The sequence below is a fragment of the Cajanus cajan genome, chromosome 4 (genome assembly GCF_000230855.2).
Source record: "Cajanus cajan strain Asha chromosome 4, NIPB_CcT2T_4, whole genome shotgun sequence".
Classification (NCBI taxonomy): domain Eukaryota; kingdom Viridiplantae; phylum Streptophyta; class Magnoliopsida; order Fabales; family Fabaceae; genus Cajanus; species Cajanus cajan.
In genome coordinates, this window is record NC_138520.1 from 58,906,983 (window position 1) to 58,979,071 (window position 72,089).

Consider the following 72,089-nt stretch of genomic DNA (forward strand, 5'->3'; position numbering starts at 1 on the left):
CCGAAACGGACCTTGGCATTCGCGACGATGGTTGGACTCTTTTTTAGTTTTGAAAGATGATGGATTGTTAGGACGACTTATTCTCAAACTGAGACCTCATCGAACTAACAATTTTGTTAAATGATTCTCACCAATCCATGTTAATCCCAAGCGGGACCCTCCATGGATTAGTGGTTTTCGCAAAAAGGGGTTCTTGGAGTCGCCACCAATGTTTTACTCAAAACATTGGAAAAAGATATAAGGCAATTGATTTTCACAAATCAACTTGGCCATCACAACCAGAGTTGGGTAAGGGAGTCGATTACGTGCGGGGAAGGTGTTAGCACCCCACAACGCCCCTTTCGGGTTCCCTATGACGGATTATTTCATAAATAATAGTGTAAAGTTACTAAATTACCCCCATTTATTAGAAACGATTATGAGTAAAATATTTACATGATGAAAACTCTAAACATGCAATGCAACAATCAAAAAGCAATAAATAAAAGCGGTAAAAGAAGGGATTTGGAAAGAAACCTTCGAAGCGGGCTTTTATATATTCAAAACGAAGTTTAGGAGGCTTTTTGGCGCTCCTTCCCACTACACGTCCGCTCGCTCCTTTCCCTAAAGATAATTTTTACTATGGAAATCAAAGAGATTTCCCTTCGACTTGTTCGAGTCTCAAGCTAATGGCTCATGACTCAAGAACTTCGTCGGATTGGCTCTCGGAGAGACTTCTAGGGCAGAGAATAGCTCAAAAACCCAAGAATACTCAGCACGAGGGTCCAGAAGTGTGGAAAAAGTGTGGAATGACGTGCAAATGACGTCCTATTTATAGGATTGAGGCGCAATACGGCCTGGGAGGTCAATACGGCCCGTACTGAGTTTTTGAATTACAGTACGGCCGTATTGAATTTGGTACGGCCGTACTGAAGTTCAAAAACTTCAGTACGGCCGTATTGATTTCACTACGGCCCGTACTGAGTTTTTGAACTACAGTACGGCCGTATTGAATTTGGTACGGCCTTACTGAAGCTCAAAAACTTCAGTACGGCCGTATTGATTTCACTACGGCCGTATTGTAGTTCAAATGGCTCAGTACGGCCGTACTGAACCTCTAGGAGGGTGTATTGAGCTTCAATCCTCGCACACCCTTATTCTAAGCTACTCTAAGAGTTCTAGACCTACAAAGAATCATCCTAGGGTCTTCCAGGAGTCCTTCCGGCTGACTTTCCTTCGGTCTTCGAGAGTCTTCGAGTCTTATTTCCGACCCGGACAATTTTAGGGGTCTACAGCCCGGAACGGGCCATTCCGGAATTGGAACAGGCCGTTCCAAACTATTAAATTTGTCTATGATTCTTAGTTGGGAACGGGCCGTTCCGGATTTTAGAAATGGCGTTTAAACCTTATTGAGAACGAGCCGTTCCAAATTATGACCGTTGAGAGTTTTTAATGCAAACCAAGAAGGGGCAGTTCTGGTTTGAGAACGGGTCTTTCTGGATGTGAATTTTGCTCATGATTTAAGGGTCCAGAACGGGCCGTTTCGGATTTGGAATGGGTCGTTCCGGAGACACCTAATGCCTATATATAGAGCACTCTGACACTCCCAAAAGGCACACTTTTCACTTTTCTCTTCTTTTCTTCTTTGCTCTCTTCTTCTCTTTGTACACTCTCTGAAGACCGAGGGACACTCAAAGGAGGAGACCAAGGAGATCTCTATTTGAGTTTCAACTACTGTTTATCCAGGTACGGGAGAAAGGAGATTATTTATATGTAGATTTTCATGAGGGAATTGGGTAGAGGAAGAGTCCTTTAGGATTAGGAGTAATTTTATAATTATTTCTGTTTGGAGAATTATTGGTCTTATGTGATTCTGTATATATTTACGACTACGAATATATGATTTATTTGTAAAAATGATGCTTTGGGGAGAGAACGAAATTATAGAAAAGTGCCTGTAAGTTAGGTTTTGGAAAAATTAGATTATTTCTGTTTGAGGAATTAATGATACCATTAGATTCTGTATGTGTTTAGGATTAGAAATATATATTTAATTTGTAAGAATGACGATTTGGGAGAGAGAACGAAATTGTAGAAAAGTTCCTGTGAGCTGGGTTTTAGAATAATTGGGGGTTTTACCGTTTATGTTAAAATTATATTAAATTGATAATTTTATTGATTATTTTATTAATTTATGAATGTTATTGTTATGTTAATTGATAAGAATTGGTGATCTAGATGTGAATTGCTTGAGGGGTGTGTAAATCCTTATTTTTGTTGGACTTGTCTGTTGTGTATGTGATATGGAATTGTGTATGTAATATGGAATTGAGATATGAAATGAGATGTTGTGTGGATATGATTATGATTGTGATTATGGTACCTCATACTAATGACCAGGGATGAGACAAACCTTGAGTAGTGATGCTTCAAGGACAAGCGTACCCCTGACATAGTGTGGGATGAGTGAGACAATTAACACGCATCACTTATGTCAAATATGGCAGCCCTGACATAGGGTAAATTGAAAGACTTTTGTGGATTGTAATGTGACAGTGGTTCCTCACACTAATGACCGGTGATGAGACGAACCTTGGGTAAGTGATGCAACGAGGACGAGCGTTCCCCTGGCATGGTGTGGGATGAGTGAGGAAATTAACCCGTATCACTTGTGTCAGATGTGGCGTGGCCTTGGCATAATGTTAATCGTAAGATTTGTGTGGATTGTGATGGATGGTGTAATTGTGAATTGAGATGTGAAGATGAATGATTGATAGAATGATGATATATTTATAGAAATGCTTGTAAATAATATTCCATGTTATGATGAGATGATGTTGTGGATTTCCTTGTGTGCTTTATATATAAATATTTTATTTTCTCACCGTACAACTTGTGGATGTTTAAGGTGAGGAAGATCTAGCTTTGAGTGTCATCTAGAATGTTAACCGTTGAGTTGTGGGTGTGCTTTGATATTGTGACATCGGGGCAAAAAATTCTAGGATAAAGTTTTATATGTATTTAGAGTTATAACTTCTCTTTTGAAAGCAATTTTTAAACTCTCAAGTTTTACTTTCTAAATTTCATTTTTAATTATTTTGGTTATTTTTGAGGTTTTATGTGAACCCTTTTATCAACGTTGAATATTTTATTCTTTAGTTTATTTTCAAGATTTATTTATATATCTGTTGGGGGTAGTAAGGGTGTCACATTTAGTGGTATCAGAGCAGGTCGATCCAATCGGCTGTGAGTTGTGAGTCTACTATGCTTGTTTGGTAGATGAATGATAAAATGAATTGATTGTGGAATTTATTGATATGCTAGTATGATGATTGATTATGTTTGTTGTTATTTAATTGTGTGTACTCTAACAATGTTTTTCCTTATGATGAGGATAATGATGATGATGTAGATGTGTCCCTGGTGTTGTTAGTGTTGTGCTTACACTTTTATTGTTTTCTCAGAATTTGGCCGAAAGACATGATATAGATTAGTTGATTCTATTCATGATTGTTTATTTGTTTTGATACTTCTTACGTATGTAAGAAGTAGTGGTTGAGTGGTATCACTCGTGTTGCAAGCATATGTACCAGTAGTAGTGGACAAAGCCTTGCTAACCAACTAGAAACTATTAGAATCTTGGATGTGGGTGAGACATTGATTTGTTGAGTGTATTGAGAGTTTATGGTTGATGGAGTTTCTGGAATTTATAGTTTTAGCGATTGAATCCGAGAGGTTATGTGTTGAGCATTAGAGCTTTGAGCATTCTTGATGAAAGGTCAAAGTGTTGGTGATTTCCTTAAGTTTTGATACTTGCTGTCGCCACCGGCCCAAACGGGCCTCGGCGGTCGCGAAGACGGTCGAGCTCGCTTTTATTTTAGTTTTGAAAATGTATTGGATTATTAGAACGACTTGTTCTCAAACTGAGACCTTGTCGATCTTATCCAATTTATTTATTAAATGTCTCACCAATCCATGTTAATCCCAAGCGGGACCCTCCATGGATTAGTGGTTTTCGTAGTAAAAGGGTTCATGGAGTCGCCACCAATGTTTTACTCAAAACATTGGAAAAAGGGATAAGGCAATCGATTCAAAAATCGACTTCGGCCATTACAACCAGAGTCGGGTAAGGGAGTCGGTTACGCGTGGGGAAGGTGTTAGCACCCCACAGCGCCCCTTTCGGGTTCCCTATGACAGATTATTTCTAAAATAACAGTGTAGAATTACTAAATTACCCCTATTTATTCTAAGCAATTATAAATTAACTATCTACATGATGACAGTTAAATATGCACACAGAAAGCAGTAAAAAGAAGGATTTTGAAGAAGAAACCTTTGAAGCGTGCTTTCTATATATTTCGTAAAACTGGGAAGCTTTTTGGCGTTCCCTCGCTCTACAAGCCCGCTCGCTCCCTTCCTATAAAATTTTAACTATGGAAATCCGGAGGATTTCCCTTCGACTAGGTTCGATCCTCAAGCAAAATGGCTCGGGGCTCAAGAACTTCGTCGGATCAACTCTCCGAGTGATTTCTAGGGCAGAACACTGCTCAAAAACCCCAGAATACTCAAGGAGAGGGTTGAAACTATGTTCAAAAGTGTGGAATGACGTCCAATTGACGTCATATTTATAGGGAACAGGCCCAATACGGGCTACAGAATCAATACGGCCGTATTGAAATTTTTGAACTTCAATACGGCCGTATTGAGTTCAATACGGCTGTATTGAAGCTCAGAAATTTCAATACGGCCGTATTGAGTTCACTGCGGCTGTATTGAAGCTTCAATACGGCCGTATTGATTTCAGTACGGCCGTATTGAAGTTCAGAAACTTCAATACGGCGTATTGAGTTCACTGCGGCCATATTGAAGCTTCAATACGGCCGTATTAAGTTTAGTACGGCCGTATTGGGCTTCATTCCCTCCACTTCCTTATTTTAAGCTACTCTAAGACCTCTAAATCTACAGATAGCCATCCTATGGTCTTCTAGGAGTCCTTCTGGCTGACTTTCCTTCGATCTTTGAGGGTCTTCGAGTTTTATTTCCGACCCGGACAATTTTAGGGGTCTACAGCTGCCCCCCCTTTACTTAGTCAAACGGCCTTTTGGTGTACCGGCTGACAAGTAAAGGAGTTGACCCAATTGTCCGGGTGATGTGCCAACCTTCTGACTTGTAGCGTCTTCCGGTGGAAAATTGTTGAGTAGCCTCTCCAGGTTGTTGCATACCTCGGCGCTTCTGACAACCTCGGTAGCTAAGTTTAACACCAACGTGCCTCTGACGACGCTGATGGCTGAGTATTGTCTCTCCAGAGCTTGAGTATTGTCTCTCCAGACCTTGAGTACTGTCTCTCCAGACCTTGAGTACTGTCTCTCCAGACCTTGAGTACCGTCTCTCCAGACTTTGTTTGAGTGCTGTCTCTCCAGACTTTGAGTACCGTCTCTCCAGACTTTGTTTGAGTGCTGTCTCTCCAGACTTTGTTTGAGTACCGTCTCTCCAGACCTTGTTTGAGTACCGTCTCTCCAGACTTTGTTTGAGTATCGTCTCTCCAGACTTTCTTTGAGTACCGTCTCTCCAGACTTTCTTTGAGTACCGTCTCTCCAGACCTTGTTTGAGTACCGTCTCTCCAGACTTTGTTTGAGTACCGTCTCTCCAGACTTTGTTTGAGTACCGTCTCTCCAGACTTCGTTTGAGTACTGTCTCTCCAGACTTCGTCTGAGTACTGTCTCTCCAGACTTCGTTTGAGTACTGTCTCTCCAGACTTCGTTTGAGTACTGTCTCTCCAGACCTTGTTTGAGTACCGTCTCTCCAGACTTTGTTTGAGTACCGTCTCTCCAGACTTCGTTTGAGTACCGTCTCTCCAGACTTCGTTTGAGTACCGTCTCTCCAGACTTTGCCTCTCAAAATGAGGTAGTTGAGTATAGTTTGTCTCCACAGTCCACAATGCTGCTTCGACGGTTTGTTTTTCTGATTTTGTGCCGCTGAGGGCTGGATAACGCAGGGATCCGTCTAAGGGATGTGCAGTCATTCATAGGTTCTTGTGTCCCAACTTGCATTGCTTAGTTGGTACCCATGGGAATTTTTGACTCCTTGGGGTGTAGACACAGATGCTCTCTCTCTGAGTTGAGCGATGCCTTATGTTTGGCTGACGTCCTTTTGACGTGAGTGGAGTATCCCGGTTGTCCTTATTCGGGTGTCTCTCTTTGATTTTCTGATTGTGTTGCCTCTGTGTAGGCTGTTATCCGCTGGGGGATTTTGTCGTTGATTTTGATTAGCCTCTTCTGTTAGGCGTATCGGCTTGACGTTCGATGTTTGGCTAAGAGCCGGATTCCACTTGGGGAATACTTATTGATATTTTTGATTTTCTTCTCCTTTTTGCAGGGATGCCTCTTGAGTAGGCGATTGGGGATTTGGGGATCTTATTGTATCCCAGAGTATTATTTAGGAAGCCTCTACAGGCTTAGCCTCGCTCAGCGCTTTGAGTCGGAGAGCTATCTTCCACTGAGGAAGTGTTAAGTCCTTTGACTTGTATATACTGTTTGGATGATCGCACTTCCATTGGGGATTGCGTCGATTTTGCTTTGATAGCTCTCGCTGGGGATTTTTCCGTGAGCTTGAGCTGAGGTTCCCTCTGGGGAGTATTATTTCTGCGAGCCTCTCCAGGCTCAGTTATTCTGCATACTGTGGAGGATGTGGAGTATTATTTTGGTAAGCCTCTCCAGGCTTAGTTATTCTGTACAAACTGTTTGTTGGATTTTCTATATCCTTGCCTTTTTTCATTTTCGGCTTTTTCTGTATTTTGCCTTTTCTTCTGATTTGGCTTTTTCTGTATTTTGCCTTTTTATGTTTTTGGCTTTTGCTGTACAGAAATTAAAAGTGCTAAAGAAATTAAATTCAGTTATTATGAGAGAGTATTATTTCGGCAAGCCTCTCCAGGCTCAGTTATTTTGTAGGAGTATTATTTCGGCAAGCCTCTCCAGGCTCAATTATTCTGAAGGAGTATTATTTCGACAAGCCTCTCCAGGCTCAATTATTCTGTGGGAGTATTGTTTCGGCAAGCCTCTCCAGGCTCAATTATTCTGAGAGAGTATTATTTCGGCGAGCCTCTCCAGGCTCAGTTATTTTGAGAGAGTATTGTTTCGGCAAGCCTCTCCAGGCTCAGTTATTCTGAGAGTATTTTTTCGGCAAGCCTCTCCAGGCTCAGTTATTCTGAGAGTATTCTTTCGGCAAGCCTCTCCAGGCTCAGTTATTCTGAGAGTATTCTTTCGGCAAGCCTCTCCAGGCTCAGTTATTCTGTATGATGCTGTTGATTTTCTGAATCTTTGCATTTTGCTTGCTGCTGTCATACACAAGCAATTTTCTATTTTTCTATTTTATGCGGTTGCCTCATGATAAGGTCTTTGAATGTGCAACTAATGTGTGTGTGATGCACAAATGCAATACAATTTTTTTTATTTTTGTTCATTTATTTAGAAAAGTGAGTGGCTCTCCCTATCCTCTTCTTCTTGGAGGACTTTCTGTCATTGACGCGAGGGAGTATTTTTGTGAGCCTTTATGCAGGAGATTATGGATTTTACAGGAACCCCTCCAATTTTCTTTTATTGACCGATTATTAATGGAATTTCGTACAATTTTTATGAAAAACCAATTCAGAGGCATAATCACATGGTCAAGAAAGAAAAGAAACAAATGGATATTTTTATTGATATTCACAAGTGTTTTTACAGAAAGATATACAGAAGGAAATTTCTGAAGAATGGCTGGCCAAGGTAGGCTATACATTTTTGGCTTAAACAATTATATCTGTAATTGTCGTTCTTCCCGTTCCCCTAATCGTTTCGGGTGAGATGCCTGAGCCAGGAGTGTAGATACTGCAAGACGCTTGCTTCTAGAAGATTATCACTTGAACCGCCTTTCGGTTTTCGGTTCAAGTGATCGTTGCTTGCTTTGTTTTTATATCTTATTCTTTTGCCCCTAACTTTTGCTTAGGACGTATCCTAACGGGGTAAATTTGCCTTTGTTTTGCCTAGTACCCTTGTACTGGCAGGCTTTTTATTTTGCCCTAACTTTTGCCTAGGACGCCCTTTTTGGGTTTTCATCCTAGCGGGCCTATGCAAGCAACGTCTTCAAGCGTAGTACTTCTTTACCACGTCAGCGTTGACTGGGTATAGAAGTTCTTCTCCATCCATGTCTGTGAGGATCAATGCTCCTCCTGAGAAGGCTCGTTTTACCACGTATGGTCCTCCGTGATTTGGGGCACACTTTACGATTTTGTCCTTTTGAGTTGGTAACAATTTCTTAATTACCAACTTTCCCTCATGGTAGACTCGAGGGTGGACTTTCTTGTCAAAAGCCTTTTTGATCTTCCTCTGATAGGCTTGACCATGGCATATGGCGTTCAGCCATTTTTCTTCAATGAGGTTCAACTTGGTCATACCGGCTTTGAACCCATTCTTCTTCGGAAAGTTTTGCTTCCATGATTACCCTTAGAGAAGGTATCTTGACTTCGACGGGTAGAACTGCCTCCATCCCATAGACGAGGGAGAATGGAGTAGCTCCTGTAGATGTGTGTACTGAAGTCCTATAACCATGAAGAGCGAAGGGTAACATCTCGTGCCAGTCTTTAAATGAGGCAACCATCATTTGCCCTATTTTCTTAATGTTCTTATTGGTTGCCTCGACTGCCCCATTCATCTTTGGCCGATATGGGGAAGAGTTGTGGTGTTGGATCTTGAATTCTTGGCACAGTTCTTCCACCATTTTGTTGTTCAGATTAGATCCATTATCAGTGATGATTTATTTCTCCATGCTTCCACTAGATTATTCTAAAATCTTTTGGGACAAGAGAGAAGAGAAAGGAAAGATATTTTTGTTCTGAAGTTTGTGTTTTAGAGAGGATTTATTTTTCAAAAATGGTTTTTGTAAGAATGGATGGCCAAGGTAGGCTTATGTGTTTAGGCTTGTTTGATTAAACACTTATGAAGTTAAAAAGTCGTGTTGTGATTTGACAACTTGGATAGCTTCCCTTGAACCTTTCTTTTTGAATTCGGTTCATGGTACCATCATGGATTTATTTTGTTTTTTGATTGTCCTTATTTTTGCCTAAAACACCCTTTTGTGGCGTTTTAGCGGACCTTTGTTTTTGTTTATTTTTGTAACCCTAACTTTTGCCTAGGTCACCCTTTCGTGGGATTCCTAGCGGGTCTTTTGCTCTTATTTTTGCGCAGTCCCCTTTTTGGGTTTCCTGCCGAGCTTCTTTTATTTTGAAAGATTTCTTTTTACCCATGATGGCACTTGTCGAGGCCAAGGGAAGGTGCTCCAAGTTGTCACACACACTTCCACATAAAAATGATGTGGGTTTATTATTATTAAGATGATTTTAACCTCATTCATGTTTATTCAAACAGGGTTAAAAAATGTGGTTTAGAATTTTATTATAAGCAAGAAAAGAAGCAATGAGAAAGAATGATTTTATTATAATCATAGTGGAAACATGTGTCCTTATTTCATCACTGATATGGGTACCAATATTGACCTCTTTTATCTTTCGGCCCTGCCCCCAAATTCACAGTCTCCAATTTCTCTTAACATGATTGGAGTAGACGAGCTTCTTAATCTAGCAGTCTTTTCAGATCCGTAAAGATGGCCTCGTCATCACTGTCCAGCTCAACCCATTCATCCTCAAATTTTGGATCCCGGTCCGAGCGAACAATTACAGACATAATTATTTTATTGGTTCTGTTTAGGTTTAGAATTTATTAATGTTAATGAGGAAAGAGAGAAAAGAACAAAAAAGAGAATAATGTGAAAAATGCCTCTTTATTGATATGTATTAAAACTGTACAAAAACCCTTATTTACATGAAAAGGTTCTCATGATCTCGGGTACTGATCATGAGTCCCTAAAAGAGAAATATGAAGGGGCCCTATCGTGGCTTGTTCTTCTCTCTACTCCTGCTTTGGCAGAGGATTCTTGCTCACGTCGGGCGCTGTCGAATCGAAGGTGACCCACCCGGCATCAATAAGGTCTTGGACCTTGTATTTGAGAGCTAGGCATTTCTCTGTTGAATGCCCTGGTGCCCCCGAATGGTATAAACATTTGTCTTGTGGCTTGTACCAATCGGGGTAAGGTGGGTCGATCTTCCTTGGTGGAACATGAGCTAGAAGTTTGGCTTCTACTAGCTTCGGCAGGAGATCGCTATAAGTGGTCGGAAGTTTATCAAACTTCTTCACAGGGGTGAATTGCGATCTTCCCGACTTCGAAGTGGAAGTAGCCGAGGGTATGGTTATAGCATTGACTTCTCCCTCTTTCTTCTTCCCGAAGACCTTCTTAGCTTCATATGATTGGGAAGGCTTAGCCAGCTTCCCACTTTTAAGTCCTTGTTCCACTCTCTCCCCAATGGTGATGATGTCCGAGAAGAGTGTCGTTGTGTTCCCTATCATTTTATCGTAATAGGGACCAGTCAACGAGTTGATGAATAAGGACACCGTCTCCTTATCCGACAGCGGGGGCTCTATCTGTGCCGCCAACTCCCTCCATCGTTGGGCGTACGCCTTGAAAGATTCATCATTTTTCTTACTCAAGGCTTGAAGATCTGACCTATCGGGTGTTAGGTCGATGTTGTATTTGTAGCGCTTGAGAAAGGCGTCGGCCAACTGCCTCCATGTACATACTTGATTTCCATCTAGCTGCATATACCAGTTGAGCGCGGTATCAGCCAAGCTCTCTTGGAAGCAGTGGATCAAGAGCTTTTCGTTTGTGGCATATGCAGCCATCTTTCGGCAGTACATGGTGAGATGACTCTTGGGGCAAGTCGATCCCACGTATCTCGGGAAATCTGGCACTTTAAATTTGGGAGGGAATTGAATATCCCTCACTAAGCACATGTCGGCGGCATCTTTGATGTCAAAATCATGCCCCTCCATAGCCCTTAGCCGATCCTCTAGGGCGTGGAATTGTTCTTTTGAAACTTCGGGCTCTTTAATCATGATTCCAGCCCCAATAGGTATGGCATGTGGAGGATCTTCTTCATGCTCTTCCTCCTCTCCCTCATGATGGGACCCATGGTCACTGTGATGAGATCCATGAATGTTATGGTGACGCATGAGTTCCAACATTTGCGCCATCTGCTCTTTGAGCTGTGAAAGCTCGGTCGTGAGCTTCTTGTTTTGTTCCTCTAGCGCTTCCATTTTCTTGATTTTCTTTGCGCGTGTGAGGACAGAGAGATGACCAGCCACTTTCTAAAATGAATGTTTATTCTAATTAGCTTATTTATGATATGAATACACTCTTGGAGAACGGAGAATCTAATTAGTCACGGGTCTCTTTCACTCACATCGAGAGGGTATCATCCTCCCTAGGCTATTATCTCTCCACAACGGAGAATCTCAATAGTCACGGGTCTCTTTCACTCACATCGAGAGGGTATTAGTAAACCTATAAATGATGATGAGGATGCATGAGGTATTATTGATAATGATGCCTATGCTCCTTACTTTTATTATATTTTCACACATTGGTTTTTCCTCTCATGTCATGACATTTTCATGCATGGGGATTATTCTTTAGACCTTATCACGAGGTTATTTATTAATCCACAAACAATTGCACATAAGCATTTACACAAACAATTCACTCATCCACGAACAGTCACGAGCGAATCACGAGGTAGGGGTATCCTGCAGAAAAGTGCATATTCAAGGTGGATCTAACTGTTCTCACCGGTCTGAGGCCCCCAAGGTGCCCCCATTATAGGGACCCAATTCCTCTCATCGTAGGTCGATGGAAAGCTCCAACGCACCGTCGGACTCAAGTTCATGGTTATCACCTTGAGTGATGTTTTCCGACAACGGTCTACGGGCACCTATAGACCCATTCGACAACCGGCCGTACTAACATCCACTCCCTATGGTTAATCACTCATGCCCCCGGGTATAGAGGGAACTGTTGTGTGCAAAGGTTTGTGTGCAGTTTTTATTTCAAACAATTGCGTAAATTTAAAAATACAACAGTTATTAAAGCCAAATAGATAAACATGTTATCATACAAACAAAGGGGTAATGAAGTAATTTTAACTATTATTTGTTAAAATAATCTGTCACTAAATGGGACTGACTCTCGAGGCTTCCCCAGTGGAGTCGCCATCTGTCGCCACCGGCCCAAACGGGCCTCGGCGGTCGCGAAGACGGTCGAGCTCGCTTTTATTTTAGTTTTGAAAATGTATTGGATTATTAGAACGACTTGTTCTCAAACTGAGACCTTGTCGATCTTATCCAATTTATTTATTAAATGTCTCACCAATCCATGTTAATCCCAAGCGGGACCCTCCATGGATTAGTAGTTTTCGTAGTAAAAGGGTTCATGGAGTCGCCACCAATGTTTTACTCAAAACATTGGAAAAAGGGATAAGGCAATCGATTCAAAAATCGACTTCGGCCATTACAACCAGAGTCGGGTAAGGGAGTCGGTTACGCGTGGGGAAGGTGTTAGCACCCCACAGCGCCCCTTTCGGGTTCCCTATGACAGATTATTTCTAAAATAACAGTGTAGAATTACTAAATTACCCCTATTTATTCTAAGCAATTATAAATTAACTATCTACATGATGACAGTTAAATATGCACACAGAAAGCAGTAAAAAGAAGGATTTTGAAGAAGAAACCTTTGAAGCGTGCTTTCTATATATTTCGTAAAACTGGGAAGCTTTTTGGCGTTCCCTCGCTCTACAAGCCCGCTCGCTCCCTTCCTATAAAATTTTAACTATGGAAATCCGGAGGATTTCCCTTCGACTAGGTTTGATCCTCAAGCAAAATGGCTCGGGGCTCAAGAACTTCGTCGGATCAACTCTTCGAGTGATTTCTAGGGCAGAACACTGCTCAAAAACCCCAGAATACTCAAGGAGAGGGTTGAAACTATGTTCAAAAGTGTGGAATGACGTCCAATTGACGTCATATTTATAGGGAACAGGCCCAATACGGGCTACAGAATCAATACGGCCGTATTGAAATTTTGGAACTTCAATACGGCCGTATTGAGTTCAATACGGCTGTATTGAAGCTCAGAAATTTCAATACGGCCGTATTGAGTTCACTGCGGCTGTATTGAAGCTTCAATACGGCCGTATTGATTTCAGTACGGCCGTATTGAAGTTCAGAAACTTCAATACGGCGTATTGAGTTCACTGCGGCCATATTGAAGCTTCAATACGGCCGTATTAAGTTTAGTACGGCCGTATTGGGCTTCATTCCCTCCACTTCCTTATTTTAAGCTACTCTAAGACCTCTAAATCTACAGATAGCCATCCTATGGTCTTCTAGGAGTCCTTCTGGCTGACTTTCCTTCGATCTTTGAGGGTCTTCGAGTTTTATTTCCGACCCGGACAATTTTAGGGGTCTACACTTGCATATTAACCTAGTTAGGGGTTAGGTTGCATGAGGATTTTATTTCAGTTATAAGTATTTTGTGCTGAATGTGTGAGTTGATTTGGTTTAGAATTGTAGTGAAAAGCTTGGATATGAGTTTAAGGTGGAAAGAAGTGATTTTGGAATGGTTGAGGTATTTTGTGGGATGTTAGTACACTATTGCGGTATGGTGTAGGGAATATTTTCGTTGCAGTTTTGTTTAGATTTTATGGTCTTCACAAAAGTTGTAGCCTTGGACGTTATCTTTCCAATGGAAATGGAATCAGGTAAAACAGAGGTCTAGAACTCCAGTTATAGCTACTTTGGTGATCAAAGGTCTAGCTGTAAATGCCGAATATATCTTCTGAGGTTTTTGAAATTTTTAGCTAAGAAGATGATATTTTTGGAATCTTATGTCTCCATAAGAGTTGTAGATTATTCTCTTAGCTTTCTTTTGAGATAGGTTTGAGATCATTTGGATGAGTATAACTCTCTGTGTGTCATTTTATTTGACAGTTGTTGAAGGTAGGTATATGTTGTCATGATGTTTTTGAGTTGTTAGGCATAGCAAGGATAAAAATAGATTTGGATATGATGTTTTGAGGTTTTGTCATTGAGAGGTTGTTTAAGATGATATGATGCTATGTGGTAAAGTTGGTTCATGTACGTGCTATATGGAGTAAATGGTGATTGATTAGTACAAGCTTAGGAATGGTATATATGAATGATTAAAGTAGGTATTCTAATTTGATTTGATATGAGGATAGATGACCTTATGGATCAATTAGCGAGTGTTTATGTGTTTAGTAAGATTGACCTTAGGGTGTGATATTACCAGATCAGAGTTAAGAGTGTAACAGCCCAATTTTCAACGGGCTGTAGGCCCAATTCGTTGCCCAGAACGAGCCGTTTCAAAAGTGAAACGGGCCGTTCTGGAATAAGTTAAAGGCCCAAAATTTGAGAATTAGAACGGGCCATTCTGGAGGGAGAATGGGCCGTTCCGGTTTGGAGAACGGGACGTTCCAGAGGGAGAACGGGCCGTTCTGGTTTTGGAACGGGCCGTTCCAGTTCAAAAATTTGCGTAGGTTTAAAGGACCCAGAACGGGCCGTTCCGATTTTGGAACGGGCCGTAGTGGTAGGTGGGCGAAAAATCCTATAAATAGGCCTCAAATCCTCTCATTTCTACACACCTCTCATTCTCACTCTCTCTTCTCTTCTGTTCTCTCTTTCGTTCCTCTTCTTCTCTCTGAAGACCAAGAGGAACTCAGAGGATGAGGTTCTGTCCCAGATTTAGTTCCGATCCTTGTTTAAGGAAAAAGAGGAGGAGGTTCTGCCCGAGTTCCTATTTATCCAGGTACGGGGGAAAAGGAGATTATTTATATGTAGAGTTACATGAGGGAATTGGGTAGAGGAAAAGCCCTTAGGGTTATGAATAATTTTATAATTATTTCTGTTTGGAGAATTAATTATCTTATGTGATTCTATATATATTTAGGATTACGAATATATGTTTAACTTGTAAAAATGATGCTCTAGGAGAGAGAACGAAATTATAGAAAAGTGCTTGTAAGTTAAGTTGTGAAAAATTGGATGATTTCTGTTTGAGAAATTGAGGATCCCATTAGATTCTGTATGTGTTGAGGATTATAGATATTCTAATAATTTGTAAGAATGATGATCTGAGAGGGAGAACGAAATTGTAGAAAAGTGCCTGTGAGTTAGGTTTTGGAACAATTGGGGATTTTACTGTTTACGTTAAAATTATATTAAATTGATAATTCTGTCGTTTGTTATATTAGTTTATGAATGTTATTGTTATATTGTTTGATGATCTAGATGATGAATTACTTGAGGGGTATGTGAATCACCATTTTGTGTGGATTGTGTGTGTATTGTGGAATTGAGATGTGGATGTGGATGTGGATGTGGATATGGATGTGGATGTGGATGTGGATGTGGATGTGTATGTGTATGTGGATGTGGATGTGGATGTGGATGTGGATGTGGATGTGAATGTGAATGAGATGTGATTGTGGTTCTTCACACCTATGACCAGGGGTGAGCACGGCCCGAGATTGTTACATGAGTATCGTGACCTTGGTTAACATGTCAGGGGTGAGCACGGCCCTAGGTTAGGGATAACGTGACCTTGGCACAGTGTTATATCAGTGGTGAGCACGGCTCTGGATTGTTACATGAGTATGGTGACCTTGGTTAACATGTCAGGGGTGAGCACGGCCCTGGAATAGGGATAACGTGACCTTGGCACAGTGTTATATCAGGGGTGAGCACGACTCTGGATTGTTACGTGGGTATCGTGACCTTGGTTAACATGTCAACGGTGAGCACGACCCTGGGATAGGGATAACGTGACCTTGGCACAGTGTTATATCAGGGGTGAGCACGGCCTGAGATTATTTAATGGGTAGCGTGACCTTGGCATAGTGTGAAGTGCAAGATTTGTGATGATTGGTGTGATTGAGAATTATAACGTGATGACGATGTATGATTGATTGAAATATGATATGTTGAAATATTTATGAATATTAAGTTATAATGAGATAATATGTTGTGTTTTCTTATGTGCTATATATATAGATGTTTTCTTTTCTCACCGTGCGATTTGTGGATATTTTAGGTGAGGAAGATCCGGCTACGAGTGACATCTAGAATGCTAACGGTTGAGTTGTGGTTATGCTCTGATATTGTGACATCGGGGCAGAGGATTTTCTTTAGGACATAGATTGTTATATGGAATTAGAATTGTAAATATTATTTTTGAAAATCATTTGTAAACTCACGTTTCATTTTTATCGTTGTGGTTATTGAAGAACAATTTTGAAGATTCTCATGTGAACCCTTTTACCGAAATTGAAAATTGTTTTTGTTAAGATTTCATTATTACAATATATGTGTTGGGGTAGTAAGGGTGTCACAAAGAGTGAGGTTATATCCAAGATAGATTTAGACTAAGTTATCTAGGTATGATTTTTGATTGTATGAAGTGAATTTTATAGGTCTTGTAATTTCTAGCGGAGGTATAATATAGATCTATCTAAGATAGAAGTTGTGCTTAAGTGGGAGATACCAAAAGTCAATTAGTGAGGTTAAGAGTTTTCTTGGGATAGTTTATAGAATTGAGGAAATTTCTAAGATAGCATTACCTTTGACTGGATTGACCAGGAAGAGAGAGTTGCCTTTATGTGAGATAGTAAGTGTGAGAGTAGTTTCCAAACTCTTAAGGAAAGATTGACTAGTGTTAATATTACTGGATTTTAGTAAGCCTTTTATGGTATATAGTAGTGCTTCTAAGATAGGTTTGGGCGGAGTATTGATGCAAGAAGGAACGGTAGTGGCTTATGCTTCCAGGAAATTGAGAAATCATGAGAGGAATTACCTTACCCATGACTTTAAGTTAGCGGTTGTAATATTTATACTAAGATTTGGAGACACTACCTATATGATTCTAAGATTGAGGTATTTAGTGATCGTTAAGAACCTTAAATATCTTTTGACCAAAGGAGTTAAATATGAGACAAAAAAAAATAGTTGGAATTTCTTAAGGAATAAGATTTTGATCTTATTTGGCCAAAGCCATTGTGGTGACTGATGTTTTGTGTAGGAAACCTTTATATTTATCTTCCCTTATGATTAGAGAGATGAATCTTTTTGGCCCAAATTAGAAACTTAAGTTTGGCTTATAAGGTTACCCTTAGTAGTGTGAGACTAAGCATGACTTGAGTATTGAATGGATTGTTGAAGGAAATTGGAGAAGCATAATTAGTTGATTCATTTTGGTGACAAGATATGAGGTTATAGGATAAGGTGATGGATAAGAGTTTGACTTGGGTGTAGATGGAGTGGTGAAATTAGAGATATGATATGTATACCTAGTGAACTTACGCTTAGGTGCTGGATCTTTAGAGATGATCATAGAAGTAAAACCAATATTGTGGCAGATACCTTGATTATGAAAACCTCTGATATATCATTTTTGATGATTTAAGGGTTGGATTTGATTGAAGAATTTAGAGACTTATGCTTGGTGTGTAAGATTATCCTTAGGAGCATTGAATTGATTATGTTGAAAGTGACTAGTGAATTAATGGATGAGATTAGAGAAGCCTAGGAGTCAGATCCTTTCTTAGGGAACCAAGTGGAGAAGATTGGTAGAAGTATAGATAACCATTTCTGAGTAGAAATTGACGTTGTTTTGAGGTGCAAGAACAAACTTGGGTGCTTAGTAACCTTGAATTAAGAAAGATGATCTTAGAGGAAGGACATAAGAGTACTCTTAACATTTATTTAGGAGCTATTGAGATGTATCGGGACCTTAGGAGGATGTATCAGAGTGGTGCAGTAGAGGCATGGTGGCCTAAGATAAAGAGAGGAGTAGAGGAATTTGTATACTTGTGTTTAGTATGTTAGAAGTCTTTAGGAATTTTTGTAGCACTTAGACGTCCCATTTTGGAAGCGAGATGGTGTGTAGATAGACCTTAGTTATAGGTTTGTCTGAGATGCTTAAGAAATTGATTCTTTTTGGATTATAGTGGATAGACTCACCAAGTTTACATATCTTACCCTTTTTGATAATAGACATTCCTTGGTGAAATTAATAGAGTTGTTCATCTATAAGGTAGTGAGGTTGCATAGGAATTAGAAAGCAAGATGCGAGGAGTTTACCATTGCAAAAATTTCAGGGACGAAATTTCATAAAGGAGGGGAGAATTGTAACAGCCCAATTTTCACTAGGCCAAGAGCCCAATTAAGGTGGTTTAGTAGCCCAGAACGTGCCATTCCAGAATTGGAACGGACTGTTCCAAACTATTAAATTTGCCTATGATTCTTAGCTGGGAACGGGTCGTTCCCAACTAGAACAGGTCGTTCCGGATTTCAGAAATGGCCTTTAAACCTTATTGAGAATGAGCCACGGGTCGTTCCAATTATAACCGTTCAGAGTTTTTAATTCAAACCTAGAACAGGCCATTCTGGTTTGAGAACAGGTCGTTCTGGTTTGAGAACGGGCCGTTCTAGATGTGAATTTTACTCATGATTTAAGGGTCCAAAACGGGCCGTTTCGAATTTGGAACGGGCCGTTCTGGAGACACCTGATGCCTAAATATAGAGCACTCTGGCACTCCAAAAAGGCACACTTTTCACTTTTCTCTTCTTTTCTTCTTTGCTCTCTTCTTCTCCTTCTACACTCTCTGAAGACCGAGGGACACTCAAAGGAGGAGACCAAGGAGATCTCTATTTTAGTTTCAACTATTGTTTATCCAGGTACGAGAGAAAGGAGATTATTTATATGTAGAGTTACATGAGGGAATTGGGTAGAGGAAGAGTCCTTTAGGATTATGAGTAATTTTATAATTATTTCTGTTTGGAGAATTATTGGTCTTATGTGATTATGTATATATTTAGGACTACAAATATATGATTTATTTGTAAAAATGATGCTCTGGGAGAGAGAACGAAATTATAGAAAAGTACTTGTAAGTTAGGTTTTGTTAAAATTAGATTATTTCTGTTTGAGGAATTAATGATACCATTAGATTCTGTATGTGTTGAGGATTAGAAATATATATTTAATTTGTAAGAATGATTATTTGGGAGAGAGAACGAAATTGTAGAAAAGTGCATGTGAGCTAGGTTTTAGAATAATTGGGGGTTTTACCGTTTATGTTAAAATTATATTAAATTGATAATTCTATTGATTATTTTATTAATTTATGAATGTTACTGTTATGTTAACTGATAAGAATTGATGATCTAGATGTGAATTGCTTGAGGGGTGTGTAAACCCTTATTTTTGTTGAACTTATCTGTTGTGTATGTGATATGGAATTGTGTATGTAATATGGAATTGAGATATGAGATGAGATGTTGTGTGGATATGATTATGATTGTGATTGTGGTACCTCACACTAATGACCAGGGATGAGACGAACCTTGAGTAGTGATGCTTCAAGGACGAGCGTGCCCCTGGCATAGTGTGGGATGAGTAAGGCAATTAACACGCATCACTTATGTCAAATATGCCAGCCCTGGCATAGGGTTAATTGCAAGACTTGTGTGGATTGTAATGTGACTGTGGTTCCTCACACTAATGACCAGGGATGAGACGAACATTTGGTAAGTGATGCTACGAGGACGAGCGTGCCCCTAGCATGGTGTGGGATGAGTGAGGCAATTAACCCGTATCACTTGTGTCAGATGTGGCCTGGCCTTGGCATAATGTTAATTGTAAGATTTGTGTGGATTGTGATGGATTGGTGTAATTGTGAATTGAGATGTGAAGATGAATGATTGATAGAATGATGATATATCTATAGAAATGCTTGTAAATAATATTCCAAGTTATGATGAGATGATGTTGTGGATTTCCTTGTGTGCTTTATATATAAATGTTTTCTTTTCTCATCGTACAACTTGTGGATGTTTTAGGTGAGGAAGATCCGGCTTTGAGTGACATCTAGAATGTCAACCGTTGAGTTGTGAGTGTGCTCTGATATTGTGACATCGGGGCAGAGAATTCTAGGATAAAGTTTTATATGTATTTAGAGCAGGGATGGCAAAACGGGCCAGCCCAGCCCGTTTTGGCCCGGCCCACCATTGGCCCGCCAAAAACGGGGCGGGCCGACCCGACCCGCCAATGTAAAACAGGCTGGAGATGCTGGCCCGCCCCGCCTAAGGGCGGGCTGGCGGGCTGGCGGCCCAGCCTGCTTACAAAAATAAAAAATAAAAAAAAATGGAAAAAAAATATTTTATGGTCAAATAAAAAAAATTTGCTACAAATAAATAAATATAATCATATGAAATTAAAAATGCATACATATTGTACTTAATATATGTTCAACAAAAACAAATTACAAACTTAAAACAAAATCAAATAGAAATTAATCCATTTACACCAAAATCAAAACCAAATTATAAACTTACAAATTATTTATAAACTAAATTTTTTGATAGTCCACAAAACAAGTTTAAATACAATTAATTAACTTTAAATTTTTATTTTAAGAATATTAGAAGCTCTCTTGAAAGAAGTTATATCTACTTTTTTTCTTAATCATCTTTATCCTCATCTTCTAAATCAAAATAAAATAAACATAAAAATAATTAAATTAAAAAAAAATATGCGGGCCGGCGAGTTGTGGCTGGCCGACCCGCTATTTGGCCCGGCGGGTTGGCGGGCTTGGCGGGGCGGGCTTGGCGGGTTGAAATGATTGGCCCGGCCCACCAATTTTTGGCGGGCCAACGGGCCGGCCCGCGGGCCATGGCCCACTTTGCCATCCCTAATTTAGAGTTATAACTTCTCTTTTGAAAGTAATTTGTAAACTCTCAAGTTTTACTTTCTAAATTTCATTTTTAATTATTTTGGTTATTTATGAGGTTTTATGTGAACCCTTTTACCAACGTTGAATATTTTATTCTTTAGTTTATTTATAAGATTTATTTATATATGTGTTGGGGGTAGTAAGGGTGTCACAATTATCATCTCACATATTATCATTCACCAACGTGTCATATATTACACACAATATTATGAATTCAAACATCAACATTATATATCATATCATTTACAACCACCTCATACCACATATAGGCAATTAAAGAATAAAACAACTCACCAGTATAACTGATGGCAAAACTAGGAGAAATGGTAGGTGTTCTCCTCCTTGGATTCGCCAATGCTTGGATCTCTTCAATGGAGAATGAAAACCGAATGGATGAAGCTTGAATTGAAGGAAGATTTCGGAATAAGGTAGCCTAAACTAAGGATGGAAGCATCCAAGCTTAAGCAACAAGAGATTGCTCACTTCAAAGGCAGGAAACTAGGTGAAGTTTCTAGGGTTTGAAGGCACTCTTTCACGGTGACTCTTGAAGAATTTTGCTGAATGAATGTTCAGAAATTCAATATATCAAAAGTGATTTTACAATGAGAAGTATTCACTTAAGTAGCCACAGATTTTAGTAGCATTGGAGCCTAAACAAGGCTACACAAAATTGGCGCCTAAAATTTGAATTCAAATTTGAAATTTGAATTCAAATTTAGGTGCACATGTGCAAGTCCGTGAGTTTAGGTGTTCCATGCATTTAGATTTAATTTAGATAGCATTTAGGGTTGTATTTGAGTAAACACATGTTCAGCCACTAGTGGTGAGTAACATGTGACTCTAATGCAACTTAAATGGCTTCCAAATTAACCCTAATTTAACCTAATCCGTTCACTTAAGTTTTCCTTGTATTTTCCTATTCTAATGGCCTAAATACAATGGCCAAATAAATACAATGGAAAGGAAAAATTACAAGAATGAAAATGAGCCCAATATTGGGTACCAAAAGCCCTAAGGCCCATGAAGCCCAAAGCTAGGCCCAACAAGCCTAAAGCCCAAAAATGCTACTCTATGTGGTCCAAAATACAAGACCAAAATATATGGAAACTATACTAATAAAACATAAGAAGAATGTTCATAACAAGATAGGCCCATGTGAAGTTTGACTTGGGCCTTCCAAGCCCATCGGGCCCATTGGGCCTTGACTGGCCCAATCCTCCATGCCTAGCCCACTCCTCTTGGATCTTTTAGGTTATCACCTTTTGCCTTCCTAAGCATGATTCCATCAATAACTCACAAAATTATCTCTTCTAATCTTAAGCTTCTATGACGTCATGTGGCCTAAACTTGATATTTACAATTGTACCTATGTTATCAAGTTAATTTTAATTTTATTAAAAAATTCATATAATTATCTACAACTTCTATGTTGACCTCAAGTTTTTATTTTACCATCAACTATTTTTAAAAGTTACAAAATTGCAGTATTTAGACCTAATTATGACAGTTGACCTTTACTCACTAATTTGATCATAATATAAGTTTTATACCTCATTTTTGATGATTTCAGTTGTAACACCCCGATTTTCACAAATTATATGAAGGCTCGAAGCCCAAATAAGGGTGATTTAGTAGCCTAGAATGAGTCGTTCCCAAACTGGAATAGATCGTTCCAAACTACTAAAAAGGCTTATAAACCCTAGTTGGGGACAGGTCATTCCCAAATTGGAACGGGCTGTTCCAACCCAGGCTGTTATGAGTGAAATTCGAACCTAGAATGGCCCGTTCCACTTTGGGAACGGGCCATTCCAAACATGGCCGTTATGAGTTAAACTCAACCCTAGAACAGGCCGTTCTGGTTTAAGAACGGGCCGTTCCAGATGTGAATTTTACACATGATGAATGAGTCCAGAACAGGTCATTTCGGATCTGAAACATGCCATTTTGGCTACTTCTGACGTCTCTAAATAGCACGCTCTGGTACTCCCAAAAGCATATTTTTCACTTCTACTTCTTTTTCTTCTACACTCTTTGAAGACCAAGGGGAACCCAGGGGAGGAGACCAGAAAGATCCTGCTTTAGTTTCATCTCCTGCTTATCGAGGTAAGGGGGAGTGAGAAACCTCGCTCTAGGTATGAGAATGTATGTTGGGTAGTGGGATTGGCCCCCAATCCTATGTTTGTTGAATGCTTATGTATAAGGGGTTTTTCCCAATTGTATCTGTTTCATCTCTATTTCTCCCTAAATGTTCTAATTGATGTAATTAGTATGTATGTATAAGTAGTGTGTTTGGATTATAATTGCAGACTTTGGTGTTCCTATGGGTTCCTATGGGAAACCCTAAGGGAATGCATTGGTCATTTTAAGAGGAGATTGTTTGAAGAGGCAATTATATGAGTAAATTGTATTGTTTTAAATGTTTATTGTATGCATTAGAGTGCTTTGTGAGTTCCTGAGAGAACCTTATGAGAAACAGGCAAAATATGATGTTATCGGTTTTGCTTTCTGTTGTTCTGTTGTGTTCCTTGTTGGGTGAGATGTACGAATATGTGTTTAATTTTGCAAAAAAAAAAAAAACAAGTTTTGATATGAATTAAAGTACGTTGTGGAGACTATGTGATATGATGAGATAATGTGAAAAGTGAATATAAGACATGAGATATGAGGATATGTGATAATGAGACATGATAATGTAGAGCTGTCAAAGTGGGCCAGTACCTGTGGGCCAACCCGGCCTACCTTGAAAACGGGTCAGGCCGGGCCAAAAAAAATTGAAGTTTTATAGTAGGTGGGTATATCTCAACCCGGCCCACTTTGACCCGGCCCACCCGGGCTAAACCCGTGGTGGGCCGGGTAGCCCACCAACCCACCATTTTTTTTTGCAATAAAAATTTAAGTATGATTTGTAGTTAATTTTGTATGACGGTATATTGAAAATTTTTATTTTAGACTTTTATCATGATTTGTATTTAATTTTGTATGATGAACTATGACTTATGACTATTAATAATGTTAATTTTATGACTATTATGTTAATTTATAATTAATTTTAAATTTTAAATTTTGTTGATAATTTTTTTTTTTAATTTTTGGTGGGCTGGTGGGCTGGCCCGTATAACCCACCAACCTGTGGTGGGCCAGGCCGGGCCAAATTTTTTTTGAGAAAATCACAAGTGAGCCAGGTTGGGTTGGCTCATTTTTAGAGTGGGTTAAGGTGGTGGGCCAGGTTAGCCCGTTTTGACAGCTCTATGATAATGTTATATGATAATGAGAAATGATAATGTGATATGAGAATGCATAGAGTCTTGATTTACATGCATCATTTTACCAACATTTAATATAAAAGTTGGTAATTCTTTTATTAACTCTGATACACCAACCTTTATTTTTTTTTTTTAGAGGACCAACCTTTAATTAATTGTCAGTAAAATTTTAGTAGTTGTTTAGAGATTCTTCTATTATGGTTCTTATAAGTAATTTATTAAGATTTTTATTTTATTTTAAATACGATTCGTTTTGTCACATCATTCATAAGAAATTTACACTATATTCCTTTTAGTGATTGTGAAATTTGGATAATTTACAATTAATTGTGAAATTTGAACAATTTACTTGAGATCGTAAATTTTGTGTTCATTGTTCACAATCACAAATAAAAGAATCATTTTATTTTGGTACACACAAAAAAATCACTTATTAGAAGTTTATAAAAATAAGTATTAAATACATTAACACAAATTATTATTATTATTATTATTATTATTATTATATTAATAATGTATTTATATAGAGTTAATATCACTCGGTCAAATCATTCTAGAAAAGTAATGACGTGCTTTCAATTGAAATATTTTATTAATATATGATAAACATTAACAAATGTTTTTAAAACATTTATTGACTATTTAAAAAATAAAAAGTGTTAAGAAAACATTAAAATATTGAAATATTCAATGTATTATATGTTGTATTTTAATAAATAATTTTATTTGTTAAATATTTGTTATTGATTTTAAAACATTGTTGCCTATTAAAAAAAAATTAAGAAAACTTTAAGTGGTTAACATTATTCAGTATATTAAATCTTGGTCAAAAATAAAAAGAATTAAGAAAATGTTAAAAGTATTCAATATATTAAATGGTATATTTAAATAATTAATTAATTTTATTTAATTTTAACAGGTATATATATCCTTACAACAATTGATAAAAATTCAAAATATTCCCATATCAATCTTCTCAAAAGTACAGGAGGTGAAAATTGCAAAATGGCTTCCCGCACCAATCAAATTTTCCTTTTGGGACTATTATGCATCGCATTGCTTTTGGATTCAGGTAAAAAAAAATAGTTAAGTTGCATATCTATTTTTGATTGGGTAAACATGGTTTTCTGTCGTAAGATATGATTAAACAAGTTTTTTTTTCTCTAATAAATTAAACTTTTTTTTTAATTATAAAGATAGATGTCATTCAGATAAATAGATCTCACGAATAATGTATATCTAAAGAATTATTTTTTCAAAAAAAAAAAAAACAAGATATGTTTTTATTTATTTATTTAACTATGTTGAATATGTAGGAGAAGGAGAAGAACAAATATGCCAAAAAGGATCAGACGAATGCGCACAAGTTGATCCGTGGGCATGCCCAGACAGTTGTCGTAAAAAAGGTTTTGAGAAAGGAGGTTCATGCGAGATAATTCATCTCGAGGAAGTCCAGTGTTGTTGTTTCAAATGAGCACTTGTATATGCTAAACATGTATGAAATTCAAATAAAACATTTATGAACTACAACTTACCTTAATTTGAAACTGAGTTAACAAGAACTCCTGTCAAAAGTTCCATACTACATTTGTTAAAAGTTTAGGTGTCAATTTATGTTATAACTTTTAACCACTTATAATGTGTGTTATACAACTTTGGTAATGAAATAACCCATGTAATATATCAAGTTAAAAATTAAGTTGTTTTGGGTTATTAGAGTTGAGATCAAAATTAACTAAGAATAAGGAACACATATAAGGGTTTTTTGAAGACAGAAAATTCATAATCATTTTCACAAAACATAGGCGATGGTTGGTACACTATCTTCTTTTACTTTGTCAAGAATCTGAAGTTGAGAATGTTAGCTTCTCACATTTGATATATCATCTAAAAAATGACATTCCTAGGAAACATGATTTTTCAGAAATTTTTTTCGCATACAAGTTTCCCATCAAATTGTTCTTATATGATAGGTGGTAATCTAACATTCTTGAGTTAAAAAGAATTTGTTACTACAATAAAAATATTACGTTACGTTAATCATAAATAAAATAAAAACAAGTGTTTAATAAAATAATTATATTTTCTAACTAAATCAATTACATTAATTGGGTTATTAATATAATTAAAATATTTTATTAAATAAAATAAAATAAAAGGGGGTTGTAGTGAAAAAAGGAGGTTTGGGTTGGACTCTTAAGTCCAATCTGAAAGCTTATTTATAAACAAAAAAAAAATTAAGGGGTAGGTCATTCATATGCATTTGTTCTAAATCCTAAGAGCAACAATAAAGGAAAACCTAGTGGGAGTGCTACGAAGATTGTCACTCTATGTAAAAGGGAGAGAATGTCTCATTTATGAGCACATATGAGGGAATGGGTAGTAAGATAGTCCCTAAGACTTTTAAGTTGTTGGTTGGATTTCGTTTAACACCTATAATATGAATTTTTGGCTGAATTGATTGTGTGAAATTTAATTGTTTGAGGGTTTTGGGGGTTTGGTGTGATTTGTTTAAACTCTAAAACTTATTGCAATATGATGTTTAATTTTGAAATGATTATATTAGTATCAAATCGATAATTTCATGATGCAAAATAGAGAAGAAAAGGGTGACAATTGTGTGGGAATTAGTTGAGTTTGATGCAATTATATGACTCTAGTTGACCATGGTTAAGGGAACATGCCAGTGCAGGAAGCACCACTACTATGCTTAAGAAAGCACGCTTGTGCGTGGCCAAACTTGAGGGAATAACCACATTTTTGCTCAATGAACCATGCTCGTGCATGCTTGATTTTAGTAAAGCACACCTATGCTTAATTTGTGCATGCTTGTGCATCCTTTTAAAATATGAATTACCTTTTGATGTCTTCATAAGAAATGTAGTCTTGGACGTTAGCTTTTCGATGACACTGATGTGACATCCTCTACCCCGCATACCATAACACATAAATAATAAAATTTGAATAACACAATCTTTCAAAATACCAAACGTGTTTATATAGAGAGTACAACATCCATGACTTAAACAAATAACTTAATCAACGGAAATTACAAAGATATAATGCCAAAGTTTCCAAAATAATAAGAACAACATCCTAATCTAATCCTATCTATGCCCCGATGTCACATGTCCTATCAGAACAAAACCCAACATTGAAGCCTAAGCTTCTTCACCAACATCCTCGGCCTCATGCTAATAATCATCTGTATAATATTCAAAGGAAAATAACACAAAAGAAAAGGGAGTGAGAAACATCTCACTCTGGCTCACGATGTAGGAATACACACTGGATAGCCAAACACAAACAAACATGTATATATGTACATAGCATAGATAGATTAACAACAATCATTCCACTCATCAAAGACATTAAAAAATCACTTTAATATATAACATTAAAATGCACATGCAATGGACACAGACTACATATTATCATGCATGTGGCGCCAATAACACATATCACATGGTGTATTGCCACTAGCAATACATGAGAGTAGTCTAGGAGTACATGTCGAGTCACACTCTCTACGCATTCTCAGTAGAAGGACATACTACCAGGGTCTAGTCGGGATAGTTAAGCCTGCGCAAGATACATCCCATGCACACAATGGACGAGACTAAGACTTCCAAATCGAGCTATCCCCAAGGACTAATCCCCAAGCTTTTCCACAAAGGGGTCTTCCCTGGCGGTGTATTCCATATCGTACCCTTAAAAAAATTTATGCAAATGATGCATGTAAATCAAGACTCTATGCATTCTCATATCACATTATCATATAACATTATCATGTCTCATTATCATATATCCTCATATCTCATGTCTCATATTCACTTTTACATTATCTCATCATATTCACATAGTCTCCACGTAGTACTTTAATTCATATAAAAACGTGTTTTTTTTGCGAAATTAAACACATATTCGTACATTTCACCCAACAAGGAACATAACAGAACAATCAGAAAGAAAAACAAAAAATATTCATATTTTGCCTGTTTCTCATAGGTTTTCTCAAGAACCCACAGAGAACTCTAATTCATACAATAAACATTTAAAACAATACAATTTACTCATATAATTGCCTCTTCAAACAATCTCCTCTTACAATTACCAATGCATTCCCTTAGGGTTTCCCATAGGAACCCAAAGGAACACCAAAGTCTGCAATTATAATCCAAACACAAACACTACTCATACATACATACATACTAATTACATCAATTAGAACATTCAGGGAGAAATAGAGATGAAACAGATACAATTGGGAAAAACCCCTCATACATGAGCATATAACAAACATAGGATTGAGGGTCAATCCCACTACCCAACATACATTCCCACACAAAGAGCGAGGTTTCTCACTCCCCCTTACCTCGATAAGCAGGAGATGACACTAAAGCAAGATCTTGCTAGTCTCCTCCTCTAGGTTCCCCTTGGTCTTTAGAGAGTGTGTGACACCCTTACTAACCCAACACATACATTGTAATAATGTAATTAAATTAAGAAAAATAAACTTTCAAAGTTGGTAAAAGGGTTCACATAAAAACCTTTAGAAACATTCTTCGATATCCAAAATATTTTGGAAATGAAACTTGGAAAATAAAACATAAGAGGTTATAAATTGTTTTCAAAATAATAAGTACAACTCCATTTACAAATAAATTCCATGTCCTAGAAGTCCTCTGCCCCGATGTCACAATATCAGAGCATACCCATAACTCAATTGTTGGCATTCTAGATGTCACTCATAGCCGGATCTTCCTCACCTAAAACATCCACAAATTATACAGTGAGAAAAGAAAACATCTATATGAAAAGCACACAAGAAAAATCCACACTATCGTCTCATCATAACTCGTTACTTATTAAAGTATTTACAAGCATTTCTATCTATCCTAATTCTATCAATCACGCAACATCTTCACGTCACAATTCACAATCACACCAATCCATCACAAATCTTGCGATGAACCCATGCCAAGATCACGCCTGTAGCATCTCTTGCTCAAGGTCGTGCCACCCCCGACATAAGTATTAATTGCGTCACACATCCCACCCTATGCCAAGGTCACGCCTGTAGCATCTCTTGCCCAAGGTCGTGCCACCCCCGACATAAGCATGAGAAATCACACATCCTACACTGTGCCAAGGTCACGCCTGCAACATCTCTTGCTCGAGGTTGTGCCACCCCGGATATAAGCATGAGGAATCACCCATCCCATACTATGCTAAGGTCACGCCTGTAGCATCTCTTGTCTAAGGTCGTGCCATCCCTAGTCACAAGTGTGAGGAATCACAATCACATTCACATCCACATCCACATCTCAATTCCACAATACATCCACATCTCAATTCCACAATACATTCACATCCACATCCACATCTCAATTCCACAATACACACACAATCCACAAAAAATACTTTAATCATTTCTCATTATCATTTCAAAGCTTTTACACAAAGGGGCCTTCCCTAGCGGTGTATTCCATATCGTACCCTTAAAAACATTTATGCAAATGATGAATGTAAATCAAGACTCTATGCATTCTCATATCACATTATCATTTCTCATTATCATATAACATTATCATGTCTCATTATCACATATCCTTATATCTCATGTCTCATATTCACTTTTCACATTATCTCATCATATTCACATAGTCTCCACAAAGTACTTTAATTCATATCAAAACTTGTTTTTTTTGCAAAATTAAACACATATTCGTACATGTCACCCAACAAGGAACACAACAGAGCACTAGAAAGAAAAATAGATAACATCATATTTTGCCTGTTTCTCATAAGGTTCTCTCAGGAACTGAAAAAGCACTCTAATGCATACAATAAACATTTAAAACAATACAATTTACTCATATAATTGCCTCTTCAAACAATCTCCTCTTAAAATGACCAATGCATTCCCTTAGGGTTTCCCATAGGAACCTATAGGAACACTAAAGTCTGCAATTATAATCCAAACACACTACTTATACATACATACTAATTACATCAATTAGAACATTTAGGGAGAAATAGAGATGAAACAGATACAATTGGAAAAAACCCCTCATACATAAGCATTAAACAAACATAGGATTGGGGGCCAATCCCACTACCCAACATACATTTCCACATCTAGAGCAAGGTTTCTCACTCCCCCTTACCTCGATAAGCAGGAGATGAAACTAAAGTAGGATCTTTCTGGTCTCCTCCCCTGGTTTCCCCTTGGTCTTCAGAGAGTGTAGAAGAAAAAGAAGTCAGAAATGAAAAATATGCTTTTGGGAGTACCAGAGCGTGCTATTTAGAGACGTCAGAAGTAGCCAAAATGGCATGTTTCAGATCCGAAACGACCTATTCTGGACTCATTCATCATGTGTAAAATTCACATCTAGAACGACCCGTTCTTAAACCAGAACGGCCTGTTCTAGGGTTGAGTTTAACTCATAACGACCATGTTTCGAACGGCCCGTTCCCAAAGTGGAATGGGCCATTCTAGGTTCGAATTTCACTCATAACAGCCTGGGTTGGAATGGTCTGTTCCAATTTGGGAATGACCTGTCCCCAACTAGGGTTTATAAGCCTTTTTAGTAAATCACCCTTATTTGGGCTTCGAGCCTTCATATAATTTGGGAACGACTCATTCTAGGCTACTAAATCACCCTTATTTGGGCTTCGAGCCTTCATATAATTTGTGAAAATCGGGGTGTTACAACTGAAATCATAAAAAATGAGGTATAAAACTTATATTATGATCAAATTAGTGAGTAAAGGTCAAGCTGTCATAATTAGGTCTAAATACTGCAATTTTGTAACTTTTAAAAATAGTAGATGGTAAAATAAACACTTGAGGTCAACATAGAAGTTATAGATAAGTATCTAAATTTTTTAATAAAATTAAAATTAACTTGATAACATAGGTACAATTGTAAATATCAAGTTTAAGCCACATAGAAGTTTATGCCAAGGCCACGCCACATCTGACACAAGTGATACGGGTTAATTGCCTCACTCATCCCACACCATGCTAGGGGCATGCTCGTCCTCGTAGCATCACTTACCCAAGGTTCGTCTCATCCTTGGTCATTAGTGTGAGGAACCACAGTCACATTACAATCCACACAAGTCTTGCAATTAACCCTATGCCAGGGCTGCCATATTTGACATAAGTGATGCATGTTAATTTCCTCACTCATCCCACACTATGCCAGGGGCACGCTCGTCCTTGAAGCATCACTATTCAAGGTTCGTTTCATCCCTGGTCATTAGTGTGAGGTACCACAATCACAATCATAATCATATCCACACAACATCTCATCTCATATCTCAATTCCATATTACATACACAATTCCATATCACATACACAATAGATAAGTCCAACAAAAATAAGGGTTTACACACCCCTCAAGCAATTCACATCTATATCATCAATTCTTATCGATTAACATAACAATAACATTCATAAATTAATAAAATAATCAACAGAATTATCAATTTAATATAATTTTAACATAAACGGTAAAACCCCCAATTATTCTAAAACCTAGCTCACAGGCACTTTTCTATAATTTTGTTCTCTCTCCCAAATAATCATTCTTACAAATTAAATATATATTTCTAATCCTCAAAACATACAGAATCTAATGGTATCATTAATTCCTCAAACAGAAATAATCTAATTTTTTCAAAACCTAACTTACAGGCACTTTTCTATAATTTTGTTCTCTCACCGAGAGCATCATTTTTACAAATAAATCATATATTCGTAGTCCTAAATATAGACAGAATCACATAAGACCAATAATTCTCCAAATAGAAATAATTATAAAATTACTCATAATCCTAAAGGACTCTTCCTCTACCCAATTTCCTCATATAACTCTACATATAAATAATCTCCTTTCCCCCGTACCTGGATAAACAGTAGTTGAAACTAAAATAGAGATCTCCTTGGTCTCCTCCATTGAGTGTTCCTCGGTCTTCAGAGAGTGTAGAAGGAGAAGAAGAGAGCAAAGAAGAAAAGAAGAGAAAAGTGAAAAGTGTTCCTTTTGTGAGTGCCATAATGCTCTATATATAGGCATCAGGTGTCTCCGGAACGGCCCGTTCTGGACCCTTAAATCATGAGTAAAATTCACATCCAGAATGGCCCATTCTCAAACCAGTACAGCCCGTTCTGGGTTTGCATTAAACACTCTCAACGATCATAATTTGGAACGGCCCGTTCTAAAACCAGAACGACCCGTTCTCAATAAGGTTTAAAGGCCGTTTCTGAAATCCGGAACGGCCCGTTCCAGTTGGGAATGGCCCATTCCCAACTCAGAATCATAGGCAAATTTAATAGTTTGGAACGGCCCGTTCCAATTCTGGAATGGCCCATTCCGGGCTACCAAATGTAGGTCTATTTAGTAATTTGGAACGGCCCGTCCGGGCTACTAAACCACCTTAATTGGGCTCTTGGCCTAGTAAAATTGGGCTGTAACGATTCTCTTCTCACTCATTCCTATGCAGCCTCACTACCTTATAGATGTACAACTATTAATTTCGTCAAGGAATACTTATTATCAACAAGGGTAAGATAAGTAAACTTGGTGAATCTATCCACTATAATCCAAAAAGAATCAATTTCTTAAGCATCTCAGACAAACCTATAACTAAGGTCTATCTACACACCATCTCGCTTCCAAAATGGGACGTCTAAGTGCTACGAAAATTCTTAAAGACTTCTAACATACTAAACACGAGTATACAAATTCCTCTACTCCTCTCTTTATCTTAGGCCACCATGCCTCCGCTGCACCACTCTGATACATCCTTCTAAGGTCCCGATACATCTCAATAGCTTCTAAATGAATGTTAAGAGTACTCTTATATCCTTCCTCTAAGATCATCTTTCTTAATTCAAGGTTACTAAGTACCCAAGTTTGTTCTTGCACCTCAAAATAACGTCGATTTCTTCTTAGAAATGGTTATCTATACTTCTACCAATCTTCTCCACTTGGTTCCCTAAGAAAGGATCTGACTCCTAGGCTTCTCTAATCTCATCCATTAATTCACTAGTCACTTTCAACATAATCAATTCAATGCTCCTAAGGATAATCTCACATACCAAGCATAAGTCTATAAATTCTTTAATCAAATCCAACCCTTAAATCATCAAAAATGATATATTAGAGGTCATCATAATCAAGTCATCTGCCACAATATTGGTTTTACTTTTATGATCATCTCTAGAGATCCAACACCTAAGCGTAAGTTCACTAGGTATACATATCAGATCTCTAATTTCACCACTCCATCTACACCCAAGTCAAACTCTTATCCATCACCTTATCCTATATCCTCATATCTTGTCACCCAAATGAATAAACTAATTATGTTTCTCCAAATTCCTTCAACAATCCATTTGTTAGTCAAGTCATACTTAATTAGTCTCACACTACTAAGGGTAACCTTATAAGCCAAACTTAAGTCTCTAATTTGAGCCAAAAAGATTCATCTCTCTAATCATAAGGGAAGATAAATATAAAGGTTTCCTACACAAAACATCAGTCACCACAATGGTTTTGGCCAAATAAGATCAAAATCTTATTCCTTAAGAAATTCCAACTATTTTTTTTTATCTCATATTTAAATCCTTTGGTCAAAATATATTTAAGGTTCTTAACGATCACTAAATACCTCAAGCTTAGAATCATATAGGTAGTGTCTCCAAATCTTAGTATAAATATTACAACCACTAACTTAAAGTCATGGGTAAGGTAATTCCTCTCATGATTTCTCAATTTCCTGGAAGCATAAGCTACTACCGTTCCTTCTTGCATCAATACTCCGCCCAAACCTATCTTAGAAGCACTACTATATACCATAAAAGGCTTACTAAAATTCAGTAATATTAACACTAGTCAATCTTTCCTTAAAAGTTTGGAAACTACTCTCACACTTACTATCTCACATAAAGGAAACTCTCTCTTCCTGGTCAATCCAGTCAAAGGTAATGTTATCTTAGAAATTTCCTCAATTCTATAAACTATCCCAAGAAAACTCTTAACCTCACTAATTGACTTTTGGTATCTCCCACTTAAGCACAACTTCTATCTTAGATAGATCTATATTACCTCCGTTAGAAATTACAAGACCTATAAAATTCACTTCATTCAATCAAAAATCATACCTAAATAACTTAGTCTAAATCTGTCTTGGATATAACCTCACTCTTAACTCTAATCTGATAATATCACACCCTAAGGTCAATCTTACTAAACACATAAACACTCGCTAATTGATCCATAAGGTCATCTATCCTCATATCAAATCAAATTAGAATAGCTTATTTAATCCTTCATATATACCATTCCTAAGCATGTACTAATCAATCACCATTTACTCCATATAGCACGTACATGAACCAACTTTACCACATAGCATCATATCATCTTAAACAACCTCTCAATGACAAAACCTCAAAACATCATATCCAAATCTATTTTTATCCTTGCTATGCCTAACAACTCAAAAACATCATGACAACATATACCTACCTTCTACAACTGTCAAAGCAAATGACACACAGAGAGTTATACTCATCCAAATGATCTCAAACCTATCTCAAAAAAAAGCTAAGAGAATAAGCTACAACTCTTATGAAGACATAAGATTCCAAAAAGATCATCTTCTTTGCTAAAAATTTCAAAAACCTCAGAAGATATATTCGGTGTTTACAATTAGACCTTTGATCACCAAAGTAGCTATAACTGGAGTTCTAGACCTCCGTTTTACCTGATTCCATTTCCATTGGAAAGATAACGTCCAAGGCTACAAATTTTGTGAAGACCATAAAATCTAAACAAAATTGCAACGAAAATATTCCCTACACCATACAGCAATAGTGTACTAACATCCCACAAAATACCTCAACCATTCTAAAATCACTTATTTCCACCTTAAAATCATATCCAAGCTTTTCACTACAATTCTAAACCAAATCAACTCACACGTTTAGCACAAAAGACTTATAACTGAAATAAAATCCTCATGCAACCTAACCCCTAACTAGGTTAATATGCAAGTATCAAAACTTAAGGAAATTACCAACACTTTGACCTTTCATCAAGAATGCTCAAAGCTCTAATGCTCAACACATAACCTCTTGAATTCAATCGCTAAAACTATAAATTCCAGAAACTCCATCAACCATAAAATCTTAATACACTCAAAAAACCAATGTCTCACCCACATCCAAGATTCTAATAGTTTCAAGTTGGTTAGCAAGGCTTTGTCCACTACTACTGGTACATATGTTTGCAACACGAGTGATACCACTCAACCACTACTTCTTACATAAGTAAGAAGTATCAAAACAAATAAACAATCATGAATAGCATCAACTAATCTATATCATGTCTTTCGGCCAAATTTCGAGAAAACAATAAAAATGTAAGCACAACACTAACAACACCAGGGACACATCTACATCATCATCATTATCCTCATCATAAGGCAAAACATTGTTAGAGTACACACAATTAAATAACAACAAACATAATCAATCATCCTACTAGCATATCAATAAATTCCACAATCAATTCATTCTATCATTCATCTACCAAACAAGCATAGTAGACTCATAACTCACGGTCGATTGGATCGACCTGCTCTGATACCACTAAATGTGACACCCTTACTAACCCCAACACATATAAAAATAAATCTTGTAAATAAACTAAAGAATAAAATATTCAACGTTGGTAAAAGGGTTCACATACAACCTCATAAATAACCAAAATAAGTAAAAATGAAATTTAGAAAGTAAAACTTGAGAGTTTACAAATTGCTTTCAAAAGAGAAGTTATAACTCTAAATACATATAAAACTTTATCCTAGAATTCTCTGCCCTGATGTCACAATATCAGAGCACACCCACAACTCAATGGTTGACATTCTAGATGCCACTCAAAGCCGGATCTTCCTCACCTAAAACATCCACAAGTTGTATGGTGAGAAAAGAAAACATTTATATATAAAGCACACAAGGAAATCCACAACATCATCTCATCATAACTTGATGGAGGACCATCCATGGTACTTCATGTGAAACCCATCACATGGTCCAATGCTATGACTAATTTTGAGTAGTGTAGGATTTATTTGGTTTATTCCAATTTTACCCTTGTATTTTGGGGTATTTTAGTCATAGGATTTATTTTCTTTGTATTTCCTATTTTACCCTTGTATTATGGGGTGCTTTAGATGATTAGGGTTTTTATTTTGGGCTAGGGTATTCCATTAGGAGGTGACGCCTATTTTGGTGGTTTTTGGATCTATTTTTGGTGTTAGAAAGGCTTAGGCCCAAGTGGAGGGCAAAGGTTGCATGGACTTATCATGCACCTAGTTGTAGCCAATCTAACCCCTTAGATTCCATCCTTGGCCACCAAGTAGCATCTAGGGTTCATTTGGCATTGCATTTGGAGTGCATTTGCCTTGTGAATTTCGGCCATGCATTGCTCCAAATGCAACCCTAGATGCCTCCCCTCCTATAAATACCCAACACCCCACCACTTGTAAATACTTTGGATTATATGAATTTGAGAGAGCATTTTTGCCTCAAATCCTTTCCTTAGTCCCTAGGTTAGTTCGGCTAGCCTCCTCCTATCTCCACCCTTGGAGAGTAGGAAACCTAGAGTGGCCTCCACCTACCTTGGAGTGAGCCAACCTAAATCACCAAACACCATCACCTAAAAAGCTTCCGCCCAAACACCATCTTCACGCCTAACTTCCACCTTTATCACCACAAACCTTCCTTTTGTCTTCCTTGTTGAACCTAGATCAAGGGCAAGGCTCCCTCTCCTTCATCTCTACATCATTTCATGGAGAAGGAACCCATCAAGTGGTATCAGAGCCAAGGTTCTACAAGGGTAACATCTAATCCTTTTGAGTCTCTTTGAGTCTTTTTGAGTCTTTTTGCTTTCGGTCACTTTCCTTCTTCTTGTTTTCTTAGTGTGGCCGAATAGCTTTAGGGTTCACACCTTGTTCTTTGTGAGCCTTCCATGCAATTTTAGGTTTCCATGATTAGGTTTTGCCATGATTTTCATTTTCTTGAGTTTCACATGAACATGATGAACATGCTTTTTGATTTTTGAATCCACCTATAGTTTTGTCATTTTTTGTTTCCTATATTTTTGTCTACATAAATTCCATGTATGTGCCAAACACTTTGCATGAAACAAATCAACAAAATATGCCATTTTGCATTACATAGTGGGCGTGCCATACATGAACCATCTAGGAGTCATTCATGCATGCTATTTAGTTCTAGCATGTTCTAAGTGATTTTTGTCATCCATGTGTAAATGCCTTCTTGCACATGCATTGCCGCCCCACTTCCTTGCATTTCTCACTTGATTTAGTCTATTGTATGCCTAATGAAACCCTAAAAGAATCTAAGAGGTGTGCTGAATTTTTTTGTGCAAAACTACTTGTCCAAAATAGTACAAAACCAATTCCACTAAAAAGATTCCCTTTGGACCTCTAAATTCACGCCACTTGTCATCACCTCCTCTCCTAAAAGTTTAACCTAATTTTTGACCATCCACAAGTGCAAAACCTAAGCAACAATTGGGCTTAATTTAACAAAAAAAATTCGGACCCAAGACATATAAAAGAAAGAATGCCGTGAGCAACAAAGAAAAAGACTAGAACAAAAAAAAATTCTTGGACCAAAAAGGACTTGTTGCTAGACTTGTGGACTTGGACAATTACCTATGCATTTGGGAGTTGGACTTATGACATTTTGACCTTAATTTGGGACCTTACCTTTGGCTGGACCGAAACATATAAAGGACTTAATCAAGTGAGCTTAAACACTTATTCATTCTAGTGCTTTTCTAGGATTATTCTCTTTGTGTGCTTCCTTTCTTTGATTGAGTCTTAATTTTTAGCTTGTCTTTCTTGGCCTCTTTTGTTTTGTCATCTTAAATTCTCTTTGAGTTTAGCCTTTCTTAATTGTGCTTTTCAGTTTTTATTTCTTGGACTCTTGCTTTGGGTTGGTTTTAATTTCATTGTAGGTCAAAACCCACTCTAGTCAATTTTCACACCTTTGGTGGATTTGAGTGGAGGGGTGAACCGAATCCAAGCCTAGCCTTTGGAGGGACTTACACCACACATAAAGGAGTGAACAAACACTTGGAGAGGACTAACAAGTTTGCTCATTGTGAAGGAACCCAAGTGGAGGAGTTTGAAGACTTAAATCCTTGTTTTTGTCTAATTTTTGCTTAATTTTCTCTCTCGGCCTCTTTGTTGTTTTTGGCCTTAGTCTCATTATTTGGTTTGTAATTTGGCCATTTTTAAACCTCTTCAACTTGGTTTTAGTTCGTGTAGTTGAAGGTGATTTGAAAACCTTCACCTAGGACCTCGACTAGAACATATTTTAAGTGCTTTCCTTTTGCATGTTTTAAAGCTTTTAGTAGTATAAATTGCTTAGGACTTTATCTTTGTGCAATTACGTTTAGAAGGCTTGTTTTGCCTACTAGGGGTAACGTGCACACACTCACCTTTGATTGTGCCAATTCGTTTTTGTAAGAAAAGTAGCAAAAGGCTTAGTGATTTTTACTTGATAGGGCTTGGTTATTAAGTGATTCATTGTAGTCCACCTCCCCTTGAAAGTTCACTTTGTGCACTTAGGCCTTTCCTACCTATCTTGCACCTTGAAAACCTTTTTGTGAAAACCTTTTATCACTCACTCTTTGTGAAAACCTTTTTCAATCCCTTTTTGAAAACAATTTGTGAAAACCTTTTTTTTGATCAAAGATGAGTGATCATTCTAGTGTCCATGGTCATAATTCTCGTAGCACTAGGTCTAGTGTTAGGGATGAACTTAGGGAATTGAAAGAGTACCTAAGAAAAAAAGAAGAGGAAAATATAAAAAGAGAGGAAGAATTAAGAAGAAAAGAAAAAGAGTTGGAAAAGAATAATGATGAAATAAAAAGATTGCTAGAAAGATTAGTTGTGGGAGGAGAGGCTAGTGGTTCAAGACCAAAAGTCACTTCTCCTCAACCTTCAAGAGGCAAGGGGCATATGTATTCAAGTGTTCATGAGGAGGAAGGGCATCATACCCAACCTCCAAGTGATATCTTCTTTAGTAGTCATCACAATGATGATTACTATCAAAGGCCCCCAAGACATCATAGAAATAGGGAGTCCTCCAATAGGGAACCTAACATCAATCTTCCCCCATTTCATGGCAAGGATAATGTTGAAAATTATTTAGATTGGGAAATGAAAGTTGAGCAACTTTTCTCTTGCCATGGAATAAGTGAAGATAGGAAGGTTTCTTTAGCAACCCTTAGCTTCCAAGGGCATGCTATGTATTGGTGGACCTCCTTAGAAAAAGAAAGGAGAATAAATCATGAGCCCCCAATCCAATATTGGAATGAGCTCCGTAGTGCCTTAAGAAGGAGGCATATTCCTCCATACTATGACCGAGAGCTTATGGATAAGCTTCAAAGATTGAAACAAGGGTCCTCTAGTGTGGAAGAATATAGGCAATCTATGGAGTTGCTAATGATGAGGGCTGGGATTAGGGAGGAAGAGAGGACCACAATCTCTAGATTTCAAAGTGGTCTTAATCTTGAGATAAGAGACAAAGTTGAACTTCTACCTTATAGGGATTTGAATGAACTTGTTCAACTTTGCTCAAGAGTGGAGCATCAACTTACAAGAAAACCTTTTCGAAAAGACTCCACTCCCTCTTATTCCAAGAGTTTTAAGAAGGAGGGCCACTCTTCCCTACCTTATCCCAAAGAAGAAAAAGAAAAAGGAAAAGAAAAAGAAAATTCATCTTTTAAAGCACCTTCCAAAGAGTCTAAGTCAAGTGAAATCAAGTGCTTTAAGTGTCTTGGAAGAGGACATATTGCTTCTCAATGTCCTACAAAGAAAACCATGGTTTTAAAAGCCCAAGATCACTATAGTAGCCTTGATGAAGCTACTTCATCTTCCTCTAGTGGAGAAGAAGCCATAGACTCCGAGGAAGAAATTTTACCTTGTGAAGGAGACTTATTGTTGGTTAGAAGGCTCCTTAACAATCAATCTAGTGAAATTGACCAATCACAACGAGAGAACTTGTTTCAAACAAAATGCAAGGTCTTAGAAAGTACTTGTTCTCTCATTGTCGATAGTGGGTCTACTTCTAATTGTTGTAGTACTAGATTGGTTGATAAGCTAGCCTTAACTACAAAACCTCATCCTAAACCTTACAAAATGCAATGGATCAATGAGGAAAGAGGTGTTGTAGTCAACCAACAAGCAAGCATACCAATCTCTATTGGCAACTATAAAGAAAATGTTTTGTGTGACATAGTGCCATTAGAGGTTAGTCATGTCTTGCTTGGGAGGCCATGGCAATTTGACAAGCACATAATCCATGATGGCCTCACCAATAAAATAAGTTTCCAACACTTAGGTAAGAAGTTTGTGTGGTGTCCTCTATCACCCTCTCAAGTGAATGAGGACCAACTCAAACTAAAGGCTAAGAAAGATGATGAAGAGAAAAGCAAAAACAAAAACAAAAAGAAAAGAAAAGAAAAAAAGAATTTTTCCTTTGAAGAAAAAGGGCTAGGTTCAAGTGAACCTTAACCCTTGTGCCATCCTCTTTTCTTTGGTGCCAAAGAAAGATGGCAATGGAGGATGAGAACCTTTTTAAAAGCCATCATTGAATAAAAGGCACTCAATCCTAAGTTAGATAATTTGGTGAATGAATTGCATGGGTCAATAAATTTTAAATGGTGATGCCTCTTTGGCTCTTCCCTTTTGCCCTAAGCACCTTCATTCAACAAATTATGTACTTAAGGATTGCATAGTTAAGTTTTAATATTTTACTCCCCTAACTGTGGTTTCACTTCTTTTGAAGGATCAATGGAATGGAAGAACTTGAAGATTTGTGGTCAAATCCTTCTCAAGAAGGAGGGTATGATGGAGGACCATCCATGGTACTTCATGTGAAACCCATCACATGGTCCAATGCTATGACTAATTTTGAGTAGTGTAGGATTTATTTGGTTTATTCCAATTTTACCCTTGTATTTTGGGGTATTTTAGTCATAGGATTTATTTTCTTTGTATTTCCTATTTTACCCTTGTATTATGGGGTGCTTTAGATGATTAGGGTTTTTATTTTGGGCTAGGGTATTCCATTAGGAGGTGACGCCTATTTTGGTGGTTTTTGGATCTATTTTTGGTGTTAGAAAGGCTTAGGCCCAAGTGGAGGGCAAAGGTTGCATGGACTTATCATGCACCTAGTTGTAGCCAATCTAACCCCTTAGATTCCATCCTTGGCCACCAAGTAGCATCTAGGGTTCATTTGGCATTGCATTTGGAGTGCATTTGCCTTGTGAATTTCGGCCATGCATTGCTCCAAATGCAACCCTAGATGCCTCCCCTCCTATAAATACCCAACACCCCACCACTTGTAAATACTTTGGATTATATGAATTTGAGAGAGCATTTTTGCCTCAAATCCTTTCCTTAGTCCCTAGGTTAGTTCGGCTAGCCTCCTCCTATCTCCACCCTTGGAGAGTAGGAAACCTAGAGTGGCCTCCACCTACCTTGGAGTGAGCCAACCTAAATCACCAAACACCATCACCTAAAAAGCTTCCGCCCAAACACCATCTTCACGCCTAACTTCCACCTTTGTCACCACAAACCTTCCTTTTGTCTTCCTTGTTGAACCTAGATCAAGGGCAAGGCTCCCTCTCCTTCATCTCTACATCATTTCATGGAGAAGGAACCCATCATAACTTGTAATATTTTTTACAAGCATTTCTATAGATATATCAGCATTCTATCAATCATTCATCTTCACATCTCAATTCACAATTACACCAATCCATCACAATCCACACAAATATTACAATTAACATTATGCCAAGGCAATGCTACATCTGACACAAGTGATACGGGTTAATTGCCTCATTCATCCCACACCATGCCAGGGGCACGCTCGTCCTCGTAGCATCACTTACTCAAGGCTCGTCTCATCCCTGGTCATTAGTGTAAGGAACCACAGTCACATTACAATCCACACATGTCTTGCAATTAACCCTATTCCAGGCTGCCATATTTGACATAAGTGATGCGTGTTAATTACCTCACTCATCCCACACTATGCCAGGGTCATGCTCGTCCTTGAAGCATAACTACTCAAGGTTCGTCTCATCCCTGGTCATTAGTGTGAGGTACCACAATCCCAATCATAATCATATCCACACAACATCTCATCTCATATCTCAATTCCATATTACATACACAATTTAATATCACATACACAACAGATAAGTCCAACAAAAATAAGGGTTTACACACCCCTCAAGCAATTCACATCTAGATCATCAATTCTTATCAATTAACATAACAATAACATTCATAAATTAATAAAATAATCAATAGAATTATCAATTTAAAATAATTTTAACATCAACGGTAAAACCTCCAATTATTCTAAAACCTAGCTCACAGACACTTTTCTACAATTTCGTTCTCTCTCCCAAATCGTCATTCTTATAAATTAAATATGTATTTCTAATCCTCAACACATACAGAATCTAATGGTATCATTAATTCCTCAAACAGAAATAATCTAATATTTCCAAAACCTAACTTACAGAGACTTTTCTATAATTTCGTTCTCTCTCCCAGAGCATCATTTTTACAAAAAATCATATATTCGTAGTCCTAAATATATACAGAATCACATAAGACCAATAATTCTCCAAACAGAAATAATTATAAAATTACTCATAATCCTAAAGGACTCTTCCTCTACCCAATTCCCTCATGTAACTCTACATATAAATAATCTCATTTACCCCGTACCTGGATAAACAGTAGTTGAAACTAAAATAAAGATCTCCTTGGTCTCCTCCTTTGAGTGTCCCTCGGTCTTCAAAGAGTGTAGAAGGAGAAGAAGAGAGCAAAGAAGAAAAGAAGAGAAAAGTGAAAAGTGTGCCTTTTGGGAGTGCTAGAGTGCTCTATATATAGGCATCAGGTGTCTCCGGAACGACCCGTTCTAGACCCTTAAATCATGAGTAAAATTCACATCCATAACGGCCCGTTCTCAAACTAGAACGGCCCGTTCTGGGTTTGCATTAAAAACTCTCAACGGTCATAATTTGGAACGACCCATTCTGAAACTAGAACGACCCGTTCTCAATAAGTTTTAAAGGCAATTTCTGAAATCCGGAACGGCCCGTTGCAGTTAGGAATGGCCCATTCCCAACTAAGAATCATAGGAAAATTTAATAGTTTGGAACGGCACGTTCCAATTCCGAAATGGCCCGTTCCGGGCTACCAAATGTAGGTCTATTTAGTAATTTAGAACAGCCTGTTCCAATTTTGGAACAGCCCGTTCCAATTCTAGAACGACACGTTCCGGGCTACTAAACCACCTTAATTGGGCTCTTGGCCCAGTAAAAATTGGGCTGTCAAAATAATCATTCATGACGATGAGAGTTTGAATAATGGTAATATACAATGTTATGATGTGAAATGATATTATGATGATGATGTATGTGATAATATGATGTATGAAATGATGGTGATGGTGATGATATGATGAGATGTGTAAGACTGGACTACAAATGACAATGATGAAATCCAAGTAAAGCTTTATATGTTGTAGAGAAGTTTAAACTATTCAGTCTAGCGATAAATCACCAAGTAGTAATTGTATTTGTTGTAATGTGGCATTGTTAGATATGGAGTCCATGCATTCAAACCTTTTTGGCAAGGTAGTGTGAATCTATGTGCGAGGATCTCTATAGTCATCTACTTAGACCTTGATGGTGTTATGATAAGGAGCCTTTAATGGAGGGTGTGAGGTAACCATGGTTGACTATAATGTTTCAATTAGATTTTGGTAGATATCCCCTAATTAAGAGTGGATTGATAGGGTCATCCAATATGTGGTGATCTAGTCCATGAGCCTTAGGCTGCCTTAAGTTGGCAATGATGAGGAGATTGATACCATATGTATGTAGAATGATTGTTGTTATTGAGATGAATATTGCCTTGGATATTGGAGATGAATATAGGTGTATGTATGAGGTTTAAGTATGATGTATGTACTTTTAGTACTATCCTTATGCCTTATATGTGTTGTACATGGATGAAATATATTCTTACTCCTTATGTTTGTTGTTGTGTTTTGCTTGTGCTGATTATCACTGCAAGAGTAGACCAGGTACAAATAGATGAGTTTGATGAAGGCGAAGTCTAGTGCTTTAACGGTTGTTTCATGATCTTGCTTTGACGGTGTTACATCGCAATTAGAGAGATTTATGCATTCCTTAGTTACAAATAGCGTTTATTCCATTTTTATGTCATTTTATGTTTTAAGTTAGAAGTTTGTGTAAATAAACGATTTGTGCTTTGTTTTTGAATTTATACAATTATTTGGTTACCTTTTATTAAATATTTTTTATTTTAAAAGAATTGTCAATCCTCTTGCTTTAAAGTGATGATTAATTATTTTATAATATCTACTTAATTTAATTAGTTTTTTTAAAATATTTATTTATAATGCTTCAGAGTAGAAAAGTGTAATGGTGATGGTGATGGCTGCAACAATGTGATGGTAGTAGAGGTGGTGATGTTGATAGTGACGATTATATTATGATGGTAGCATGTGTGTGTCATGGTTTTGCTTTGCATGAAAACATAGGATAGAAAAATTCTTTATCAGTTGCTTTGTGTTTTTATAAAAGTGTGCTCTCAAATAGTTACATAACAAGTGGCTCAGGTTTAAATTTAGATTCTTATGTATCAGAAAATGCAAGTCAGAAAGAGATGTCCGCCTATTAAGTACTTGTTAATCTCTAAAAAAGATGAGTCCTTGTGTTGATAATCATTGATAATAAAAAAAAATAAAGGTTAAAATACTTTTATATTATGTATATAATTTTACTTACTTTACATCTTTGTCCTTATAATTTAAAATAGACATGTTTAGTTTATATACTTATCTTTTTAATTTTTTTTAATCTCTATAGTTTAAGATAGATCTTTTTAATTCTTATACATATAATTTTTTTAATCCTTTTAGCTAATGTTGTTATTCTTTTTTTAACATTATCTCTTTTATATTGACCTAATAAAGATATTCAACTTTGTGGTTTTAATATTGAATTTGCTTTTGTAAGACATACCTTCAACGCATTTTTTTTAATCCTCACCTTCGATGTCCATTATTGAAATATGTAACATCCTAAATTTTGTAACTATTTATCTATAAGTTTCTGAAAATTATTATATATATTAAATATTATGTAAGTTACTGTGAATGAAATTATGTAGCATTATTTAACCAGATTTTCTAAATTCAATAACATGTATTTTATTATCTAATTTGATTATTTCTCGGACAGCGTTGAGAGCACGTTGTAAAATATGAGAAACTCAATTTAAGAAACTTTAAATAATCTGTAACTTAAATAATAATTTATTGAGTGTAGATTAAGAATAAATACAGTTAAGAGAGAAAATCTCTAAATTAAAATTTATAGAAATTCTCTAAGGATTTAACTAGAAAAAATTATTCTGCTAAAATCTTAAGCTAGAAAATTATGGAAAAATGTTCAAAAGGATATAATAATTTTATCATCGATATAGTATGCTTAGAATTATTAATAAAAATGTATAGTTAGGTGAAATTAAAATACAAGTCTCAACCAATGAAATTATGACACATAAGAAAATCCTAATTTATTTAATTAATATTAATTAACATAATTAGGAGATGATCAAGAGACAAAAGTTTATATTTTTAATGGTCAAGATTCTAATGATGATATTAGTTTCTCTAAATTATAATTAATTTTTAAGATACTTTAATAATTCTACAATGTTCTAGAAAGTTATACAAAACTCTTCAAAGTAGATATCTAATTACCAAATAATTAAATGGGTTGAAAGCTTAACTATTAAAATATTCAAATAATTCAAGAAAGTTCTATAAAATTCTACATAATAGAAATCTATAATTGATTAGATACTTAACCATTAAGATATTTAAATAATTCTACAAAATTCTAGGATTTTCTATAAATTTATAAAAAAAATAGGGACACATAATCACCATGTGATTAAAATAAATTGGAAACTTAATCATTAAGATACTTAAATAATTCAAGGAAATTCTAGAAAGCCCTATAAATATCTACAAAATGGACACCTAATCACTATGTTAGTAAAATATCTTAGGAAATATCAAGAAATATCTACAAATCTAGAAGATTGGACAATGGAGGTGGAGACTAGTATAAATAGGAGAAACCACACCAAAAAGCTCACCAACAACCCTTAACAACTAGACATAAACCAATGCCAAAGAAACACCCAAAAATACTCCATCTTTTCCATAACCAAAGAGTAAAACAAGGAGTAAACAACTAAAATTTCAAGAAAAGGGGAAGAAAGGAAGAAGATAAGAGGAAGAAAAAGAAGTAGGAGAAGAAGCAATCAAGGAAATTAGGAAAAAACTAGCAAACTTGGAGAAATAGGTATGGGTTAGATGTTTAATTTTATTCATGTCTATATAGTTGTAGAATAAATATTAATTTTTACTTATAAGTTTTGATGCATGGAACCTTAGGTCAGTTGATATGATTTTCTATTGTACTTTTTGATAAATTTGATGCTTTAAGGTTGAATCTTGAAGTGGTTGATTGTGTATGATTGAACGTTTCTATTGAAATTGTTTGAATTTTATTTGAAGAGTTTGATTGAGAATAATTTTTGAAGTGATAGATTAATAGTGATGCACATTGCATATTGCATATTGCATAATGTCATTTTTTAGTCAAAAGATTTTTGTGGGGAAAAGAAAAGAATTTCAAAAAAATAAATATTTGAGAAATGAATTTTGTACCAAGGATATTTGATAGAAAAAGAACAAGTTTTGTAATTTTGAAATGATACTTTTTACGTGAATTCTTTTCTTTATGTTTACTATCCGAGACATTGGTGGCAAGAGATTGATTGAGAATTGTGATAGTTGTGACACCCTTACTACCCCAACACATATATAATATAATTTAATTAAGAAAAATAAACTTTCAAAGGTTTCGTAAAAGGGTTCACATAAAACTTCGAAACTGTTCTTTCTTCAATATAAGAAAATGACTGAAAAATAAAACTTGAAAGGTAAAATTTAAGAGTTTACAATTTTAAACACATTTATTTCAATACCAAATCCATATAAATATTCTGTCCTAGAAATCCTCTGCCCCGATGTCACATTATCATAGCATTCCCATAATTTAACTCTTGACATTCTAGATGCCACTCGTAGCCGGATCTTCTTCACCTAAAATATCCACAGTTTATATGGTGAGAAAAGAAAATATCTATATGCAAAGTACATACAAACACATCACAATATAATCTCATCATAATTCATTATTTAATAAATATATATATATATATATATATATATATATATATATCAATCATTCATCATCTTTACATCTCAATTCACATTTAACATATCTCATTTCACATACATCAATCCATCATAATCCACACCAATTATACAATTTACAACATCATTTCCATATTCATAATTCATGTCAATCTTACAATTAACACTATGTCAAGACCTCGCAACATCTGACACAAGTGATACAAGTTAATTGCCTCCCACACCAAACCAGGGTCACGCCCTCCCTGTAGCATCAGTTACCCAGGGGCCGTGCCATCCCTAGTCATTAAGGAGTACGCTCATCTCTGAAGCATCACCTACCCAGGGTTCGTATCATCCCTGATCATCCGGGAGTACGCTCGTCCCTGAAACATCAACTACCAGGGTTCGTATCATCCTTGATCCTTTAGTGTGAGGAACCACAATCAAATTACAATCCATACAGTCTCTTGCAATTAACCCTATGCCAGGGCTGCTATAATCGACATAAGTGGTGTGTGTTAACTGTCTTACTCATCCCACACCATGCTAGGGTCACGCCCTCCCTATAGCACCACTTACCCAGGGGCCGTGCCATCCCTAGTCACTGATGTGAGGCACCATAATCACAATCATAATCACATTCATACAACATCTCATCTCATAATTCAAATTCACATCACGTACACAATTCCACCTCACATACACAACAGATAAGCCCAATAAAATAAGGGTTTACACACCCCTCAAGTAATTCACATCAAGATCATTCATTTTTATCAATCAATACAATAATAACATTCATAAATTAATATTATAAACAATGGAATTATCAATTTAATATAATTCAGCATAAACAGTAAAACCCTTAATTAAAACCTATCTCACATGCACTTTTCTACAATTTCGTTCTCTCTCCCAGATCATCATTCTTACAAATTATTAGCATATTTATAATCCTCAACACATACCGAATCTAATGGTATCATTAATTGCTCAAACAGAAATAATTCAACTTTTCCAAAACCTAGCCTACATGCACTTTTCTATAATTTCGTTCTCTCTCCCAGAGCATTATTTTTACAAATAAATCATATATTCGTACTCCTAAATTCATACAGAATCAAATAATGCCAATAATTTTTCAAACAGAAATAATTATAAAATTTCTCATAATCCTAAGGGTTCTTCTTCTACCCAATTTCCTCATGTAACTCCACATATAAATAATCTCTTTTTCCCCCGTACCTGGATACATAGGAACTCGGGCAGAACCTCCTCTTTTTCCTTAAATAAGGATCGGAACTAAGACTGGAGCAGAACCTCATCCTCTGAGTTCCCCTTAGTCTTCAGAGAGAAGAAGAGGAACGAAAGAGAGAACAGAAGAGAAGAGAGAGTGAGAATGAGAGGTGTGTAGAAATGAGAGGATTTGAGGCCTATTTATAGGATTTTTCGCCCACCTATCACTACGGCCCGTTCCAAAATCGGAACGGCCCGTTCTGGGCCCTTTAAACCTACATAAATTTTTCATCCGGAATGGCCCGTTCCAAAATCAGAACGGCCCGTTCTCAAACCCAGCAGAACGGCCAGTTCTGCTTCTAGAACGGCCCGTTCTCCAAACCGGAACGGCCCGTTCTCCCTCCAGAACGGTCCGTTCTGCTTCTCGAATTTTGGGCCTTTAACTTATTCCAGAACGGCCCGTTCTGGGCAACGAATTGGGCCTACGGCCCATTGAAAATTGGGCTGTTACAATAGTGGGTACTGTTAAGGACAGTTGGTAGTACGAGATGGATAAAGAAAAGGATAAAGTGAGAGAGAGCTTAATATGGTTTTGAAAGTCTGACTGAGGTATTTGCTTTATGCTACCAATGTCAAAAGATAATAAATGGGGTTTGAGCAGAATGGGTAAGACGGGACCTCTGGTCTGGGGGATAGACCTTTGGTCTAGGGGGTGTTTGGGCATGGGCAATCCCATAGATGGCCAGTCTTTATTGATTCTGTGTCGTGGTAGCCTGCCAGGTGCACTAACACTTTGACTACTGTCTACTTGTTCGCGTTTAGTGGGGCATTGTTGAATCACTGGACAGAGTGATGTTAAGCTCTAGCTTCACTAAACACTCAAAAGGGAAAATTTCCATGGAGTATTGAGTCAAAATGATTTTTAAAAGTATATTTTCAGTCAAAATATGCATCTCATTCTCATAATCATTTTGCAGTATTTGGACTATTATTAATGAAAAATCTTATCAATTTATTATGTGTATTGATAATTGTATGAACTTATTATGTACTTGTCTGATTTGTTTGTGTGAGATGTGAATGAAATTAAATGTCTAACTCCATAAATATTTTTAAACCCAGATATTGGAGATCTCATAAAGTAGAAAAATTAGATGTGCAGTTAGAAGGTCAGATGCAAAAATCAGAGCATAGGATTGGGGGTTTTATTTTACTAAGTTGTTTATAAGATGATTTGTAATATCTAGTGACTTTTATTGAATAAAACTTTAATTAGATTAAATTTAATTCATTTCTTTAAGTATCTTTTCTACATATTATTCATAATAATATAAATAATTAGTTATAATTAGCATATGTAATCTGTAAAGGGGTTACAAAATACATATTTTTACCCTTACAAAATTGAAAACCTCTATTATATTAACACAAAAGAGATGATGTTATAAAAGAATTAACAATAAAAATTGAAAAAGATTAATAAAAATTGAAAAAGATTAAAAAAAAGGTATGTATAAAAGTTAAAATGATATATTTTAAATTATATATAGAAATTAAAAGTTATTGATATAAATAAATATAAGGACCAAAAATGTCTAATTTAAATTATAAAAACTAAAAGATTAAATAAATAAAAATATAGAGATTAAAAAAATATATTTTAACATAATATTAAATCAGGTCACTAATTTCAACATAATTCATTTTAAAACATCAACTTATTGCGCAATCACATTTAATAGTTAGTAAAAAAAAACTGTAATGTGAATCAAAATATGTAACTCCTGAATACTTAGAAGTATGGATAAGTTACATGATTATTTCACTATTTTTATAATTAGAGTACTAATAATATATTTTTAACTCATTTTTATGGTCGATTAAAAGTTATTAAAATTACAAAATCATACACTAATTAATAAGAAATGAGACATCTAATTTTATAATTTTAAATAAAACTATTAATAAATAGTTTTTTAAAAAAGTGTGCAGCTGATAAACTTGTAGGGCTGAGAACAGAACATCGACTAGTTTTTCATGTTTATGTAGTTCTACCTTTTACTATGTTCGATACTTTTATTCGTGACCTTATTTTAGTTTCTTAATTTCTATATTGTTTATGTACTTCCATTGATGTTAAAAAAATTGTGTCTAAAATTTTTATTTTATCGTATATTTACAAGTTTGTTTTATACATTGGTGTAAAAAAATGTTATTTTATAACATATTCAACTATGTTACTTTTTTTTTATTTCTTCTTAATATATTAATTGTTCTATTTTCGTATGTTTATCATTCTTTATTTGTTGTAAAAAAAATTATATTTGTATATACAATTGTTAAGGTCATTCGAACAAATTTTCACAGCACCTACTCGAAAAAGGAAATCGAGAGGATACTTGCCACAAACAAATATCAGGATAGGAGACAGGTAAGCATGCATTTGAGGGTGACTCGAAAACTATAAAATGGAAAGAGGTTATTGAAGGTTCTTGGGTAGTTTGATTGGTTACACCAAAGAGGTTACTACATGACGTGTCGAAGGGATAAAAACACGTGGGATAAGCGGTTACGAGAAGTTACACTATTCACGAAAGTTGCATAATGGATAGCAGTTGTACATCCCATGATGAGCCCATGCAAGGTTAACTGCTCCTAGTAACCTCTATAAATATGAAAAGCAAGCTACTTCTCAAGGGTCGGAAAAATCATACTTGCACTCTCATAAACACTTACCGCCTGCGCATATGGCTTTCGTGCATGGAATTGTTGGGTATGACAACTTCTTGGCCACATTTTTCTTCCTTTTCTGTCTATTAGTATATAGTAGTTTCTGTAATTTGTTTTCTTTTTATCAGTACTTATTGTAATTCAACAAGCATGTGAATTGGATGATGATCTGTATTGCCAATATATATGTTATTCACTCGATATATTTGAATATTTGTGTGCATGAGGGTTATTTGTTGATAATTATTGATCAACATCTGGAGATCGAAACTTGCTAAATTAATTAAGACAATTATTGCCATCTCTATCATACTCTTAGAAAGCTTAATCACGTCTACCTAAATTGAAACATTTTGCTAGTTCAAACAAAAAGAATCCATAAACGAAAATCCATGTAAACAAGTTTGGCACGAACGGTGGGACATGTTTAATTAAAAACATAATTGAACTAGTTTTAGGTATGTTTTATGAGACTTAGGAGTGGAAGAACCATGTCTACGTCTAGTAGGAGAGAGGTGAATAATGACGATCAAGTTGATATAGAAAATAGAAATCCAAATCATAATCTAGAGAATGCAACTATCGTGACAAGGGGGCAACATCGCCTCCTGTTGTACCTTAAAATGTGGCTAGGCAAATAAACGCATCACAAGAGTTTATAAATGCCACTCAGGAATACCCATGGGGTATGCCCCCAAATTGGCGAACTACCCAACCCATGCACGTCAAGATGCCAATGCCTTATTTGGGGTCAAATCCACAAATGCATGTATCCCCACAAGGGTATAATCCCGCTCCAAACAGAATGGGTTTTATCATGCAAGACCCTTACTGGAATGAGGGCACTAATCAAGAAGGATCATTAGTGCGACAAAGTAACTATGTTCCCACGGGGATAAGTAATCAGGCCATGATAGCTCTTCAACAATAGATAGATCATAATAATCATGACATGGTAAATTTACTATCAACCCAAATGCATAACATACTCACTCCTTTATATGAGTTAATAAATAAAATAGGTGATAAATCGGGGGATCAACCTTCGAGAGCCATGAGCGCAAATTTGAACGAAATCGATAATCATGGTGGGAATGGTATTCCCCAAAATCTGGGGAGGCCTCATAGGAACCTCAAAGAAAATTTAGATCAAGTAGTAGAGAGGGTATTAAATAGGCATGGTTTCGAGACAGGAAGGAATGAACATCCTTATTTTGTGTCAGCCTTCCCTGAATACATAACCCAGGCAGAATTGCCTAGAGGAATGAAAATTCCAAAGTTCTCAAAATTTGCGGGAGAATTGAATGAATCTACCGTTGAGCATATAGCGAGGTACTTAGTCGAATATGGAGATTTAGGGAACAATGAATACCTAAAAAAGAAGTATTTCCCAATTCTATGACTAAACATGCTTTTACATGGTTTACAACATTACCTCCTAATTCGATTAATACATAGGCTCAGTTATAAGGAAATTTTCATGAACATTTCTTTCAAGGAGAAACTAAGGTAAGTATAGTCAATTTAATGAATATAAAAGACAACATCATGAAACATTAGATGACTATTTAAATAGATTCAGACAGTTAAAATCTCGATGTTATACAAACATACCTGAACATGAATTGGTTAAAATAGCGGCCACATGGTTAGATTTTTCAATTTGTAAAAAACTTGTGAACAAACAACTAAGGGATATGGCCCAGTTAGCAGAAAAAGTGAGAAGAATCGAACAGATTAGGATAAAGAAAGAAAGCTAAGAAAGATCTTTAGGTTTGTTCGAAAAGAAAAAGTGGCTTATATAGAGAATGCAGAGATCAACGAAGATACTAATTATGAGAGTTTGAGTGAAGATTTCGAAGTAAACATAGCTAAATTACGCTCTGGTCCTACATATCAATGCCAAATGCTAAAACTAGGAGATAATGTGGAAGGGGGTACAACTAAACAATATAGTTTCGATGTAACCAAAGCTGATAAAATATTCGATATCCTGTTAAAAGATAAGCAGATTGTACTTCTAGAAAATCATAAAATTCCTTCATTGGAACAAAGAAAAGGGAAAAATTTCTATAAATATCACAACATGTATGGTCATTAGACTAATAATTGTGTACGTTTGAGGGATATGATCGAAAAGGCAATTACTGAGGGTCGTCTTGCTTTTGAGGAGAAAGATATGAAAGTAGATACTGATCCATTTGCAGATCACACTAGGTATGTAGAACTTGTTTCAATGGGGATCAACATGGTCGAGGTTAACATTGAATAAGATGAGAATGTTGAACCCATCTCAGATGAAAAGTTGGAAGAACTACTGGACGATTTCGCTAAGGAGGAAGAACCAATTTATCCAAAAGAGGGGGATAGTCTGATCGAATTCCTTTCCAAGAAGAAGGATGCTGATAGAGAGGTCATGTTATGCCCTCGATGCAACGCAGTGTTCGATAGAGTTACTAATAAAGCTTTCAAGGAATCAAAGTTACTAAAAAGCTATAAAGCTGAAAAACTTCGAGAGAAGGAAAAGGCAAACACTAGGCTGACTATGAGGTAGATACACATGCTTCAGTATAATGCTCTAATGGGAAAATGGAAATGCACAACTCATCAAGACTTGGTAATACCTTTGTGCCAAGTGCGAATGTACCAGTAGGAAAGTGGAATGCACCATAGAGGCATATGGCTGGAAAGGGTCGAGGAAAACAAGTCATGAACTATGTGGGACCTACATTCCAGGGAACCCTTGGGAGGTTTTCGAATGTGCCTGGAATTTATGGGCATTGACTTAAGCAACAACCTTTTAATAATTTAACCAAGACCCAATGGAGAAGGCAACAAAGAATGAGGAAGGCTACATTCGAGGGTTTGAAAGGGAGTTGTTTCTCAATCCTAGTGCCCCAAAAGGGTGAGTCATCTCGAAAGTTCATGGAAGATGATGAGGACATGATAACTGATTGCTTCAAGAGTGGGTTTGAGGATTCCTTAGAGGACATCTGTGGCATAGTGTCAATTTTACCTTCTGAGTATGCTGGAGCCATGGAATCTATAAATGAGCAAGAGGACATTCATAGGGAGGATTATTTTGATGATCCTAATTATGAATCAAAAATTGTGTGGGTTAATCAGATCTCTTGAGTTATCCTCAAGTTCAACTTAGCCGTGTTTGACTCACCAACTGAGGAAATGAAGTCTCATCTGAAACCTCTATTGTTGACTCTAATGATCAAAAGGCATGAGGTGAACAAAGTGTTGGTAGATGGGGGAGCAGTTATAAATATACTGCCAAGAACCATGCTGAAAAGGTTTGGAAAGACATTGGTTGATCTGAAACCTCATAATATTCTTATATCAGATTATGCAGGAAAGTCATCACAACCTGAAGGGATGATTTTGCTCGACGTGTAGATAGGTACTGTGAAAAGGACAACTATGTTTATTGTGACTCCATCGAAGGAAAATTTCAATGTGTTGTTGGGACGAGAATGGATACATGGAGTTGGGGTTGTTCCTTTGACTGTTCACCAGAAAATCTTTTTTTAGAATGATGATGAAGGTTTGAAAGTACTCGATGCTGACCAGAAAGAATATGAAGTGGGCATGTACTTCGCAGATCAATAGCTAACTGCGTTTGCAAAAACTAAGCCTTTCGATGCTCATAATACCAGTATATTAGAAGAGGAGGAAGACTTTAAGAAAATTTTATATTGGGATGTACAAAGAGGATTTGTTATTTGTCGAGTTGAAGTCGAGTCAGCTCAGGAGCAAGCATGACGTACCAAGATCAATATTCGAGCTTTTTAGCTCAAATTGCGGTTTTTGTGGCTGAACAAACGGCCAAAAAGGCCGAGGATTGTGAAGGCATCGAGGGGATTGATGATGCCTCAAAAATATTAGGAGAGTGTGCAAACAAAACGACTAGAATTGCCGAAGAAAAAGAAAGCAAAAAAACAAAAAATGATTGAGAAAACCAGGAAGTCAAAAATTAGCAAAATGAAGTGTCAAAACCTGAAGCAAAGCTTGATTGTGTTTTCGATGATTCCCCGTTGGGATTCGAAAAGCCAGGAAGTGATTAATATACGCTAGAATCCCAAGATCCATTAGAGGAAATCAACTTGGGTACCATCGAGAACAAGAAGATCACGTACATTAGCAAGCTTTTGAAAAGGAAAGGGAGTTATTCGAGTGTTACACGAGTATAAAGACTGTTTCGCGTGGGATTATGAGAAAATGCCCGGTTTAGATCGAGGTTTGGTACAAGATAGACTGGCAATAATTTCCAGAAAGAAGCCCGTGAAGCAAATGAATTTAGATGAAAAACACATAAAAGGGGGGGGGGGGGTTGAATATGTGGGTGTGTGTGAACAAAGGAATTTTAAAACGTTTTCGCAAGAAGACTCTTTTTTGTCCAATAAAATAATATTGGTAAAGGCCAACTAGAACTCCCGAAGATTGCTTCATCAATATTTTTGTGTCTGGAAATTTCATCGTCTACTTAAGAAAAATATTTCTTAAACAAAAACCGTTCTTTAGAATAACAAGTTAAACGAGTGTGGTTTTCGTCTGAAGATAGTTTTAATGGACGATAAGTGTTAGACAAAGTTTTCAATATATTGAGTCAATCAAATAAAGTGCGTCTAAAATATTTGAGCGTAGAGCAAGTATTTTTATACTGGTTCACTCAAACTAAGCTACGTCTAGTCTCCTTCAATTGAAGGATTCCACTAGATAATCAATAAAGTGCAAGTATTGTTTGTTCAGCCTCTTCAGGCTTGCAGTTAGTATTATAGACCACCCAGGTCACGACCACTCCTGGTCCCAAGTATTCTCAATCACTTTTGGCTCGTTAGCTTCACTCGTAGATGCTAGTATTCTTTACTCAGCCACTTCTGGCTCTTAGTGAGTATTATCGACCAACTCCTGGCCCGTTGACTTCACTCATCAACGCTAGTATTCTTTAATCAGCCACTTTTGGCTCCTAGTGAGTATTCTCGACCAATTCCTGGCCCGTTGACTTCACTCATCAACGTTAGTATTCTTTAATCAGCCACTTTTGGCTCCTAGTGAGTATTCTCGACCAACTCCTGGCCCGTTTACTTCACTCATCAATGCTAGTATTCTTTCCTCAACCACTTCTGGCTTGTAGTGAGTATTCTTTGACAAGCCTCTCCAGGCTTTACAAGTATGCTTTCCCTAGCCTCTTTAGGCTTTACATATGATAACTAAGCAGGTTTAGTTTGAGTGTATGGGTTACTCTCATAGAGAGGATACAAAGGAATATACACTAACTAAGGTATGCAACGTTAGTCTTTGCAACGATTGAATGTTTGGTTTACTCTCACAAAGAGGATACATAAATTGGTACACTCAATAAGGTTTTGTTCCTAAGATGCACATGCTTGGAACTCCCGAGTTTACAGAGATGAATACACTGTGGTACATTTGACTCTTATACGTTCTATCTCTGGTTTCGTTGCTTTGTGGGCTTGATATCACTTGGTTAAGAATGCAAAGCCAAAGGCCAGCCAGCAAAGCCAACCTTCCAAGGTTTGAGATAGTGATATATATAATGTCTTGTAGAATCTGCCCGTTGCAAGTGTTCGTTGAAGCAGATATAGTCGTTTATGACTAGTTTAATCTACTCATTTAATACTTGAGTTCTTGCATTAAATGTTGCTTCCTGTGATAGACCTTGCGTGAAGTCTTATTTGCCTTGTTAGCAGCAATGTCTGAATTTAGCAGAGACCTAGGAACCTTTTTGTCCTTTTCTGGTCACACACCTGTTGACTGTTGTCCTTATTTGAAAAAGTGATGTACTTTTTCTAACACATGCATGCTTTTGCTTTTGTGTGCTTTTCTTCTTCTTCTTCTCTTCTCTTTAATCACGCGTTTTTTGAGAGCATTTGAGTGATTATAGACGCTATCTTGATTAGTCTTTTAATTGCTTGAGTGGCAGTCTTCGTCTGCGTCTGTTAGTTTTGTGCATCTCAATCTTGACCTTTGTTTGAGCATCTGAGTTTAGTGCTTTGACTTTTCTCTTATTCTGATCAACATTACAGGTGGACAGACTCTGTTCTTTATTTGACGTGCCTTTCAATCTGTGCTGTCTTTCGTTTGACTTTCTTCTGTTCTTTGTCTCATGCTTCGTCTAATTCGTTATGTTGTACTGGAGGTTCTCCTTGACACACCATCATTTGATATTGGACTCATAGTCTTCTGGTGCACATATTGTACTTTATCTCTTTCAATTTGATTTGTCTGATTCTCATGATGTGCCTTACCTTGACTGTTCTTTTATCAGAGTTGACCATCTGGTTTCATCTGATGTTTAACCCATCTTTTTATTCTTCCTGGTTTAGCCTTGTTTTAGCTTTTCATCTGATGCTTCAATGTCTCGACTTGTAGTAGGCCTCATCTAGTGTTTGTTGAATGCTCTTCCGTCTGTGATTGAACCTGATCTTGATGCTTGAGTGGCCATCATCTGATTCTCTTGTTTGATTTGTCCAGGCTTCGTAGATCTTGCATTTAATGCATTTGATCTTGCATTAAATGTTTGCTTGCTAAATCTGCATTTCACGAAGTCTTTTGTACCATTTGTTTACTTCTATGTCTAGCATCAATCATAACCTAGACATCTCTGTAGATTCCTGGCATTATAGCTACAGAGCCGTTATCTTTTACTGAATGGTAGGTGTACTTATTCTGACATATGCAACTTTGACTTGTGGAGAAACGCTCGTCCATTTTACTTTTCTCTTTTCTTTTATTTTGATGACTTCATGTGTTCTTCTGAGAGTGTGAATGCTAGTTCTTCTTGTTGTGAATTCAGGCACAATCCAACATTTTTAGTTTTCGTTTGTGTATTAGAGTCTCTGTCTGGTCAGTTATGTAAGCTCTTGACTTTGTCTGGGATGCTTTGATTTTAGATTTGTCCATCGTCCGTTGTTTTGTATTATCTGAGGCTTCGCTAATTTCCTTCTTATGTTGAGCTTGTTATCGTTTGATCTCTTCGTCTAATGTCTTATAGCTTGGGGATAGCTTTGTCTGGTGTATTTCCTTCTTTTGTTCACCCTTCATCACCTTCATCCGATGCTTAGCTTATTTTGTCTTGATTTTGGTGCAGAGGGTGGTGCATGCATATTCTCTATTCTTCAACTTGCCTGTACTTATGTTTTTATCTGAAACACTAACACATTTGTTAGAGATAACAATATGCATTATAATTATCTCATTCAAAACCTTACTGGAAATTTCTTCGTCTGACTTAACAGAAAATTCCTCGAAGATTTGCTCTTGAAGTAATTGACAAAATTAAAGAGGAAATTGAGAGGTTACTGAAAGCCAAGTTCAATCGTACCTCGAGATATGCTTAATGGGTATCTAATATTATGCTTGTCATCAAGAAAAATGGGAAACTCAGGGTATGTATTGATTTTCGAGATCTCAATTTGGCTACACCCAAAGATAAGTACCCTATGCCTATTGTAAAGACAATGATAGATGCAACTGCAGGTAATGAAATCTTAAGTCTATTAGATGGATATTCTGGTTATAATAAATTTTACATTGTAGCAAATGATGTATCAAAAACTGTTTTTCGATGTCCAGGAGCTTTAGGGGTTTACGAATGGGTGGTAATGCCATTTGGATTAAAAAATGTAGGTGCCACGTATCAAAGGGAAATGAATTTAATATTCCATGATTTGATAGGTAAGTTTGTACAAGTATATATTGATTACATAGTTGTTAGGTCGAAACAAACGGGTGACCATTTGCAGCATTTAAGGCTATCTTTTGAAATATCGAGAAAACATGGTTTAAAAATGAACCCACTAAAATGTGGTTTTGGTGTCACAACAGGAGAGTTTCTGGGATTCATTGTGCATCAGAAGGGAATTGAAGTGGACATAAACAAAACCAAGGCTATTATGGAGGCTAGGCCACCCTCGAACAAAAGGGAGCTACAATCTCTGTTAGGTAAGATAAACTTTCTCAAAAGGTTTATTTCAAATTTATCTGGGAAAACTAAGGTGTTCTCTCCTTTATTACGTTTAAAGAAAGAAAATGCATTTCGATGGGAAGAAGAGAACCAAAGGGCATTCGAGGAAATCAAGTCTTATTTAGCTCGCCCTCCAATAATAGCACCACCCTCTAAAGGAATAGAACTGAAATTGTATGTTTCGGCCAATGATTCAACTATTTTGGGCATGCTGGCGCAAGATGATGATAATGGTATCGAAAGAGTCATTTATTATCTAATTAAAATGTTGGTGGGAGCAGAAAGTAGATATACTCCTTTAGAAAAACTATGTTTAAGTTTTTATTTTGCTTGTACAAAGTTGAAGTATTATCTTAGACCTTTCCATGTATTGGTATTTTGTCAAAGTAATGTAATTAAGTATATGTTGTGTAAACTTGTGTTGCATTCTCGAATTGGCAAATGGGCACTTGCTTTGATTGAATATTCATTGACCTTCGTTCCTCTCAAATCCGTTAAGGGACAAGTAATTGTAGATTTTCTTGCGGATCACTCAAACTTAACTAAACAAGTAAATTACTTAACCACGAAACCTTGGGAATTATTTTTTTATGGTTCAAAACAAGAATTGGGAACAGGAATAGGCTTGTTAATTGTTTCCCCTAAAGGAATCCCAACTAAGTTGTCACTAAAAACAAAAATTGGGTATTCAAATAATGAAACTGAATATGAAGCACTCATTGTCGGAGTAGAGATACTCGGGAATTAGGAGCTAGGAGTACAATGGTTCGAGGAAATTCTCAACTTGTAATCAAACAATTAACTCGAGAATACAAATGCATAAACGAAAAATTACTAGAATGTAAATCTCGAGCTATAACGTTGTTAAATTCATTTGATGAGGTACAGCTAGAACATATCTATCGAAATGCAAATAAAATCGCTAATGAATTAGCTCAAGCTGCATCTGGATATAAGATAAGTAAGGAATGTCTCGAATCCTTAGTTTGTACAGAAAACGAGTTGAGTTACAATCAAGAAGGCTTCACCATCAACACCTCGAGCACTCGGGATTGGAGGAACAAGTTAATCGAATATCTCTAAAACACAAACTCAAAAGTCGAACGAAAGATAAAATATCAGGCTCTTAATTATGTCATGTTGAACAACGAGCTGCACAAGAGAGGTTTCGACGGAATTTTATTTAAGTTCCTCGAAAGTCATGAAAGTTATATAGCTATGGTAGAAGTACATGAGGGTATTTGTGGAGCTCACCAAGCAGGAGAAAAAATGAGATGGACATTGTCTCGGAAATGATACTATTGGCCAAGCATGATCAGGGATTGTATCAAATTTGCTAAAAGTTGTGAGGAGTGTCAAAAACACAATCCAATACAGAGGTTACCAGTAAGTGAGTTGCATTCAATTATCAAACCGTGGTCATTTCGAGGTTGGGCAATTGATATAATAGGAAAAATACACCCACCATCATCAAAAAACCACAAATACATAATAGTAGCCATAGATTATTTTACAAAAATGGTAGAAGTAATTCCATTAAAGGAGGTAGGTCAGAAGGAAATTATAGATTTCATCGAAGACCATATCATAGTTCGATTTGGAATACCTTAGTCAATAACCACAGACCAGGGTACAGTGTTTACAGGTCAAAAAGTCACATAGTATGCTCAGTCAAGAGGGATTAAGTTGATGCCTTCGACAACTTATTATGCACAGGCAAATGGGCAAGTAGAGGCTACTAACAAAGTGATCATTGCCTTAATCAAAAAACACATTTCAAGAAAACCTCAAAATTGGCATGAAACCCTTGTCCAAGTAATATGGGCTGATATAAATTCACCAAGAGATGATACAAAAACTACACCATACAAGTTGGTGTATGGACATGAAGCCATTTTACCTATAGATATCAATTTACAATCTATTCATTTTCAAAGGCAACGATTTTCCTGTCGAAGATTACTAGAATTTAATGTATGATGATTTAAGTTCTTTAGATGATGAAAGATTAATAGCATTGCAAAATCTCATTTAGCAAAATGAAAGAGTCGAGAAAACATATAACAAAAGAGCTAAAATTCAAAGTTTTCTAGTCAGAGATCTAGTATTAAAGACAATTCTTCCCATGGATCAAAAATCTTGACACCTAGGCAAGTGGTCTTATAATTGAGAAGGCCCATTTATATCAGGTTTACTCGAAAAAAGCGTATGTAATTAAGGAGATAAATTCTAAGTCTACGAGTAGGGTAATTAACGAAAAATACTTGAAGAAATTCCATGAAAGATAATAGTATTGGAGAATGCATCAAAATAGTCAAACAAGTACAAAGAAATTTAAAGACATGGACAAAATTTCAATCTAAAACTCTTATAAGCCTGATAGGCTTGATCTAAAATTTGCCTCCGAGATGCACATTGAGTCTCCAAACGTTTTTTGTGATCCAAAGTCTTCGAGAGCCTCACAGAGATCTCCTTGCCTTCGTCCTTGAGACATTTTTGCTGTTGAATCACTTCTTGACTTTGAGTTCTCAGCGTGACCTATTTAGCTTGAAGATTATCAAGTTCTTTTTGCAAAGCCTCGAGATTTTTCTCAGTATCATCCTCTTCTTGCTGCAACTTCCTAAGAGCAAGAATCATCTCTTTAGTAGATTTCCTGATCAAAAGTAATTCTTGCCTGAGATGTTCGAGCTTGGCACGATCACCCTCGGTCTCTACCTCAATTTGGGCCACTTCTTGGGAATCATTAGCCCATTTATCACGAAGATCATAGGCAAGGGTAAAAGGCTTGATAAACTCCTAGAGCTCGAGATGAATCATAGGAGGTAAATCTGGGAAGGTTAGCAAGTCATCCACCATTTGTTCAATTTTGGTTTTATTTTCTAAGACTTTTGTGCTAAATATGTGAGTTTTTTTGGTTTAGGATTGTAGTGAGAAGCTTGGATATGAGTTTGAGGTGGAAAGGAGTGAGTTTGGAAGTGTTGATACACTATTGCTGTCTGGTGTAGGGGATGTTTGCACTGAAGTGTTGTTGTACCCGTACGAGTTCCTTATTGATAGATTTAGATTTTATGACCTTCACAAAAGTTGTAGCCTTGGATGTTATCTATCCAATGAAATTGGAAACAGGTAAAACGGAGGTCTAGAACTCTAGTTATAGTTGCTTTGGTGATCAGAGGTCTAGCTGTAAGAGCCGAATATATCCTTTGTGGTTTTTGACTTTTTAGCTAAAAAGATGATCTGTTTAGAATCTCATGTCTTCATAAGAGTTATAGCTTATTCTCTTAGCTTTCTTTTGAGATAGGTTTGAGATCATTTGGATGAGCATAACTCTCTATCATTTTCTTTGGCAGTTGTTGAAGGGTGATGTATGCTTTCATGATGTTTTAAGTTATTAGGCAATGCAAGGATAAAAATTGATTTTGTTATGATGCTCTGAGGTGTTATCATGTGGATTGAAAGGTTGTTTAAGGTTGTATGATGCTATGTGGTAAAGTTGGTTCATGTACATGCTATATGGAGTAAATGATGATTGATTCGTACATGCTTAGGGATGGTATATATCGAATGTTTAAAGTAGGTATTCTAATATGATTTGATATGCGTGTATGTTGATATGAGGATAGATGACCTTATGGATTAATTAATGGATGTTTATGTGTTTAGTAGGCTGACCTCAAGGTGTGGTATCATCAGATTGGAGTTGAGAGTGAGGATATATCCAAGACAGCTTTAGGCTAAGTTATCTAAGTATGATTTTTGGTTATATGAAGTGAGTTTTCTAAGTCTTTTAAATTTTAGTGGAGGTATAATGTAGATCTATCTATGGTATAAGTTGTGCTTAAGTAGGAGATACTTAAGCCAATTGGTGAGGTTAAGAGTTTTCTTAGATTAACTTATTTTTATAGGAGATTTATTGAGGAAATTTCTAAGATAGCATTACCTTTGACTAGATTGACTAGGAAGATTGTTGTCTTTGTGTGGAATAGTACGTGTGAGAGTAGTTTCCAAACTCTTAAGGAAAGATTGGATAGTTCTAATATTACCGGATTTTAGTAAGCCTTATGTGGTATATAGTGATGCTTCTAAGATAGGTTTGGATGGAGTGTTGATGCATGAAGGAAGGGTAGTAGCTTATGTTTGTAGGCAATTGAAAATTTATTAGAGGAATTACCTTACCCATGACCTTAAGTTAGCGGTTGTAATATTTACACCTAAATTTGGAGACACTACCTGTATGGTTCCAAGCTTGAGGTATTTAGTGATCATAAGAGTCTTAGATATCTTTTGACTAAAGGAGTTGAATATGAGACAAAGGATATGGTTTGAATTTCTTAAGGAATAATATTTTAATCTTATTTGTTATTATATGGCTAAAGCCAATGTGGTGGTTGATGCTTTGAGTAGGAAACCTTTACGTTTATCTTCCCTTATGATTAGAGAGATGAATCTTTTGGCTCAAATTAGGGATTTAAGTTTGACATGTGAGATTACTCCTAACAGTGTGAAACTAGGTATGACTCGAGTAACGAGTGGATCGTTGAAGGAAAATAGAGAAACATAATTAGTGGATTCAATTTGGTGACAAGACTTGGAGACCGAGTATGAGTACGTAATGAACTTACACTTAGGCGCTTAATCCTTGGAGAGGGTCATAAAAGTAAAGCTAATATTGTGACAGATGCCTTGGGTAGGATGATCATTCATCTATCATTTTTGATGATGTAAGGGTTGGATTTGATTAAAGAGGTTAGAGACTTAAGCGTGATGTGTGAGCTCACCATTAGGAACATTGAATTGATTATGTTGAAAGTGACTAGTGAATTATTGGATGAGATTAGAGAAGCCTAGGAGTCATACCCTTTCTTAGTGAACCAAGTGGAGAAGATTGGTAGGAGTATAGATAACCTTTTTTGAGTAGGAATCGACGTTGTTTTGGGGTTCAAGAACAAAATTTGGGTGCCTAGTAATCCTGAATTAAGAGAATGATCATAGAAGAAGGAAATAAGAGTACTCTTAGTATTCATTTGGGAGCTACTAAGATGTATCAGAGTGGTGTAGTGTTGTGGCCTAAGGTGAAGAAAGGAGTAGAGGAATTTGGGTGCTCGTGTGTAGTATGCCAGAAGTCTAAGGTGCAACACTAGAAGTCTTTAGGATTTTTATAGCCTTTAGACGTCCCATTTTGGAAGTGAGATGGTGTGTAGATAGACCTTGGTTGTAGGTTTGCCTATACACGCTTAAGAAATTTGATTTTTTGGGTTATAGTGGATAGACTCACCAAGTTTGTTAGTCTTATCCTTATTAATATTAGATATTCCTTGGAGAGATTGATAGAGTTGTACATCAGTGAGGTAGTGAGGTTACATGGTATTTTCTAATAGTATATTTTGTGATAGGAAATATTTAGGAAAGTGCTATTTGACAGTAGAGAGAAAGATCTATGAAGTTCATTTGTTCAGATTTTAGGTAAACTTCAGCGACGAAATTTCTAAAGGGGGGAGAATTGTAAAACCCCAGTTTTCATACTTTTTATTGAGGGTGATTAAATAATTTTCATAAAATTTATTAAGGGTTTTTAGTAGCCTAGAACGGGCCGTTCCCAAACTAGAACGGGCCGTTCTAAAATTGGAATGAGTCATTCCCAAACTGGAATAGACCGTTCCAAACTACTAAAAAGGTCTAAAACCCTCGTTGAGAATGGGCTGTTCTAAACATGGCTATTATGAGTTAAACTCAACTCGAGAGCGGGCCATTCTGGTTTAAGAACGGGCTGTTCCAGATGTGAATTTAACACTTGATGAAAGGATCTAGAACGGGCCGTTTCGGATTCGAAACAGGCCGTTCTGGCCACTTTTGACATCTATAAATAGTAGACTCTAGCACTACTTCTGGACACACTCTCTGAAGACCAAGGAAAACTAAGAGAAAGAGATCAATCAGATTTTGCTCTAGCTTTGTCTTTTCTGCTTATCCAGGTAAGGGGGGAGTGAGAAACCTCGCTCGGGGGTGTGAAAATAATTGTTGGGTAGTAGGATTGGCCCCCAATCCCTTGCTTGATGCATGCTTCTAGGAACAGGCAAAATATGAATATTTTCTATTTTTCTTTCTGATTGCTCTGTTGTATTGCTTGTGTGATGTGATGTGTTAATATGTGATTAATTTTAAGAATAAATGTTTTAATATGAATTAGAGTGCTCTATGGGTTCCTGTGCAAAATCCTATGAGGAATAATTATGAGTATGACTATGTGAAATATGAACAAATGAAATGAGACATGATATGAATGAGAATGTGCTATTGTGAACACTATGACTATGAGAATGTGAAATGTGATTAAATGAGATAAGACATGAAATTCCATGATAAGTGAAATGTTGAGTCAATGAAATCGTGAATGTGTGACATGCATCATGTGCATAAATGATCTACTCAAGGTGTGTGGCTTAGGCCGCATACCGGTGATGTAACAAGCTAACAAGGTGTACCTTAGGGTCACCGGTGACGTAACAAGCTAACAAGGTGTGCCTTAGAGTCACCGGTGATGTAACAAGCTAATACCTTTGGTCACTGTCGCAACCCGAAAATTTCCGATCTCGCGACCTATGGTTTAGACATCCTTTTAAAGATCTCATCAATTAAGGAATGCCCGGACACCAGACTAATCCTTAATTAATGGTTTTGAAAATAGGTTCATAGAGTCGACACCAATATTTTATTCAAAACATTGGAAAAATAAAAGGTTTTTAAAGATCTAATAACGGCCTTGATAACCAGAATTGGGTTCGGGGTCGGTTACGTGTAGGGAAGGTATTAAGCACCCCTACAGCGCCCTAAATCGGTACCCTATGATGAAGTTAACGTGATAAGAAATAATAAATTAAATATTAGATCCCCTTTATTAATAATTATTTACATGCTTGAAATTTAAATAATACAGTTAACCCTAAAATGTCTACATGATTATTTTTATTATAATGATAATTATTATAGATAAGAAATAAAAATAAAGAGAAAGAAATTAACTGAAATACCTCTTGAATGAGCTCTATTGGATCTTCAAAAAAGGGAGATTTTAGGTGCTTTGTGGCAACATTTCGCACTACAATTGCCTCACAATACTCAAGAAATACAATAGGAGAGAGAGAGAAAAAGAGAGAAATTTCGAGCTCTAAGGAGTGTTGGACGAAATTTTTTGGGGTCCTCTGAACTGTGCCCGAGATTTCTTATTTATAGGCATCAGACGTGGGCCGGAACGGCCCGTTCCAAATCCGAACGTTATGCAGCATTTTCGTACCCTAGAACGGCCCGTTCTGAAATCAGAACGGCCCATTCCGGGGAACCAAAACGGCCCGTTCTGAAGTGAGAACCGCCCGTTCTGGGGTACCAAATATAGCCCCTTTGATTGGTTTGTAACGACCCGTTCTAGTCTAGAACGACCCGTTTCAACCTACATTTTCTAGGCCCTTTAGAAGCCTCGGAACGGCCCATTCTGATTCGAGAACGGCCCATTTCGGAGTTGGGAACAGCCCGTTCTGATTTTGGAACGGCCCATTTCGGGCCACTAAAAAAGTTAATTTAGGCTTTTGGGCCCTCTGATGTCCTATCTTGTTGTTTGTTTGCCCCCGGACAAAATTGGGTGTCTACAGCTGCCCCTCTTTACTCGTCCTTTGGAATAGCTATGTTGCTTTTCCAAAGGCAAGTAAAGACGTAGACATTTCTTCCGGGTCTTCTTCTCGTCTCTGTGTTGATGCTTCTACGTTGCTTTCCTTGGACAAGTGTATTTGCTTGTATCCTCACCCTTTAGAGCAGTTGAGCATTGATTGTGTACTCTATTGGATAACAAGGTTGACAAACTGTACACCTGATCTTCAGTCTTCGAGTAGAAGCTTCATTATTTCTCTTGTGATAGTGAGGTGGAGATCCGGTTCTTCAACTTGCTGATGTTGTGAGTATTATTATGCCGGCCTCTCCAGGCCGCCTGCTGATATTGTGAGTATTATTATGCCAGCCTCTCCAGGCCGCCTGCGGATGGTGAGTATTATTATGTCAGCCTCTCTAGGTCGCCTGTTGATGGTGAGTATTATTGTGCCGGCCTCTCCAGGCCGCTTGCTGATGGTGAGTATTATTATGCCGACCTCTCTAGGTCGCCTGTTGATGGTGAGTATTATTGTGCCGACCTCTCCAGGCTGCCTGCTGATGCTGAGTATTATTGTGCCGGCCTCTCCAGGCCACCTGCTGATGGTGAGTATTATTATGCCGGCCTCTCCAGGCCGCCTGTTGATAATGTGAGTATTATTGTGTCGGCCTCTCCAGGCTGCCTGCAGATCTTGTGAGTATTATTGTGTCGGCCTCTTCAGGTCGCCTGCTGATATTGTGAGTATTATTGTGTCGGCCTCTCCAGGCCGCTTGCTGATGGTGAGTATTATTATGCCGGCCTCTCCAGGCCGCCTGCTGATGTTGATGATGTGATTTCCCCTTTTCTGTGGGAGGACGTCTGATGAAGACGATGATTTCTAGTAGGTGGTGCCCTTGTGATGGAGGGCAAAGGAGTAAATGTTGAGTATTATGATGCCTAGGCTCTCCAGGCTGCTTGCTTATGATGATGATGTGATTACCGCTTTCCCTTTTCTTTGGGAGGACATCTGATGAAGACGAGGATTGCTGGTAGGTGGTGCCCTTGTGATGGTGGGCAAAGGAGTTGATGGGTGACAGGGATTCTAGTATTGCCCCTGCCATGTGAGTATTGTGATGCCTCTCCAGGCATAATGCTGAGTCTTTTTGATTCATCGATGATTGATTGTTGTGGAATGAAAGACTGCCCCTAGGTGGATGGGTAGGAGATGTTTGTTGTGCCCCTTTGTTAGTGGGCAGAGAAGTGGATGGCTGGCAGGGATTCCAGTGTTGCCCCTGCCACGTGAGTATTGTGATGCCTCTCCAGGCGCATGTTGAGGTTTGTTGATGACTGATTGTTTGATTGTTGATGCCCCTAGTTTGGGCTACTTTTGCTCAGATGATGTCAATTGGAACTTGTGTTTCCCTTTTTGGCTTTTTCTCATTGAGATGCAAAGAATGATAAATGCTTATTTATGCATGACGGTAATTTTACATATTTTGAATAATTCCCCTTTGATAAAGAAAATTTTCTAAGTGTGTGAAATGATTTGGATGCGTGCAATGCATGTTTTGATTTTTGTTTTGTTTTCTTTTTTAGAAGGTGGCTCTGCTTTTCTTCTTCTCACGAAGAGACTGCTTCGATCAATGTGCAACATTAGTCATATTGGCCGTTTGATGTATTGAGTCATTTTGGGGCTCCTTTTTTTTCTTTTTGTTTAGAAACCCTAATTTTTGCCTAAGATGTATCCTAGCGGGTATTTTTTGCTTTTTTTCATTTGCCCTAATTTTTGCCTAGGACGCCCTTTGCGGGTTTTCATCCCAGCGGGTCATTTTTATTTTTTTGTTTCTATTTTTTTTTACTTGTTTAAATTTTGAGAACCGTCAACAATATACGTCATTAAGATTGGACAAGACAGAAAGGACAGGAAAGCATGATTTAGCATGGATGGTTAATGGAGGTAGGATGATTTAGAATGAATGGGTAGTTGAGGTAGGTGAGTGTTTAAGTTTCTTAAACAAACATTTCCTTGGATAATTATTATAATCATTCTCCTAATTATCTTGAACTACATATCTGAGTCTCAGGCAGAGTTTTCGCAGAATTTGGATCCTTGTAGAAGTGTTCAAGCCACCTTTTAGCTTTCAACTATGAGAATTATCACTTGCTATTTTTTATCCTTTTTAGATCCCTAATTTTTGCCTAGGACGTGTCCTAGCGGGAACTTTCGATTTTTTTTACCTAAGATGCCCTTTGCGGGTTTTCATCCTAGCAATATTTTGCAAGTGATATTATTTTTTTTGCATAACACTTCTTTGCTTTGACAAAATCTCCTTCCATCTGCGTTTGGGAGAACCAGCGTGTTTGATGATTAACAAAGCCCCCCATTCTCGTACACCAAGGAGAAAGGTGTTGCCCCAACCTACAGGTGTTGAGAGAGAGTTCTTTCATGAGCCGAGATTTGTGCTTCTTTTGTCGGCCAAATTGAGCAAAAGTTGTTTTTTTTTTTTTTTGCAAGACTCCTCTTATGCAATGAGAATCTTGTGTAAGACTCTTCTGATCACTTTCTTATTTTTGTGTTTCGAGGTGGTGATCTTCTTATCTACCTTAGACTCAGATAATGCGTTGTAGATGTTCGAAGCTTTGATTAATTTTATTATCTTCGGTTATGTTTTTTTTTTATTGTGATTGATTTTAGAATTTAATATGTGGGAAGAGAGGGGAAAAGAATAAACACAACAAATTTATGGAAATGACGTATATTATTGATGAATGTAAAAAACAAGCCCTTATTTTTGAACTCGTGACCGTAGATAAAGGTCATGAGTTTGAGCATTTTTTTTTTTCGAAAAAGAGAGCCCCTAACAACTATCATTCCAAAATGGTTAGTCATCTAGTCATTCCTTGATGTGTGCTGTGTTAGCCTCAAACTTGAGTTGCCCGACGTTGATAAGCTCTTGTACACGAGATTTCAAAGCATTGCAATTTTCTATGGAGTGGCCTGCTGCCCCGGTGTGATAATCGCATGTTTCCTCGGGCCTATACCATAGTGGGTAAGGCTGTTGCTGTTTTCTTTGTGGTGGAGTTCTTACCAGCATGAATGCCTTCACCAATTGAGGGAATAGCTCTGTGTAGCTTATAGGAATTTTATCAAGTTCCCTTTCAGCTTTCGGTGATGTTTTGGTCGTTCGAGGAGTAGCGGAAGAGGTTAGAACATTGATTTCATTTCCCCCAAAAGTCTTCTTATACCCTTGGCTTTCGGGAAATTTTCCTATCTTCCCACTTTTTAGACCTTGCTCGACTCTATCCCCGATAGTGACTATGTCGGCAAAGCGAGTCGAAGTGTTCCCTATCATCTTGTTGTAATAGGGTCCACTTAAGGAATTGATGAACATTGTTACCATCTCCTTATTTGATAATGAAGGCTCTACTTGCGCAGCCATTTCTCTCCATCTCTGTGCATAGGTTTTGAAGGACTCGTCGCCCTTCTTACTCAAGCTTTGCAAATCGGACCTATCAGGAATTAGGTCAATGTTGTACTTGTACCGACAAAGAAAGGCGTCTGAAAGGAATTAGGTCAATGTTGCATGTACCAGTTGAGAGTAGCATCTGAAAGGCTTTCCTGAAAATAGTGTATCAGGAGCTTTTCATTGCTCACATAGGCTACCATCTTCCTACAGTACATTATTAGATGTCCTTTTGGACAACTGGCTCCGGTGTATTTTTGGAAGTCAGGGATTTTGAACTTGGCAGGGAATTGGAAATCCTGCACCAAGCACATATCCGCAGCCTCTTGAACGTTAAAACTATGACCTTCCACAGCTCTTAGTCTTTCTTCCCAGGCGTTCAGATGATCTTTGGAAACGTCGCCGACATTGCTAGTACTATTGTCGTGTTGCAATTTGTTCATATGGCCTCAAGCATTCTAGCCATTTGTTCCTTGAGCTGTTCAAGCTCCTCATTGAGGACACGATTTCTTTCCTCTAGGCCTTCCATAGCTTTTATCTTTTGAGCTCGTGTGAGTATGGAATGTTGAAAAGCCACCTTTAAGGGATAAGACAGTTTTCTATCAAGCTTATTTAAATGGTAATGCATGAAGGGAGTTTCTATCAAAGACTTAATGGCTCATCCTTGTCGAGAGGTGAGTTATTGGTGTTCCTCTTCATAATATTTTATGATGTGACAGAGGTCACACTGATTTCTCGTCTTTGATACAAATCCCCTTGTGATCCTAAATATATGATATGCATGTTCCCCATTTTTTTATTATCCTTTTATTTATTATATTTTTTTATTTTGTAGAAAATACATGATGCCCCCATTTTTTTTTAAAGAAGGAATGTATGCTTCTCACAGATCTTATTTTCACACTAGGTTTTCTCTCACATGATAATGCATTTTTTTTAATCTTTTGTGTTTTTCTTTACCTTAGGGGAATTATAAAAAATATAAAAAAAATTGAATAGACAAAATGCAACAAACATATGCTCATACAATCCACAAACAGTCGCGTATACATCCATGGTCTGTGGTCCCTGTTAAGAAAAGTGCATTGTATAGGGCGGTTCTAATTATCCTCACTTTGGTCTTAAGGCCCCCAAGGTGCCCCCATTATAGGGACCCAGTATCTCTATCGTCGTCACCTGGCAAACTCTAAGGTCCGTCGCAGTATTTCGGGCTAGAGTAACCGGTTATCACCTTGAGTGTGATTTCCGACAAGGCTCGCAGGCTCTAAGGCCAAACTTGGGCCGCTTGTACGTCAACCACTCCCTATGTTTAATACCCTTATGCCCCCGGGTGTAGGGGGACTGTTGTGTGCTATGGTTTGTGTGCAATTTGTTAATTCAAACATGTGCGGAATTTAAACAAGCATACAGATAATAAAGCCAAACAAATAAAGCAAACAAAGTAAAGGGGAAAAATATTTAAATTATAATTTTTTTATTTTATTAACTTCATCAATTAAATGGGCTTGACCCTCTTAAAACGTCCCCAGTGGAGTCGCCATCTGTCGCAACCCGAAAATTTCCGATCTCGCGACTAATGGTTTAGACATCCTTTTAAAGATCTCATCAATTAAGGAATGCCCGGACAC

The 72,089-nt window shown here is 37.0% G+C and overlaps 1 long non-coding RNA gene across 1 annotated transcript; it reads left to right on the forward strand.

Moving 5' to 3' along the window:
• Positions 1-24,905: 24,905 nt before the first annotated feature.
• LOC109794269 (uncharacterized) lies at positions 24,906-25,513 on the forward strand. Its single transcript, XR_002239436.2, has 2 exons — positions 24,906-25,045; positions 25,290-25,513. It is a non-coding gene; the product is annotated as an uncharacterized LOC109794269 (long non-coding RNA).
• Positions 25,514-72,089: the final 46,576 nt, after the last annotated feature.